The sequence below is a fragment of the Ovis canadensis genome, chromosome 3, assembly GCF_042477335.2.
Source record: "Ovis canadensis isolate MfBH-ARS-UI-01 breed Bighorn chromosome 3, ARS-UI_OviCan_v2, whole genome shotgun sequence".
In the NCBI taxonomy this organism is placed as follows: domain Eukaryota; kingdom Metazoa; phylum Chordata; class Mammalia; order Artiodactyla; family Bovidae; genus Ovis; species Ovis canadensis.
In genome coordinates, this window is record NC_091247.1 from 62022022 (window position 1) to 62080295 (window position 58274).

The 58274-nt window shown below is 43.7% G+C and overlaps 2 protein-coding genes across 3 annotated transcripts; both read left to right on the forward strand.

The window, feature by feature from the left end:
• Positions 1-810: 810 nt before the first annotated feature.
• On the forward strand, positions 811-10998 carry LOC138435566 (sulfotransferase 1C4-like). The gene is made up of 7 exons (XM_069580390.1): positions 811-2741; positions 5259-5384; positions 6323-6420; positions 6710-6836; positions 7373-7467; positions 8668-8848; positions 9747-10998. Exons 1-7 carry the CDS (start codon positions 2588-2590, stop codon positions 9860-9862), a joined length of 897 nt encoding a protein of 298 aa, XP_069436491.1. The 5' UTR covers positions 811-2587; the 3' UTR covers positions 9863-10998.
• Positions 10999-14437: 3439 nt separating this feature from the next.
• On the forward strand, positions 14438-50942 carry GCC2 (GRIP and coiled-coil domain containing 2). Of its 2 annotated transcripts, none has more exons than XR_011255138.1 (23): positions 14438-14610; positions 14696-14752; positions 16132-16216; positions 17286-17350; positions 22808-22912; positions 23917-26391; positions 27085-27154; positions 29263-29363; positions 29458-29556; positions 34466-34585; positions 35246-35410; positions 35725-35829; positions 36635-36797; positions 39678-39778; positions 39866-39943; positions 40438-40575; positions 41353-42345; positions 44614-44790; positions 45690-45907; positions 47651-47845; positions 48385-48524; positions 48679-48880; positions 49216-50740. XR_011255138.1 is itself a non-coding variant. In XM_069580391.1 (23 exons), the coding sequence occupies exons 1-23, from the start codon at positions 14605-14607 to the stop codon at positions 49284-49286; spliced, it is 5058 nt and encodes a 1685-aa protein (XP_069436492.1). In that variant the 5' UTR covers positions 14438-14604; the 3' UTR covers positions 49287-50942. The 2 variants fall into 2 exon arrangements, 1 of the variants encoding a protein (XP_069436492.1); XM_069580391.1 differs by having other exon boundaries at positions 41353-41474; positions 49216-50942.
• Positions 50943-58274: the final 7332 nt, after the last annotated feature.

Here is a 58274-nt window from a genome sequence, read left to right on the forward strand (position 1 = left end):
GTTCTCTGTCCATTCAACTCAATTCTGTCTTGACACTGATGACCCAGGGTTAGCACAGACCTGCAGGTCAAGGGTAAAATCTTTCACAAGATCCCCCCATCACCCTTCACATGCAAGCACAAGCCTTGTGGACCATCTGTGCTGCTATCAGCCTGCTCTAAGTTGGGGTTGGGGGAGCATCCCCATGCCCCTATAGGTTCCATGATGATAAATAGAACTCACTGAAAGTGCTACACCTACAATCACAGTTGTGTCGTACATGGACAACACAGATCGGGACAGGTGAATGCTACATGTGCAGGGGTCAGGCTCTCGGGTAAGAAGGGGCAGAGCTGTCGTGCCCTGTCCCTCATCCTCAGGAAGCCTCCAGGCAGCCCCTCCCAGAAAGCATCCACATGTTCAGCAGGTGTGATCTCCCTGACAACCCAGGTGGGGTCCACAGGGACTCAACACAAACAGCCAAAGGCTCCAACTGCTGAGGAACTCCCAAGGGTTTTTGAGACACAGCATCAGGAACTAGAAACAAAGACCAGCTGTACTTGATAATACTGCAAGGAGAAGCAGGAGAGCTGGGTGGGTCTGCTCTTGCTTTGCTTTTTTTTTTCCACGAGTTTTTTTTTTTTAATAAATTAATTAATTTTAATTGGAGGTTAATTTAGGCAACCCATTCCAATACTCTTGCTTGGAAAATCCTATGGATGGAGGAGCCTAGTAGGCTGCAGTCCATGGGGTCGCTAAGAGTTGGACATGACTGAGGACTTCGTTTTCGCTTTTGCTTTCGCTTTACAATATTGTGGTGGTTTTTGCCATACATTGACATGAATCAGCCACAGTGTACACGTGTCCCAACATCCCCATCCCATCCCTCTGGGTTGTCCCAGTGCACCGGCTTTGAGTGCCCTGTTTCATGCATCGAACTTGGACTGGTCATCTACTTCACATATGGTAATATACATGTTTCAATGCTATTCTCTCAAATCATCCCACCCTCGCCTTCTCCCACAGAGTCCAAAAGACTGTTCTTTACATCTGTGTCTCTTACTGTCTTGCATATACGGTTATCGTTACCATCTGTTTAAATTCCATATATATGCATTAATATACTGTATTGGTGTTTTTCTTTCTGACTTACTTCACTCTGTATAATAGGCTCCAGTTTCATGTTTCATTCACATCATTAGAACTGACTCAAATGCATTCTTTTTAATAGCTGAGTAATATTCCATCGTGTGTATATGTTCCACAGCTTTCTTACCCATTCATCTGCCGATGGACATTTAGGTTGTTTCCATGTCCTAGCTATTGCAAACAGTGCTTCAACGAACATTGGGGTGCATGGATCTCTTTCAATTCTGCTTTTCTCAGTGTGTATGCCCAGCAGTGGGATTGCTGGATTGTATGGCAGTTCTATTTCCAGCTTTTTAAAGAATCTCCACACTGTTCTCTGTAGTGAACAGTGGCTGCACTAGTTTGCATTCCCACCAACAGTGTAAGAGGGTTCCCTTTTCTCCACACCCTCTCCAGCATTTGTTGTTTGTAGACTTTTTGACGGCAGCCATCCTGACTGACATGAGATGGTACCTCACTGTGGTTATGATTGCTTTTGTTTTTGCAACTGTCAGCTAAGAAGGGTTGTGGTGGAAACAGGAGGGGGAAAAGAAAACAAAACCTCAGGAGCCAGGAATGATTCCAAGGAAGGGAACAAGCAGCATAAATAAACACTAGGGCTTTTAGGATAACAAGGGGCTCACGGGGGTTGCGGGGGAGGTGTTGTTGGGGTGGGGTGGGATCCGGCATGAGCCTCGATGGTGAACTCCAGGAAGAAAAAGTCAGAGGATGTGCCTTCTGTAACTCTGTGGCTTTCGTATCCACTTGGCTTCTAAGGGACAAACATGTTTTATTGTCTGTGAACAGACCAGGGCTGATACTGACACTAAACAGCCTACAACAGAAAGAGAATCATTCCTATTGGAGCCTCCTCTATTTCAGTCTTAAAAATAACACTGCTGATCCCCCACCCCCACATCTGCGCTGGGAGGTTGGGTCTAAGCTCTCACTGTTGCCAGCACAGAAACTTCCTTCCAGCCTTTCAAGGAAGTGAGCCTCCGCTGCAACTTGTAAGACCACCTGCAGATTTCCTGCCACGTTGTAATGAGCTTAAAATTCCCAGAAGAAAGAATTAAAGAGATCTGTGAATTATTTCGTGAATGCAGAGGAGGACTGCAAATGAGGTGGCCCTGACCATCGCTAAGGGCACAGAAGAGCGGCTGAAGGCACAAGGGACACGGCCGGGGGCGGGGAGCCGGAGCCGCGATCGCGGTGCAGCCCAGAGCAGAGGGCTAGGCAGCTGCGTCACTGCCCCTCCCAGAGGCGGCTACAGCTCGTTGGAAGTGCTGTGTGCAAAGTCCTAAGCCAGAGTTGCTGCTCCCTGGCCAGGCCAGCTGCCCCTCGACGGGCAACTCCAGGCAGGGCCTGAGGTCTCAGCCCTGCCCTGTCTGTAAGCCTCCAAGCACGCAGCTTTGAGCTGTCTGAGGGTAACGCTTTCCCGAGCTAAAATTTCTGACCCCTGACATTGGCCTTAAACAAGATGGAGGCTTTGGAATCTGAGAGTGTGAGTCGCATTGCTGTGGACTATGTGGAAGGCATCCTGCAGCCCACGCCCACTTGTGACACCTGGGATCAGATCTGGAGCTTCCAAGCCAGGCCTGACGACCTGCTCATCTCTACCTACCCGAAAGCAGGTAGGCGGGAGGGACAAGGGACAGGGGAGATGGGAGGAGGGGCAGGGACAGAAGCAAGCAAGACGCAGCACTGAGGATGTTGAGAAACCCACCGGGGTTTGAGCAGAAAACCATTGAGTGGGCAGCGGGATAGGCCAACACAAATCACGGGGGTGGGGCGGGGGGAACCACACAAAAACCGTTAAAATGACCTACACGTCTTAAGAATTTAATACTCCCCATGAAGACCATGTTGTTTACTTTCCTGCAAGAGAGTAAATCAAACAGTCTGAAACGAAGGGGCCAGACTTGTTGATTTACTTGTTACCAGTGCCCTTACAGCAGAGCCAGACTGGGCACCCCCAGCTGGTGGGGGGAGTAGGTGAGCGGAGAAGGGGGCTTATGTTCTGCAAGGCTGAACTCATAAGTCCCCCTGCTCAGGGTCCCAGGCCAACTCTCTGCATCTCCACCCTCCCGGTGGTATGTTGTGAACCTGCTTTCTTATTTCAATATAATCAGTTTAACAAAGTTACTGCAGAAACAGGACAAACTTGAGCTCAGCCACTGCGTCATGTAAATTTGGGGGTGAGCTGGGACGAGGAGTTCTCTGCAGCTATTTGTGTGCATCTACAGTTAGACCAAAACACAGTACTCAGCTCATACCCCAACTGCACACACATTTGCTCTTTGCAAAATCAATAACTGTCAATAATTTCTGCTACATTCACTCCTGGGCACACACACATACACTCCACCCACCCTTTGACTTCATCTGTATTGATTTGATAAAAGGCTTTGCAGGCAGATGGGGCCTTAGACTCATGTGTCAACTGATTTCAAATCAGCCCTGACTTTCTGATTACTTCTCATGAGTTTGTTCAGAATTAAAATTTTCTCAATGTGAGTTTCTGAAAGTAACCACTGGTGGGGAATCACATCTCACTGCCTTATTTCACTCACAATTCTACTCTATCACCATAATTTCAGTGCAATGCTTAATCGTTCATCCTTTTCCACCTACCAAAAGTGAGCATTAAAGTTTGGTTCATTTAGAGTTTTCATGGGTTAGGGGTTACAATCTAATAACAATAGAAAAGCACTTACCAGCTAATGCAGTATTTAATCAGTCATGAAAACTGTATATGCTAATAAAGGCTGTATTGATAAAAGGGAACAAGAAACAACCTCAGATGATGTAAAAGTTTTCACCTAGATTTTTAGCAGAATATTAAATACTCTGTGACTGAACAGAGATACACGCATTGTAGAATCACTGACCTCTGACCCCAAGGACCAGCTGACTTTGAACCTCCAGCTGCACTGGAACCTGCCCCAATGTTAGCCCTTGGCTATAAATTCAGAGTTGTTGTTTAGTCACTAAGTCATGTCTGACTCTGAAACCCCAGGGACTATAGCCCACTAGGCTCCTTTGTCCATGGAATTCTCCAGGCAAGAATACTGGAATGGGTTGCCATTTCCTACTCCAGGGGATCTTCCCAACCCAGGGATTAAATCCACATCTCCTGCTTGGAAGGCTGATTCTTTGTCACTGAGCCACCTAGGAAGCCGCCAAAATTCATAGTAAACACACAAAACTAGTACAAATGAGTCTAACTTCCTTTGAGTTGATAGCTAAAGAAATATTGGTCCTTTAACCCGTAATGAAGAGTTGGTGCCAGATAATATTAGAGACCAACTCATCTAGGAAATAAAACACCACTGCTATTCAATCTCCTCTTGACGTAGACGTGGTCAGACATCTGATTCAACAGGTCTTCAAGGCTGCAAAATAGGTAGTAGCCCCCACACTAGTCAGGATGGGGCCCATATAAGTGACCGAAACTGGAGACGGAAGCCCTCCTCCAGGGGTAGTGGGGGTGCAGCTTCTGGATCGAGCTCCGAGCTTGATCCAGATGTGTGGAGTGGCTTCCACACATCTTGTACCCGGTGGGGCCACCCTCAGACCTCTGTCTCCTTCCTTTAACTCTCAGAAGGTAAATCAGTCTCAGGGTATTCAGAATCTTAGTGGCAAAGGAGCCTAGGAAATGTACTTTCTAGCCTTCAGGGAAAACAGGACAGCGTGAACGCGGAGACTAAGCCCTAATCACTTGTTCATTTAGCCAACACACAACAAAGCCTCCTGGCTTTGCACTTGGGAAACGTCAGGCTGCGCAGTTGGGAAACAGTCTGAAGATCACACAGGGATGACCCCATATCACAGCTGGGAGAGAAAGACTTCCACTCCACCTTTCTAAGGAACAATGCCACCAACTCAGTAGCATCACAATCCTAATGAATGGTTGTGACAGAGAAAAGAAGAACTGTCTATTTATGAATCTTATGTCCACTCCAAACTGGAGTGTTTGCCTAAAAATCCATATTATGATAACACAAGATGTAAACAAACAAGGATGTTTTCTGAATTCCACTATAAAGCAGGCTTCAGTGTTCACACAGCTGCTGTAACGAGTATTTGCTCACATCCTAAGAAATGCAGGAGATAATGTCTGTGCCTCCTATTCTTACCCATGGAACAAGGAACAACGTGGACGCAGGAGATTGTGGACTTGATACAAAACAGGGGTGATGTCAACCAAAGCCAGAGGGCACCCACACATGAGCGATTTCCCTTCATCGAGTGGATAATCCCTTCCCTAGGATCTGGTGAGTACATCACGGCTGCACCTGACCCCAGGTCTAGACGTACTAGCCAGCAGCCCTCTCAGGCTTCCCAGGTGGTTCTGTGGTAAAGAATCCACCTGCAAATGCAGGAGACGTGGGTTCCATCCTTGGGTTGGGAAGATCTCCTAGAGAAGGAAATGGCAACCCACTGCAGTATTCTTGTCTAGAGAATTCCATAGACAGAAGAGCCTGGTGGACATGACTGAGTGACTAAGCACAGCAGCCCTTTCAGAATCCCAGGTGTTCAAACCACCGTCAGTGGACTTCAGGACTCTTTTTCACTGTCTGGCTATGGCTATACTTCAGACATTTTCTAACTGAGTTTCTGTTCATACAAAAGTAAGTTAAGGGACTTAACGGTGGTCCAGTGGCTAAGATTCTGAGCTCTCAATGCAAGGGACCTGGGTTCAATCCCTGGTCAGGGAAAATAGAATGCACATGCCACAATTAAGACCTGGTGCAGCCAAATAAATATAAATAAATATTAAAATAAAAATAAATACTAAATTTTTAAAAAATAAAGTAAGTTTTGATTCTCCAATTAGAAATTAAACTCATTCCACAAAGATGAGCCTAGGTAAGATAATTTTATGGTGGAAGGCTTTGAATTTTTTAGGTTCTTATTTATTTGGTTTATTGTATGGTTAAAAGCTGTTCTAGAGACTTTGCTGGTGGCCAGTGGTTAAGATGATGCTCTCACTGCAGGGAGCATGAGTTCAATCCTGGCTGGGGAACTAGAATCCCACAAACTATGTGGCAAAAATAAAAACTGCTCTAGCCAAAAACCCCATTCTCTCATATGAAAGCCACAGAGAGTTACAGGTGGTCTGGAGTGTTCCTAATGTAGTAAAAATGGGGCAGCAAGTTTCTGAAGCAAATGGAGAAAAATAATGGAAAGTTGTTGAAAACTAATTTCACAGGCTTGGAACAAGCGAATGCAATGTCCTCACCCCGGATGTTGAAGACACATCTCCCCTTCCACTTGCTGCCACCATCTTTCCTGGAGAAAAACTGTAAGGTAGGGAGCCAAAGGAATGCAGATTTGGCCCCTTAGAAGGAACTCAGACTGGTCTTCAATTTCCTCTTAAAACACGTCACTTGTTAAATTAAAAACAGAAGCAAAAAGTCCACTGGTCACATGTCATCAATACGCAGATTGACATGAATCCTTTCCATCTCCAACAAAAGCCACAGCACAGAAACACAGCATCAGGAACACCCACCTGTGTGGAATACGCCCACCCTCACGTCATTGTCTGCTGTTCTAATCCTGGTTTTGCTTCTCCCCTTCCTCTCTCTACTCCTAGATAATCTATGTAGCCAGGAATCCCAAGGACAACATGGTGTCTTATTACCACTTCCACAGGATGAATAGAAACCTTCCTGCTCCAGGCACCTGGGAAGAATACTTTGAGAGTTTTCTGACTGGGAAAGGTGAGCGCTTGGTTTCCATCCTGTCTCAAAATCCACAAGCAGTCTACAAAAAGGTGTCAGTTTCTGAGAACAGCAGGGGCTCTGCTGGCTTTCAGTTCAGTTCAGTCACTCAGTTGTATCTGACTCTTAGCAACCCCATGGACTGCTGCACACCAGGCCTCCCTACCCATCACCTACTCCCAGAGTTTACTCAGACTCATGCCCATTGAGTCAGTGATGCCATCCAAACATCTCATCCTCTGTCAGCCCCTTCACTTCCTGCCTTCAATCTTTCCCAGCACTGGGGTCTTTTCAAATGAGTAAGCTCTTCACATCAGTATCGGCCAAAGTATTGGAGTTTCAGCTTCAACATCAGTCCTTCCAATGAATATTCAGGACTGATTTCCCTTGGCTGGCTTTACCATAAAGGAATCACCAGGGTGACCTCCTGCCTCCTCCCTTCAGGATCCTCCTCCCAGGGCGGGGGTGGGGATGGGGGGTGTACTTGTCACTGGGTTTCTGTGACTCACTGCCCTGCTTCTGGTCCCATCCTGCAGTGTGCTGGGGCTCCTGGTTCGACCATGTGAAGGGCTGGTGGCACGCCAAGGACCAGCACTGCATCCTCTACCTCTTCTATGAGGACATGAAGGAGGTGAGGACCAGGCCACCTACCAAGTCCCCACTTGACCATAAATGCTTCAGTTGCAATGCGTGCACCCCATCGGGGACCCTCAGATTGCAGTCGGGCACAGGAGATGCTGTGTTTCGCTGGCTGCCCCATCCACCCATCACAGCACACCTGGCACGTCATGAGTTTCCATATCACAGTCTCACCCGAGCTTCCTAGAACTCTGAGCTGCGGGATACCTTTTCCTTACAGGCAGAGGATGGCAAACATGAGTGATGCTTTTTCTCCCCCCTTGCGGTGTGTATTTTGAAATTCCCATTAGAAGGAAAAAAACTTTCTAGTACATTTTGGGGTTTTTTTATTAGTGTTAGAGGAATGACGGAGTTTCAAGAAACAGTTTAAGAAATTTGGTGCAGTGGGAAACACTATGGATTCTCGAACCCAAGTTCTGGGTTATACACTCCAAGAGATGCTATCAGGACTGAAGGAGGTGGTGTCATGAGAGTTGATGGTAAATGGTCATCTACCCAGCACTTTTGTGACTCCACTGGGTCTGTACAGAATGACAATCTCTGTCCTTGGATTTGTAACTGACAGCCTGATTTTTGAAAGGTACATCACAGACAGAAGCAGGAAACAGGCCACTGTGGCCGGGTCCCCGAAGCCACTGTGACATCTGCTCTCAGCACCAGTTCAGTGCCTCCCCTGGGGGCATTTATCGGACGGGCTGGAGCAGGACTTTTGGACCTGACCCTGCACATACTGCTCCATGGAGCATGTCCCATGCACTCCAGGTCACTGTGTTTCGAGCATCTTACCAACATGACCCAGTTGACATGTTAGAACAAGAACAGTGTAAAGACTCTAGTTAATACAGAGAACCAGAGAAGGAAATGGCAGCCTACTCCAGTGTTCTTGCCTGAAGAATCCCAGGAATCGGGGGGCCTGGTGGGCTGCAGTCCATGGGGTCGAAAAGAGTCACTAAGTCGGACTGAAGCGACTTAGCAGCAGCAGCAGCAGCAATACAGAGAACAGTATGAGTCACCACATCTAAATAAGTCATTTCTGAAAAGCTGAACATTTGTGAGATATGATTTTTAAAAATTTTAACTCGTGGCATGTTACTGATTACTCTTATTAATTCATTTCAATATTCTCTTAAGACTATTATTCATTGATAAACATTATCTTATACCAAGTCTTTTCTTTTGACTCTGCTCGTAGAACCCAAAGCATGAAATTCAGAAGCTGGCAGAATTTATTGGAAAGAGCTTAGATGATAAAGTTCTGGATAAAATTGTTCACCACACTTCATTTAGCGTCATGAAGCAGAACCCGATGGCAAACTACACATCGATTCCGGCTGAATTCATGAACCAGTCGATTTCTCCATTCATTAGAAAAGGTTTTCAGTGTTTCCTTTTGGCCATAATCCTAAAGGAACTGTCCAATATTTCATAGTCTCTGGGGAGTTTCCTTTCTATAGAAAAGAAAAATAAGATTGATAATGAAGGATTCTGGGAAAAGAACAATTTAAGAAACCACAGATGAAATTAACATTCAGCCACAAGTGGAAAGTGGGATTTGGTGTCTAGGTCTAACTGCGTATCCTCCTGTTCCCTCTGGAGTTCTGGCTGATAAGGTGAAAAGATACAGAATCAAGTCAGATGGAGCAAAAGATCCACTTTATAGAGAGTTCCAGGCTGTCAGAAAGGGCCATTCATTCAAAACTACTTTCCAAGTGGCTACTATGTGCCAGGCTCTGTTCTGGGTAATGTTCAGAGCAGTGAACAAAGCACAGGAAAGCTCCAGCCCTCATGGAAGTTATATTATATCTAGCCGTAAACAAGGAAGCAAATGAAAAAACATGCAGGATAATAGATGACAGTATGGAGAAAAACCAGCCTGGGAAAGGTAACAGGGATTGCAACTGGAGAACTGGGGAGAATCTTCCTTTCTCAAAATGGCACGTGCAGTCCCTCCACTAGCAGGCCCTGCTTGTTCTGCGGGCAACATCATGTCGGCACAGAACTTGCTTTGATGTGCAGGAAGGACACACAAGAGTGGCCCCCAGCCCTGCTGCTCATACAACCTCGCCATCTCCCGACCCACAAACCAGACAGGTGATCCTTCCTCCCTCCTGGAGGAGACCCTGCTGGGCCAGCCAGGGGAATGTCTCCGGGGCAGGGGGTAGAACATACAAGAGCAGGAGAACAGAGAACCGCCCCTCCCAGCACCCCCTCCCCTACACCCCCCAACCCCACTCCCACCACAGTACTGACTCCCTGCCATGACTGTTTCAGGGGTCGTCGGGGATTGGAAGAACCACTTCACCGTGGCCCAGAACGAGAGATTTGATGATGATTACAGGAAGAACATGGCTGACACCACTCTAACTCTCCACTTTCGATTCTCTTAAGGAAGGAAAAGCATCAGATTTAATTGGTATAAATGTTGATTGCCCTGACCTCGTGATATTGAATTCAGGTGGAGGGACTAAGTGCTTCTTGTGTCTGCTTTTGTTCACACTAAAAAAAGATGGAGCTAACAGTGGTTGGGGCCAGGTGGAAGGCGGAGACTTGCAACCCTGGCATCCTTACTAATGATCGTGATGCATCAGTTTTCTACAGACCACACGCGTGTGAACACGTTAAATATGCTCTGGTCATCACATAAGAATATACTCAAGTTTTCAGATTCAGTGTTGATTTAAGCAAATTTGTAAAAACAGCACTAAAATGTGTCAATAGTTACTATTTCTTGCAGGTGACTATTTTCCCCTGAAACGTTCTCATTCACTTCAGGCTTCTTCCTTCAGTGCCTCTACCCCTGTCCCTCACCTCTGCCTCTGTACTTCCCTGGACTCCCCTCCCACTCGCAGCCAACCCCTCCCAGACTTGCACCTTGACCCACCTCTCTCTAGCCCCTCCTCAACTGTGTTCTAATCCATCAGCAACACCTGTCAGTGTATTTCCAGGATGTCTTACCTCTGCAGCCACCCTTCTGGTTCAGAAGCCTCTCCCTTGCCTATAAGCTACATAACTTGTTTCTCTGTTCATCATACATCTGCCAAACTTCTTTTCCCACAACAAGACTCATTACATTTCTCTTTAGCTCAGAATCTTTCGATGATTCTGAATGTTTGCTGCCTACAAGGTACATCCCAAGCATTTTTAGCCATCGATTCAAAGGCAGCTACATGGGTGACTTACCTTATGACATGGGTGACTTACCTCCCAAACCGCCTGCCAGCTGGGTTTCGTGCTGCCAAACCCCCTCCTAACTCCAGCAGAGAGCCACCTTGCTGGGCCCAAGGGCGTCTCACAGGCTCCTCCCCTCCCCAACTAGCTTTACTGTCATCCCACCTTCTCCAGACGTTTCCTTTCCTTTCTCCCCACCAGTTTAAATCATACATAGCAAGTTCACTAACCAGCACAGGCCTCCCATCTTCCTGCCAATACTGCAACCTGAAGGATTATCTGCTCTTTGGAAGTCTTTCACACATAATTCTTATGTGATTAAGATTAAAGTGTATCATTAAATCTCTTAGAGGTCTGTATTGTCTCTTTTGTGCTTATTTAAATTTTCATTTGCTCATTTTTTCTCCAAGAGAAGGACGTTGCTAAATACTTCAGTGCACACCAAACGGCAAAAACTGAGAACTAAGTAACTGAAATACTCTTATCAGTCAAGGAAATCTAAAAAGCCAACTTCTTATATTCTAAGTAGTCCTATACCGGTTATCTTCTAGAGTTTACTGTGTTAGCCACTAGCTGCACGTAGTTACTTAAATTATTTAAAATTTGAAAAGACACCTGTACCCCAGTGTTCATAGCAGCACCATTCACAATAGCCAAGACACAGAAACCTAAATGTCCATTGACAGATGAATGGATAAATAAGATTTGGCGTGTGTGTGTGTGTGTGTGTGTGTGTGTGTGTGTGTGATGGAATATTACTCAGGCATAAAAATGTGATCTTGTCATTTGTGACAACATGGATGGACCTAGAAGATTAAGTGAAATAATCAAAGACAAAAACCACATTGTTTCACTTACATGTAGAATCTAAAAAACAAACAGACTCATAGGTACAGACTGTAATATACAGCATAGGGAATATAGTCAATAATATTGCAATAATTTTATAAGGTAACATGGTTACTAGACTTATTGTGGTGATCAATCCTCAATGTATATAAATGTCAAATCATTGCACAGAACACCTGAAACTAATACAATATTGTAGGTCAACTACACTTCAATTAAAAAAAAAAATGGTCATTTTCAGTTTATAACCTTGGGTTTACATAAATAAACTGTATTGTTTTCAAAATAATTACATTTTTAAATGCTTAGACTATTACACTGAAATATTTAAATGAAAATAATAAACACATTTAAAAAAAATTGAAAATAAATTTAAAAGTTGAATATGTAGAGGCAGAAAGCAGAACTGTGGCTACTGGGGACTGGAGGTGGGGTGGGGGGTGTATAGGAATATGGGTCGAAGGGCATAAAGCTGCAGTTATGCAGGACAAGTAATCTAGAGATCTGGCGTCCAGCATGATAACTATAGTTAATAAGACTGTGCTGGGAACTCCCTGGTGGTCCAGGGGTTAGGACTCTGTTTTGCTGCTGTCAGTCTGGGTTCGATCCCTGGTTGGGGAATTAACATCCAGCAACCCTCACTGCACAGCCAAAAAAAAGTACTGAAAACTGGAAATGCTAAGAGAGTACATTTCAGATACTCTCATCATACGTGCAAAATACGTGGAGAAGACGTTAATTAGCTGCAGTAGTAATCACTCTGCTGTGTATACATATATCAAATCATCATGTATACTTTATAAGTAAAGTAAGTGAAAGTTGTCCACTCATCTCTGACTATTTGTGACCCCATGGGCTATAGCCCAACATGCTTCTCTGTCTATGGAATTCTCCAGGCAAGAATACTGGAGTGGGTTGCCATTTCCTACTCCAGGGGATCTTCCCGACTGAGGTGTCGAACTCAGGTGTCCTGCATTGCAGGCAGATTCTCTACCATCTGGGCCACCAGGGAAGCCCTGTACACCATAAAGATACACAATTAAATATATACAATTATTGTTAGAAAGTAAAACTTTTAAATGAAAATGAAACAGATCCTGTTATGTAACATGGCATTACTTTCTCCATAACTCATACCTCTGTTAAATTAACGGTTTCCATGCTTATCGTCTGTCTCTACCACTAGTCCAGCAAGGAGACCTTTGTTGTCTTAGTCACAGTTGTACTTCCCCCAGCAGAGAACTGGGTGCACAGAAGATGCTCTGTTACTGTGCGGACTGAATGAGCCAGGACACAGCATCGGCCTGCACCCCCAACACGCACACACACATTTCACTGTTCCTGTTCTAGCCCAGCCCAAAGTCTGGAACAACTAACTAGGACTACAGGATGACCTCCTTGGTCGCTCAGCCAGTGGGAAGCGCCATGCTGACCTCCTTGCCCCCTCTACTGGGCAGTCTAGCACATGGCTGTTTTCACCTGCTATCCTCGCCCAGAGGAACCACTCTGCCTAGGGACCATGGTGTCTGGAATCTTCCCTTGTGCTTGAATTACCTGTGCCCAGTTTCTTTGCCAGTTATCGGGAAATAGGCAGAGAGGGGCCAACTGTACCTAACAGACCCTGGCCTGGATCACCTGACTCCTCTGTGTCCAAGGGTTCCTGTGTATGTGCTAAGTTGCTTCAGTCATGTCTGACTCCTTGCGACCCCATAGACCATAGACTGCCAGGCTCCTCTGTCCATGGGATTCTCTACGTGAGAATATTGGAGTGGGTTGCCATGCCCTCCTCCAGGGGATCTTCCTGACCCAGGGATTGAACCCACATCTCCTTTGTCTCCTGCATTGGCAGGCAGATTCTTTACCACTGGTGCCACCTGGGAAGTCTCAGGCTTCAGATGATGCTTAAAAAAAACCAAAACACCATATTCTCAAGTAGCAGGAGAAGGTCCTGAGGCCACTGCTTTTCTGACACATTAGAGATGAATCTACCTAAACATACCAGTCCCCTTATTCTGAACCCCACCCAAATTCAATCCTATAATAATAAATCATCTGAAATGAGGAGACCTAAAACTCAACCTGCAATGGGTAAAGAAATGAGACTATAGCTGTGGTTTCTTATAAGTTCTTTCAGCTGGACAAATGTCTCTGTGTCTGGTTTATTCCATGTGAATGGAAACAAGAAGTCTTTAGGGCCTGTGAACAACGCACTCTGAGATATGTGTAGAATTCGATGGGTTAAAGATAATTATCTAAGGGCTAGGCATATACTCCTGAGATTGTAATATGATTTTTCAGTCTTCACAGAGGGCCATGAGTAAAGTTCTGCAACCAAGCAAATGTTGCTTGCTTCGAAAAAGTAATAGCATCTGAATCAGGGGAGGAGAGAGAACATGGGAGAAGTGAGGGGACCAGAGATTGGACAGGAAAGGGGACAAGAGAGGGACAAGAGAGGGACAGGAATAGGGACAGCTGAGGGGACAGGAGATGGGACAGGAGACGGATAGGAATGGGGACAGGTGAGGGGACAGCAGATGAGAGAGGAGACAGGATATGGGACAGCTGAGAAGACAGATGAGAGAGAAGAGGGACAGGAATCAGAACAAAAACGGGGACAGGTGAGGGGACAGGAGATGCGACAGGTGAGGGAACACGGCATGAGAACAGGTGATGGGACAGACAACGGACAGGAAAGTGGACAGAAGTTCGGGCAGGAGAAGGGACAGGACATGGGAGAGGAGGACAGGAATGGGAACAAGTGAAGGAAATGTGACTGGGGCGGCCGCCCCCGGCCGAGCTGCGCAGTGCCTGACCCTCCCAGGAGAGCCTCAAGCCCCAACACCCTCGCAGAGCACAGGGCCCCGCCCCCGGGTGCGCCCCGCCCCGCCCTGAGGACCGCCCACCCCGCCCCGCCTCCTCGAGGGCGGGCTCGGTGGGGCGGGACGGGGCGGGGCTCGCGGGAAGCCACCTCCAGAGGCGGAAGCGGAAGCGCGAGCGCCACGGGGCCGTGGCCGTGGAGACGCGGGGGCGGGGCCGGCGGAGAAGCGCGACCTTTAACCCGAAGCGGCGGTCCGTGGGAGGTGCTGGGTGGAAGTGCAGGCTGCCGGCGGCCATGGAGGTAACGCGAGGGGTTGGGGACCGAGGGACCACCTCCCCGTCTGCATGGCCGCCCGTGACCGGCCGGCTTTCGTTGTGTTTTGCAGGAGCCTGTTCACGACGGGGTGGCCTCGCCGGCCGCTCCCGGGACCGGGAAGTCCAAGGTGAAGAGACGTCTGAGAGGCGGGTCCCACCGGGAGGGGACCGCCTGGGGGACAGCTTTCCTCGGGGTCCGGGTCTGAGCGGTCAGGGGTTTCCTCTGAGTTTGCTGGGGGGAAGCCTGGCTTTCCTTGCTGCCCCGGATCAGCGTGCCTCGAGACTCCGCAGTTTCCAAACGTTCAGCGAAACAGTCTGGTTTCTGAGGTCCGAACGGCGACCGGACCAAGCCTGACGGGCGGGTGGGCGGCGTCGGGGGCTCGGTCCTGCCGGCGCCTCCTCAGATGGACACAGATCACCCCCGTGGCATGGGCGGGGGTCGGTCCAGAGATGGGGACTTGCTGCCGAGGTTTCCTGCTACGGCTGAGTTTCAGACAGTCGTCCAAACTGTGTGTTCCCGGAAGCTTCACGGTGACCCGGAGTTAAATGCTCCTGTGATCCCAGCTTTACCCATTAGAATACTGAGCCCATAGGCGCTAAGTAACTTTCCCTCATTTTTCATTTAAATCCTAAATGCGCCCTGATTCATCTTGTTGCTGTAATTAGGGCTTAACGTGTTTTCCTGTGGCCAGAGGCGTCTTTCAGCCTTGAATAGGACTAAAGTTTCACACAACTAAGGAACTTTAAGTAGAGTTAGTCCCAGTTCCTTGATTTTGCAGTTAAAGAAATTAAATCAAAGAAAATGTCTTAACCTGTAACAAGGATATTCTGTAGCAAGAGGGTGTGTGCGGTTTTTTTTACATTTCATTGTAGTTGTTTAACTAATAATTACTGAGTTAAACTTGCATTTGATGATATTGAAAAACAAAGGTCTATCTAGTTAAAGCTATGGTTTTTCCAGTAGTCATGTATGGATGTGAGAGTTGGACTGTAAAGAAAGTTGAGTGCCGAAGAATTGATGCTTTTGAACTGTTATTTTGGAGAAGACTTTTGAGAGTCCCTTGGACAGGAGATCCAGCCAGTCCATCTTAAAGGAAATCAGTCCTGAATATTCATTGATAGGAATGATGCTGAAGCTGAAACTCTAATACTTGGCCCCCTAATGCAAAGAACTGACTCATTAGGAAAGACCCTAATGCTAGGAAAGATTGAAAGCAGGAGAAGGGGACAACAGAGGATGAGATGGTTGGATGGCATCACTAACTAAATGGACATGAGTCTGAGTAAATTCTGGGAGTTGGTGATGGACAACAGTCCATGGGGTCAAAAAGAGTCAGACATGACTGATGGACTGAACTGAAGTGAATATTAAAAAATATGGTATTTGGTTGATGTAAATGTTCAGTAGGTTTTTTTTTTTAATATTTAGGCAGACTTTATGTTTCTTTTTTGTGGTATAGTAGAAACATGAATTATACTAAGTTGGTAATGTCTCTGCATCTTCCAGCTAGAAGCCTTGACCAAGGAAGATCTTATCAAGTTTGCCAAGAAGCAGATGATGCTAATACAGAAAACAAAATTGAGATGTACAGGTATCAGGTTGAAAATACTCATCTTGACCACAATCTTGTTTAATCATGGTTGCGAATACTAGTTTTTTAATAGTACACTGGCTTGTTTTATCAATGAATCCAATAATATTAGAGTAGTGGAATCTTACTTTTCTAACCACTTGCTTTGATATTTTTTATTATCCCATAAGCCTAAACGGCAGTTATCTTTGGGTTAATAAAAAAGGTCAGGGAGGAGGATTTTAAGAAATAGTGTGTTAAAGTTAAGCACATTTTTTTTAACCTCCCGTGGATTGTATATTCTTCTGAGTAAGGCATTTTTTCCTAACATTGGCAGTTGATATGTTAGAGATGTGAGGTTCTGAGCCCAAACAAGTTTTTAAAAAGGCCTTAAATAAAGCAATAAAAGACTTCTTTTCCTGGATTTCTGAAGCATATTTACTGAAGTTGCTTGATTCCCTATTCAGTTTCTATTTCTTTATATTCCACAAAGATTAGGTGTTAGTTTCCTTTTGTAATATGTGTGGGTGAGCTCTTTTCAGTTACTGCCCAGTCTGAAAGCCAAAGTTTTCAAAGGTTGGATCCACTTATGATAAAGAGAGTAATTTATTTGGAAATGTGTAGGCACCAGATCTGGACATGAGTTGATGAAATAGATTAATGTGTACGTTTAATATGAGATTAGTTGTTGCTCTAAGGTTATACAGGAAGAAGTTATTTACAGCTGAAATAATGTCTGAGATTTGCTTCAGAAATGTCAAGATGCATAAGAGAAGAGGGAAAAGGGGAAGTAAAGACAGGTTGGGATAAAATAATATTGCTCATTTAGTATTAAACCAAGATGATGGAGCATAGAGGTTAATCATACTATTCTCTCTAGTTTTTTTAATTTGTAGTTTTCCATGATAAAAACGGAAATGAAATGCTAGGTGAATTTAATGCTTTCTCAAAAATATATGCTGTTTCTTAAAAAAGTATTAACAATTTATAGTGAGGTTTTTTTTAAAGAATGTACTTCTCACTTTAGCCAGTAATTCCTTTTTCATTCCTGAACTAGTATTTTTTTTTTAATTTTTTCATAATTGTTTAGAGTTGGAGAAAGAAGTTGAAGAATTGAGGTCAAAGCTGGTTGCTGGAGGAGCTGACATCATTAAGGTAAGGACACATTGTGAGTGTCACTTTGATTTTTGTTTTTCTTAGATGAGGTGCCTGATGATAATTCAGATTTCCTGAGGGCTGTCAGCTGCTCCCACCCAAGGTTACATGCTCCATCTCTCTGGTTGAGTGTGTGGAGAGAGGTGGATGAGCGCTTCTGCCCTTTCTGTCCTCTGCATCCCACTCACTCTGTCCTTAATGCTTGCTGCCTCGGTCTCAGTCCTGCTCTTCCCTTGCCCATGAGGAACCCAGCCCTGAGCAGGACTTTGAGGAGTCTCTCCATTTCCAGGGCTCTTTGTGAAGCACTTCATGTCATCCTTGGGAAGCACACCTGCCTTGATGACCCTGTAACTAGACTCGCTCTCTCTTCTTAGTTCTACATACTCTTGACAGACCACAGAATACTCTGTTTATCTTGTTACTTCCTGTTTAAAAACCTGAGTTGCTTATTCTTACTCACAGGCCCTTATTTTAAAAATAACTTTTAAAATGTATCTGTTCATTTTTGACTGTGCTGGGTCTTTGTTGCTGTTCAGGCTTTCTCTAGCTGTGAACTGGATCTACTCTTTGTTGTGATGTACACAGTTCTCGTTGCAGGGGCTTCTCTTGTTGCAGAGCACGGGTTCTGTAGTGTGTGGACTTCAGTAGTTGCGGCACATGGACTCATGGATCATTGGTTGTGGCCTAGGGGCGTAGTTGCTCCAAAGCATGTGGGACCTTTCTGGATCAGGGATCAAACTTGAGGCCTCTGCATTGGCAGCAGGTTTCTTTACCACTGAGTCACTAGGGATGCCCTCACGTGCCCTTAACGCTAATTAAATGCTTTTCCTTCCCCGACTTGGCCTGGCCGTCTTTAAAGTTTCTTTGCTTCTGAAAGCTCTGCAGTAATTTTTTTTCTTGCTTTTCCATGTTTGTAATTTGAGTCTTGCTGTCTGTCTAGTCTTTGATTATATATTGTCTTATTCTCCCAGCTTGGGAGCGGTGGACAATCGAGGGGCTCCCAGGAAGTTATTTCAAGGAGTCTTTAAATCCCTGTGTACACCTCGTACTGCCGTTTTGTTCTTTATTTAGTCAAAACAGTATATGAATTCTGAATGGTGTGCACAAATAACATTTGGATTTGTAATGTACAGATTGGTTTAAGCATTTCTGAATCATAATGATTTTATTTGATCATTACATATTTTCTTGATTAGTAATAGCCAAGGTTGGCCACAAAATTCATTCCATTTTTTCATAACCGCTTAAAAGCCCGAACAAACTTTGTGGCCAACCTAGTAATTAATTAGGGCTTTCCTGGTGGCTCAGATGGTAAAGAATCCTCTTGCAATACCCAAGACCTGGATTTGATCCCTAGGTTGGGAAGATCCCCTGGAGGAGGGTATGGCAACCCACTCCAATATTCTTGCCTGGAGAATCCCCATGGACAGAAGTACCTGGCAGGCTACAGTCCATGGGGTTGCAAAGAGTCGGACAAGACTGAGTGACTAAGCACAGTAATTAATTAAAGAACATGACTCTAGAGCCAGACTGCCTGATTCCGATCTTGAGACCCTGCTCTGCCACAAGCAGGCTGTGTGACCACAGCTATGTTTCCTAACTTCTCTGTGATTCTTCCACTGGAGGCTAGACAGAATAACGAATAATAAGACCTGCTTTCCTAGAGTCAGTACACACAGTACAGAGAGCTGGATCTGTCCCATAAGTACTCAGTGATTTTGTTATTACCGTATATTATTTGTACGAGATATTGTATACATATATGTATGCATATATACATACATGCTCACCCACACACTAAAAAGCACGTTTTTGTATCGGAAAAGAACATTGCAGATGCCATTGTGTCAGTGAACTCTTAGCCCTTAAAATATTTTCCATACACTTACATGCAGAATATTTAAATATTAAATATGTGTCCCTTGTTTCCTCCTTGTTGATGTATTCTCCTGTTCTGTCAAAACTACTCTTAAAAATGAGGGTAAAAATTTATCTTAAGTTAGCTAAGTTTACCTTTCAGGTTATTAATTTAATACCCTGACCACTCAAGTCTCAGAAAGTAATAGTTCGGTAAAATTAAATCAAGATTGCCTGGTGAAATATCAATCATATCGATATGCAGATGACACCACCCTTATGGCAGAAAGCGAAGAGGAACTGAAAAGCCTCTTGATGAAAGTGAAAGAGGACAGTGAAAAAGTTGGCTTAAAGCTCAACATTCAGAAAACTAAGATCATGGTATCCCATCCCATCACTTCATGACAAATAGATGGGGAAACAGTGATAGACTTTATTTTCTTGGGCTCCAAAATCACTACAGATGGTGACTGCAGCCATGAAATTAAAACACATTTGATCCTTGGAAGAAAAGCTATGATCAACCTAGACGGCATATTAAAAAGCAAAGACATCACTTTTCTAACAAAGGTCTATTTAGTCAAAGCTCGGTTTTTCCAGTAGTCATGTAAGGGTGTGAGAGTTGGGCCATAAAGAAAACAGCACTGAAGAATTGATGTTTTTGAACTGCGGTGTTGGAGAAAACTCTTGAGAGTCCCTTGGACTGCAAGGAGATCCAACCAGTCAATCCTAAAGGAAATTAGTCCTGAATATTCATTGGAAGGACTGATGCTGAAGTTCCAGTACTCTGGCCATCTGATTCAAAGAACTGACTCCTTAGACCCTGATGCTAGGAACGACTGAAGGCAGGAGGAGGAGGGGACAGCAGCAGATGAGATAATTGGATGGCATCACTGACTCGATGGACATGAGTTTGAGTAAGCTCTGGGAGCTGGTGATGGACAGGGAAGCCTGGCGTGCAGCAGTCCATGAGGTTGTAAAGAGTCAGACACGACTGAGCGACTGAACTGAAAATTAAATGAGAATGAAATCTTTTGATTTCCATTCCTAATGAGAAGATTACACTGGAGAGTGATTGGAGGAGCTTGAGCATCAGTTAATCAGCTGCTTTGAGTTTTCTGTTTTAGAAAAATCACAGATTGCAGTTTTATTCCTTCATTGGGAGAAAGTACACTGGAAAAACATGACTGAATGCAAAGTTTTCTGTTCTTCATAAAAATGTATGGCTTTCTGGGGGCTTCCCAGGTGGTACTAGTGATAAAGAACCCACCTGCCAGTGCCAGAGATACAGGATGCCTGGGTTCAGTCCCTGGGTTAGGAAGATCCCCTGGAGAAGCAAATGGCAACTCACTCCACTACTGTTGCCTGGAGAATTCCATGAACAGAGGAGCCTGACAGGCTACAGTCCATGGGGTCACAAAGAGATAGACACAACTGAGTAATTAAGACTTTAACATTTTTACAAGTTTCAATTATTAAATTTGTGATAGTCATCTTCTAGTACATTGAAATACATCTGAAGTTGTATTGTGAACCTGACATATTTGACTTTTTTTTAAAAAATCCATATTTTCCATGTCAAACTGAGAGGTGTGTGGTATTACAGTGAGCTTATATGCTGCTTCCAAATGCACAGGAAGGGAAAGATTACAAGTTAGGATGTGAGGTTTCTTGTACATATCCCTCTTGTTTTCTTGTTGCTGGAATTTGCATTTCCTGGGAATTACTGTCCACTTTGTGCCTCTGATCTCTAAGGATATTTATAGCTGTTTTCAGATAATGCCCTCTGTATATCTCCTAAAATTATTGTTTTCAGGCTTCCCCTGATAATTTATCAAAAAGTTTACATTGCAATACCATGTAGTGTGAAAAAAAACTAGTTTTAAAACTAAAATTGTTTTAACAAAAATAATGTATGCACATTTAGAAACAGTGCTAACAACTAATAACTATAATACTAAATAGTTGATGGAAATTATGTTTCTAAATAATATATTTATCCTGCTATTCTTTGATTTATTCCTTGGTGAGACATTTAGCTATTAACTTCCTGTTATAACTGATGAAAACTTAGCTATCTTTCACAATGATGCCTACTTTCCAAATGGTTAAACAGATCAAATAATCATTTAAATACTTTTTCCTGGACACCTGCCTCCTCAAGCCTTGTGTCCTGTGCTCATTTGGTCTGGTTGTCTCTAGGTCTGCTGTGGTTTTCCTGGAGCCAGCCTTGTGCCATGACCCAGTGAATATCTGTCCTGCTTTCTGCTTCAGCCCTGCACCTCCACCCCACTTGCTGGGTGGAATGTCATTTACTTTTCTGGTTAATCTTCTCGTTCTGTAGACCATGTTCTTCTCCAGGTTCCTAAGAACAGAGGCATAGGAGGAAGATTGTTATCATCTTGTATTGAAAAGTGGCTGTATTCTACTCTCATGTTTATAAATAGTGTTTATAACTTGATATAGAACTCTTAATTTTTTCTACATCTGCTTTGTTTTTATATTTTTGTTTTTCTTTGTTTCACATTCAGAAATTTAGAGGCAGTTCTAGGGTGATAGTTGATTACTGTTGTTTAGGATTTTATCTAGGTTTTAAGGTTTATGATTGACTACATTCACAGTGAAATGGGTCCATGATTATCTTGTATTGTAAAATCATTGGATATTGTTATCAAGTTATGCCAGTTGTGAGAACAACCTGAGAATTCTTCTTGCTTTTTATTTTCTTTGAAGAAACTCATATGTAATTGGGATAATCTGTTGTTTAAAAACTTGATAGAACTCACCTGCAAAGCTCTCTTTTCCTCCTGTGTCTTTCGTAGACCATTTTCAACCTCTAGTTTAATTTTTAAGTAGTTACAGTATTGATTTGTGTGTGTGTGTGTGTGAGAGTTACATTTTTCTAGGAATTTTAATCTGTACCATTTTACTTTTCAGTATTATTGGCAGGTTAATAATTGATCATAATATTCTTCTTAACTATTTAATCTGTAGTTTATATATGGATAGGTTCCCTTTCTGTTCACTATGTTTGTGACTTCCATCTTCTCTTGATCAGTCTCATAAGAGGTCTGCTTTGTTAGCTTTGTTTTCAAGAAACTGACTCTTGGCTTGTTTGGTTTCCACTTCATTGAGTTCCTCTCTTATTTCATCTCTTCAGTGTATGAACCTTTTCTGGGGGTGGGAGGGACACTGGGGGTTTGCTTGCCCATTGTTCCAAGCACTCCTGATCACGACTGTCAGTCCCAACTAGAACCTACTTCCTGTACCCGCTTCAGTGGTATCTGCTGCCTCCATTCCTGAGCGTTTGGTTTTCTAGTGAGTGTTTGCCAGCTTCTTGTATGTTTCTCCATGTGAGCCCTCAGGTTCTAGCTTGTTGCTTCTTTCTAATTCACTTCCTCTACCTCCTCCACTGTCAGTTTTTCAGAGTTGTATTGAAATTTCTCATATCTGCATGTCTTTTCTCCTATTCTCTTGGTTCTTGTGTATAGCCTTTTAAATATGCTTACTTTAGCATGGTTTGGAGAGGTGAGGAGATAATTATGGGTAAAGTCAATCCATTGTTTTTAACCTCAAACAAATTGTCCTGTTCCAAAACAGGCCTTGACAGAACGTCTGGATGCTGTTCTTTTGGAAAAAGCAGAGACTGAGCAACACTGTGTTTCTCTGAAGAAGGAAAATATTAAAATGAAGCAAGAGGTTGAGGTAAGGCAGGATTTTTTTAATTTATTTATTTTTATTAACTTATATAATATAGTTGTAAATTTTAGAACCAGGATCTTAAAAAGCATCTCGTTGGACTTCCCTGATGGCTCAGTGGTAAAGAATCTGCCTGCCAGTGCAGGAGACACAAGTTCAATCCCTGACCCGGGAAGATCCCACATGCCACAGAGCAGCTAAGCCAGTGCACCACAACTACTGAGACCACATGCCCTAGAGACTAAGCTGTGCAATAGGAGAAGGCGCTGCAGTGAGAAGCCCCTGCTCACCACAATTAGAGGAGAGCCTGAGTAGCAATGAAGACCCAGCACAGCCAAAGATAAATAAATATAAATAAGACTAAAAAAATACTAAGGGAAAAATAAGCGTCTCATCTTATTTTAAATATAATATTTGCAGATAAGGGAACAGACTGATATTTTAAAAGAAGGATAACTGAAATCACTGAGCTACACGGAGAGATACAGCTAACATTTACCTGTTTATTTTAATGTTTAATCTTTTTAGCTGTAGTATCATTTTTTAATAAAATGGGAAAGATACCTATTTTATGAAATATCTGTTTTATGAGACACTACCAATTTAAATGTTGATTGTCTCACATACTGTACATACTGTTGCTTGCTCACTTCTCAGATACTTGCCTACCATTGGGTCTGTGCTACTTTTCTCCCCAAAACTTTTATCACTCTATTCAGGAGATGTTCATTAAAGCCTGTAACTTAATAGAACTTATGTAATTTATTACCATTTAAAACAAAATTAAACTCAGAGATTTCCTTGCTTTGAGTAAGACATTAGTACTGTTGCTGGATATCATCATAATTATTAAGGTGGTCAGAGCTTCTAAGCAGAATTTTTGGAATCTAAGGATCATATTTCTCTGTGTACACTGCTACTTGTTTCCTCCTTATGAGACTGTGTCTCTTATTTTTCTTAAGGCAGAGGTTTCATCTTAAATAATTTTTGTGTGCTTTTTACGTTTATAGGATTCTGTAACTAAGTTGGAAGATGTGCAGAAAGAGTTGGAACAATCACAAAGAAGCTATGGAAAAGAAATAGAAAATTTGAGAAATGAATTAACAACAGTACATTCCAGATACAGTAATGATAAAGCTGATTGGCAAAAGGAAGTGGAAGAAGCAGCAAAAAAACAATTAGAGCTTTCAGAACAGCTCAGATTTCAGAGTGATTCTGAAGATAATGTTAAAAAGCTGCAAGAAGAGATTCAGAAAATTAAGCTAGTCTCTGAGGATCAAATTTTATGTCTGCAAAAGCAGTTAGAAATTGCCACAAATAAAAAGGAGCAAGAAATTACTCACCTCCAAGGAGTGATTGAGGCTAATTGTCAGCAGTACCAAAAAGATATTAATAGTTTGCAGGAAGAACTTGTACAGTTGAAATCTACACACCAAGAAGAGGTGAAAGAATTGATGTGCCAAATTGAAACATCTGCCAAAGAACACGAAGCAGAAGTAAATTATTTGATCCAGCTAAAGGATAACTTAGTCAGAAAGTGTGAGGCAGGTGAGATGAACATTCAGGAGAAGTATAAATGTGAATTAGAAAATGAAGGGAAAGCCTCAGGTGCAGACCAAGAAAATCAGGTGTGCTCTTTGCTCTTACAGGAAGATTCTCTTGTAGAACAAGCAGTGAATGAAAAAGTTAGACACTTAGAAGATGCCCTAAAAGAACTGGAGTCTCAACATAGCATCTTAAAAGACGAGTTAACTTACATGAATAATCTAAAATTAAAACTTGAAATTGACGCCCAACATATAAAGGATGAGTTTTTTCATGAACGGGAAGATTTAGAGTTTAAAATTAATGAATTATTACTAGCTAAAGAAGAACAGGGGTATATAATCGAGAAATTAAAATCTGAGCTAGAAGATGCAAATAAACAGTTTTGCTGCACCATCGAACAACATAACAAGGAAGTACAGAGTCTGAAGAAACAGCATCAAAAAGAAATAACAGAACTAAATGAGACATTTTTGTCAGATTCAGAAAAAGAAAAGTTAACATTAATGTTTGAAATACAGGGTCTTAAGGAACAGTGTGAAAAACTACAACAAGAAAAGCAAGAAGCAATGTTAAACTACGAGGGTTTACGAGAGATTATGGAAATTTTACAGACAGAGCTGGGGGAATCTGCTGAAAAAATAAGTCAAGAGTTTGAATCAATGAAGCAACAACAAGCATTTAATATTAATGAACTACAGCAGAAGCTCCAAACTGCATTTAATGAAAAAGATGCTCTCCTTGAAACTGTGAATTGTCTCCAGAGAGAAAATGATAACTTACTGTCACAGCAGGAATGTGTACCAGAACTTGAAAATACCATAAAGAATCTTCAAGAGAAGAATGAACTGTATCTAGTTAGTCTCAGTCAGAGAGATACCATGTTACAAGAATTTGAAGCAAAGATAAGTTCTCTTACTGAAGAAAAATATGATTTCATAAGTAAGATGAAAAGTTCTCATGAAGAGATGGATAATCTTCACAAAAAATGTGAAAGGGAAGAAAGGTTGACTGTAGAACTTAGGGAAAAAGTGGATCAGACTGCCCAGTACAACAGTGAACTAGAACAGAAGGTGAATGAATTAACAGCAGGACTGGAAGAAACTTTAAAAGAAAAGGATGAAAAGAACCAAAAACTGGAAAAACTTACAGCTCAGTTGAAAACTCTCTCCGAAGACCAGGAAGCCATGTCATTGGAAGTGAGGTCTCTTCGTGAAGAAAATAGCAGACTGAGTTCGGAGAAGAACCTGCTGAGCAGGGATCTGGAAGCCCTCCTGTCTCAAAAAGAAGGAGATGTTGCACTTCAGAAGCAGATCTCTGAAGTAGAAGAGGAACTTCGGTTAGCTGTCAGAGAAAGGGATGATTTGAATAAACTTTTGGAAAACGAGCAAGTTCAGAAGTTGTTTGTCAAAGCTCAGTTGTGTGGTTTTCTTGAACAGATGGAGTCAAAGGTTTCACAAGAAAGGGAAGAACAGGATGTTGTAAATATCCTACAAGCCATGGGTGAATCCTTAGATAAAATAAATGAAGAAAAATACAACTTGGCTTTTCAGTATGATGAAAGAAAAGTAGAGTTAGAAAAAAAGATTAAGCTCCTTCAAGAAGAGCATATGGTTCAGTGTGAGGAACTTAGGTCTCTACTAACAGATTATGAGCAAGAGAAAGTTGTCCTAAGGAAAGAGTTAGAAGAAGCCCTCTTGGAAAAGGAGGCCCTGCAGTCTGACCTTCTGGAGATGAAGAATGCCGGTGAACAAACAAGGTTTGAAAATCAGAATCTCCTAATTCAGGTTGAAGAAATGTCTCAAAAATTGTGTAGAGAAAATGAAAACCATCATGAAAAAGAAAAAGATTTTATAAAAGAACTTGAAAACCTAAGGTCATTATTGGAACAGAAAGAATCTGAATTGCAAGATGTGAAAGCAGAGTTAATATCATTAAAGGTAATATTAATGTGAATTTTATTTAAGTAAATTCTTAGTTCTAGTCACAAGCTCTAGACAATATAAATATTACCATTTTTACACTTCGAAGTCAAATTTTTAGCATTTAAGCTCAAATGCAAATTTTTGAAAAGTACATTAAACATATTCATATCACACTTAATCACACTGATTACTGTTGGTTTTAGATTATTTTGGAATCTTGATTTTACATAAGATTAAGTGGCCAGGGGGTTAAATGTTGGTCAAAAGTAGTCACAGCAAAACTACAACTAAATGTGAAAATTTTTTAATTTTATCCTTGTGTGATACACATATTACCTTAAAGCACACTGTTAAGCAAAAAGAAAATAGGCTAAAGCAATATTTCATTTTAGCCAAAACTTCAGATTTTTCTCCCAAGATTGTGGCAGGATAAACTATGGTCATCATTTAATCTCTTCCTTATTACATCATGTATTTGATACCCATTGGGTGGGTCATCTTGGGTTTGGCTGCTATTGTTTTTAGTAGTAAATGCTATGTGCATGATGAGATCAGAATTACTGGGTCTCTAAAGGGAAGAGAGTCTGTTCAGGTGATTGCTCTCTGTATGAATTCTCTTTAATAATATTTTTTTTTTCATGCTTAGCATAACGGCCAGTTCATCATGGGGAATGCAGTGATTGTCTTTGTTTTTCCTATAAAATCTAGGATTCCTTTAAGAAATCACCTTCTGTAGAAAGTGATCAACCTTCAGTAAAAGAGTTTGAAGAAAAAATAGGTAACTATGGTTTTGCATGTTTTTATGGTTAATTGAACAGATTCTTAGAACAGAATGGGAAGTTCTCTCTCCAGTTAATGAGGTGTTAAAAGCATAGTATCACTCTTCTTCTGATGGCCTCTGCCTTCTGCTCGCCTTCACTTTCAGAACTCTCACTTTCTGTTGTTTCATCCAGAGGACTGTTGTGATTCCTTTTATAAAAAGTGCCATGATTGTTTTGGGGTTTTTCATTCATTTAGCAAACTTGGCTTGAAAGGCCAGCTACTTAGGCACTGGTGATAGGAAGGTGGCTAAGATGCAGTCTTTGTCTTCAAGAACACACTGCAAGAGAGGGCTGTTCCTCCCAGAGTTTGGGGTGTGGACGGGTTCTGCTGGTGGCTGTGCAGGAAGATGTGATTAACTGCTTGTTGAGTTGGGAGAAACATCACAGGACAGGCTGTCCTTGTCTTAAAGAGTGAGTAACGTGACCCAAGAAGGAGGATACTGTAGCAAGAGGAGACGGCAGGTGCTGGTATGTTCACACTGCTGACATCCGGGGGTCCTCCTGGGAGGTTCTAGAGTGGGAGAGGCCACTCCCAACAGGGCTGGTGTAATGTGTGGAGGAGTCTGGCTTCATCACTCCTGCTTATCCGTCAGAGTAACCAAGATGGGGTTGTGTGAAGTACCTGTAATTCCTCATTTTACTGCCCAGTTGTTGTGGGAGTAGTGAGAACAATCTAGAGTGACCCACAGTCTTCTGTGATGGATGGTTGGAATGGTTGGGGTGACTGGTAGAGGGCTGACCAGGTAAGCCACTTCTCTGCATCATTAGCGTTGGCAGCCCCGAGGTGGAGATCACCAAGGAAGTGAGTGTAGAAGAAAGACAAGGATCAGAAACAGTTCTCTGTCGAGTAAAAGTCAGAAAGATAGAAATGGCAAAAGAGTGAAAAGAAATAACTGGAGGGTTAGAAATACCCAGAGCATAAGATGTCTTGGAAGCTAAGACCAGTGAAGTGAATTTGGAGGAAGTGTTGAGGAGGGAAGAAAGGCCACTTTAGTACTCAGGCCCAGCCTGAGCTAAGCAGCATCAAGGTCATTGGTAACTTGATAACAGTTGCCATGGTATGCAAGAGAATGACTGGAACGGATTCAGGAAGAAAATAGGGGAGAGAAATGTGAGAACAGACACAGACCATGCTCAGAAGGAAGAGATGGGACAGAGTCCAGAGGGGTGGTGTGGATTTGTGTGTGTGTGTGAGAGAGAATGAATGAAGTCTCACCTGTCTTCTCATGACCCTCCCCTCCCCTCTTTGGCTGCTTCCACCCTTTGTTCCTGACCTTAAGCTCTTGGTGGCATTTCTCTTGTCGCATGTCTGTCAACTGTTGGGGTGAATCCATTAGAGAGTGGGTTTTGCTGCACAAGAGAGGGGAGAATTATGCACTGATGGCCTGAGTAGGTGAGGGGGTATGGGGTGAGACACAGAAGTGGAAGAGTTAGCCTGTGTTACACACACAGACAGTGCCCCTGTCACAGCCGAGGAAGGCAGTGGTGAACAAAGGCACAACTCAATGAATCAGCAAGTGTAGAAGTTCAGATCATTACTGAAGTTCATCAGAGACATGAGAAGTAAGATCTGGAACATGGAGTTTACGTCAGGGAAACAGCCAGAGAGATTAAGGGAGAGTCACACTGGACATACTGAAGTCCAGCTGGAAAAAATCAGACCCACCCACCAGAGGCACCTGTGGATCATGAACAGTGAAGAGCGTCTGACATCTCTGCTTCATCCTGATTGGCTGTCACCACCAAGGAGCCCAGCATACCTGCATTTCCAGGAGGTCCTCTGCTGTTCAGGGGTCCGAATGGCCTCTCCATGTATGGACACTGAGGAGATGGGCTGTTCTGGAAGACTGAAGAAAATGAGAATTCTGTTCATTGTTTGCCTTGCCTAGAAAATCCATAATTAAGCTTTTACTTAAAAATAGATACTTTGCTAGTTATTTTAATTTCAAATTGTGTATGTTGTACTAGATTAAAGTTTCATTTCTAGGACTATGTGAGTAATTCTTATATTTTCCCCTAGTTTTCATTTGAGTTTATGTATAATTGTTTCATTTTATGTTTTTAGGATACTTGGAAAAAGAAGCCAAAGAGAAAGAGGAGAAAATAAGTAAGTTAAAACTAGTTGCTGTGAAAGCTAAGAAAGAACTAGATTCTAGCAGGAAAGAAGTAAGTTGACTTAAAAATCCAAGATTTGTGAACCTTACCTTTTAGAAAATCATGTTTTTCTGTGCATTAAAAAACTATCATATATTTAAAATAGGCCCAGACGCTCCAGGAAGAACTTGAATTTGTTCGCTCAGAAAGGGATCAGTTGTCTACTTCCATGAGAGATCTCATTCAAGGAGCTGAAAACTATAAGGTAAAAATAGTTACATTAATAACAAGTTACATTTGTGACTTGTAAGTTAAGAAATGTACTTGAAATATAAAACTTTTTTTTTGTTTATTTATTTTAATTGGAGGCTAATTACTTTACAATATTGTAGTGGTTTTTGCCATACATTAACATGAATCAGCCATGGGTGTACACCTGAACCCCCATCCTGAACCCCCTCCCGCATCCCCGGTCATCCCATCCCTCAGGGTCGTCCCAGTGCACAAGCCCTGAGCACCCTGTCTCATGCATTGAACCTGGACTGGTGATCTGTTTCACATATGATAATATACATGTTTCAATGCTATTCTCTCAAATCATCCCACCCTTGCCTTCTCCCACAGAGTCAAAAAGCCTGTTCTTTATATCTGTGTGTCTCTTTCGCTGTCTCACATACAGGGTCATCATTACCATGTTTCTAAGTTCCATATATATGCATTAGTATACTGTATTGGTATTTTTCTTTCTGACTTAACTTCACTCTGTATAATAGGCTCCAGTTTCATCCACCTTATTAGAACTGACTCAAATACATTCTTTTTAATGTCTGAGTAACATTCCATTGTGTATATATACCACAGCTTTCTTATCCATTTGTCTGCTGATGGACATCTAGGTTGCTTCCATGTCCTGGCTATTGTAAACAGTGCTGCGATGAACACTGGGGTACACGTGTCTCTTTCAATTCTGGTTTCCTCAGTGTGTATGCCCAGCAGTGGGATAGCTGGGTCATAAGGCAGTTCTATTTCCAGTTTTTTAAGGAATCTCCACACTGTTCTCCACAGTGGCTGTACTAGTTTGCATTCCCACCAACAGTGTAAGAGGGTTCCCTTTTCTCCATACCCTCTCCAGCATTTGTTGTTTGTAGACTTTTTGATAGCAGCCGTCCTGACTGGCGTGAGATGGTACCTCATTGTGGTTTTGATTTGCATTTCTCTGATAATGAAAACTCTTGTCCATAAAGTAGTCACCTTGTATGTTTTAGCAAAGGTTTGCACTATTTATGTGTGTGTGTAATGTGTCATCCTAGTGTCAAGGTTTTAAGTGGCTAGGGTTTCCAGTTCCAGTTCAGTTGCTCAGTCGTGTCTGACTCTTTGCGACCGCATGAATCACAGCACTCCAGGCCTCCCTGTCCATCACCAACTCCCGGAGTTCACTCAGACTCACATCCATCGAGTCAGTGATGCCATCCAGCCATCTCATCCTCTGTCGTCCCCTTCTCCTCCTGCCCCCAATTCCTCCCAGCATCATAGTCCTTTCCAATGAGTCAGCTCTTCGCATGAGGTGGCCAAAGTACTGGAGTTTCAGCTTTAGCATCATTCCTTCCAAAGAAATCCCAGGGCTGATCTCCTTCAGAATGGATTGGTTGGATCTCCTTGCAGTCCAAGGGACTCTCAAGAGTCTTCTCCAACACCACAGTTCAAAAGCATCAGTTCTTCGGTGCTCAGCCTTCTTCACAGTCCAACTCTCACATCCATACCTGACCACAGGAAAAACCATAGCCTTGGCTAGACGGACCTTTGTTGGCAAAGTAATGTCTCTGCTTTTGAATATGCTATCTAGGTTGGTCATAACTTTTCTTCCAAGGAGTAAGCGTCTTTTAATTTTATGGCTGCAGTCACCATCTGCAGTGATTTTGGAGCCCCAAAAAATAAAGTCTGACACTGCTTCCACTGTTTCCCCAGCTAGGGTTTAAATATGCCTTTAAGGTATTGTTTTTTAAGACTACCATTTCTGTTTGGAATTTCCTAATAAAATCAGTAATAAGCAAAGATGGCTATTATTACAGTCCTCCGGCCAAGGAAATGTGAAAGTTAGACATGTGTGTTCTTGCCTGGAGAATCCCTGGGACAGGGGAGCCTGGTGGCCTGCCGTCTGTGGGGTTGCACAGAGTTGGACATGACTGAAGTGACTTAGCAGCAGCAGCAGCAGACATGTCTAACACAAATGTGAAAACACTATTTGGAGGTATTACTGCTCATCAGCCTAAATAACATGAGACACTATTATAGGAAGATGAAAAAATAAAACAGAAGAATTTGCCATTTTGTTTCTTTATGCATTCAAGTATTTCTACAGCCAGGCTGAGCCTGAGTACTAGGAAGACGGTGGTCAACCAGGTAGGTGGAGTTTCTGCCAACCTGGCCTTAGTCCCAAAGGCAGTAAGAGCAGATAGACAAATAGTGTGTAGGAAAGTTAAGGTGGGTGGGGTGACTTCTGTGTAACAACAAGCACTGTAAGCCAGGCAGTCTTCTCAGTGCTTGACATGTCCTGTCACACGTGGTGTGTGTGTGATAAGCATGTTATTAACGTTGCTGGTTTACCAGCAAGGAGTCAGGTCACAGAGCAAGAAGCCAGTGGAGCAGGGGTTAGGTTCAAGCATTTGGTTCCAGATCACTTCTTCCAGCAAGTAAATGAGCTGTGCTGTGCCAATGAGACCTGAAAACAGAGAAACCAGGAGAGGAGGAATCAGAAAACTACTTCAGGAAAATCTAGTTCCCCTCTCCAAAATGAATTCTGAGGTTTCGTCAAAAATGAGTGATTTTTAAAAATTAGAATAAAATCCTTAAAATACTTGATCATGTGATCTCTAGATGCAAAATACTTTTCTAAACTTAAGAAGTTACAAGGGGAAAGAGACTGAACTAGATAAAACTAACAAGTGAAAATATGACAAGGGATTAGTATCCTTAACATAAAGATATCTCATTCATTTTTAAAAAATGCTTATTTGAAATTTATATATGGGTTTATCTGTCTTTTATGAGTCATTAGGAGCTTGCTTCTTTACATTTTGAGAACCATATAATCTAATTTATTTTCCTGTAAAGGTAGACCAAGCATACCAATTTACTTCTTTAAAATATATATTTTAAAGGACCAAGGGGGGGAAAAATGTAGAACATCCAAGAACTGTGGGGCAGCTACAAATGTATAGCATGTGTGCAATATGAATGCCGTTGGAGAAGAGAGAGAAAGGAACACGGAAATACTTGGCACAGGGAAGACTGATTGCCCAGTTAACAGACCTGGGAAGGAAGTTCCGAGAACACCACATATAGCACAACCAGAAGAGGTGCACCATGGCATGTCATTTTCAGATTACAGAAAATCAAAGATGAAAGTCCTGAAAGAAGCCACAGAAAAAAACACCTTATGTGGCTCAGACGGTAAAGCATCTGCCTACAGTGCGGGAGACCCGGGTTCAATTCCTAGGTCGGGAAGTTCCCCTGGAGAAGGAAATGGCAACCCACTCCAGTATTCTTGCCTGGAAAATCCCATGGACGGAGGAGTCCAGTAGGCTATAGTCCATGAGGTCACAAAGAGTTGGACACGACTGAGCGACTTCACTTCACTTCACTTATAGAGGATTACATCAGACTTACGGGGAGCCATACAGAAGAGAAGAGTGTAAAATGCATTGCTTAAGGTGTTGAGAGAAAAAACCCCACCAACCTAGAATGCTTTGCACTAGAAGTGAAGGAGCAATAGAGTTTCTTAGAAATTGAGGGCATTTGTTGCCAGTAGACATGCCTGGTCAATAAATGTTAAAAGACGTTCTTTAGGACTTCCTTGGTGGTGTGGTAGATAAGAATCTGCCTGCCAGTGGAGGGAACACAAGTTCAATCCCTGGTCCAAGAAGATTCCATTTGCTGAGAAGCAACTAAGGTCGTGCTCCACAACTCCGGAGTCCGTTGCCCATAGAATTCAATGCTTTGCAACAAGAAAAGCCTGTGCATCACAAGGAAGAGTAGCCCCCAAGCCACAACTAGAGAAAAGCCCCTGCAAAGCAGAGAAGACCCAGTGCAGCACCCCACCCCCTGCCAAAAAAAAAAAAATTTAATATGAGTTCTTTAGAAAGAAGAAAGATAATACAGGTCAGACCTCAAAGGATCAACACAGTATTGGGGAAGAACAGAATGGGAGGATTAGCCCTGCCCTACTGCGAGACTTAGTGTGGAGCTGCAACAGTCAGGATTTGTGAGTGGTGGTGGTGAAAGAATGAACAGACAGCAGTGGAACAAAGAGCCTAGAATCAGACCCCAGGTAGAGTCAGCTCCTCTCTGTTGTCAGAAACAGTCATGTTGTTGGACACAGTTCCAAAGGCACAGTCCGTGCAGGACAGCCCAGCTGTGCTTCCTTGAGGCCACTTTCAGGGAAAGCCAGAGATATGTGTTAGTTATTTTGTACAGGGCTGCATTTTTGTGAAGAACAGTCAGTAGTTGACCAGGAACAAGGGGCAAACAGGATTTATCAGAAAGGGGAGAGGAAACACAGGCTACAGGGAAGAGTTGAGTCTCGCTGCACATTGGAGGATGTCCTCGCTGGCTGGTGTGGATCGCAGAGGTCGGTGCTGGGGTTCTCTCCTGAGCAGGCCTGACTAGGAACATCAAAGGAAAAAGGCACGTGGTTTTAGGGTCTTTGGAAAATCGTGAACGTTCTGCTGCAGAGTGTGAGGCTGTGTGGGGTCCTTTCATATTCCTTGAGCACCTCTGCTTCATCTGGGCCAGGCCCAAGACTGTCCTCAGCAAGACTCTAGGTGGAGGTAACGGGTGACAAGGGTAAACTTTTTCTCTTGCCTGCTTAAATGTTGTTCATGTTTCAGAAGTTTATTTTTGATGACTAGATAGATAACTTGGAGATATTGCATTGTATATGTTTTAAATCCTCTTTGAGCCTCTAAGAGACCACCTCATACTAAAAGGCATCTAGATTATGCTAATCTTATTGTATGATGCCACGGGGTAGTCTGTCAAATGTTGAGTCTAGGTAAGTATTTCAGGCTTCCAGAATGAACACTTACAGCTTGTGTTAAGATGGCCCAGTCATACACTCTGAGGAGTTGAGTATACGATAATATCCTGAAGTTAAGTCCTTTTGTCTTTTGTTGAAGAATCTTTTATCAGAATATGATAAGCAGTCAGAGCAGTTGGATGCAGAGAAAGAACGTGCCAATAACTTTGAGCATCAAGTAGAAGACCTTACAAGACAATTAAGGAGTTTGACTTTTCAGGTAACTTTAAATTGAGTAAATTCATGGTGACTCAGATGGTAAAGAATCTACCTGCAATGCAGGAGACCCAGGTTCAATCCCTGGGTTGGGAAGGTCCCCCTAAGAAGGGAATGGCACGCTCCAATATTCTTGCCTGGAGAATCCCATGGACAGAGGAGCCTGACAGGCTACAGTCCATACAGTCACAAAGAGTCAGACATGACTGAGTGACTGACACTTTCATATGTGAAAATTGTAATAAGTGTATTTCAATTCAAATATTTTTTGCACAAAAATTAAAATTAATACATAGAAACTTAATTTTATTTTCTTTTTCCCAATGTTGAGAGAAGAATATGACCAGAAAACTGGCAACCATCCTATCTTACTTACAGCTGTAAACTCAGCTCCCCTGAGGTTTTTTGTTTTTGTTTTTTTTTTTCATTTTTTGCCTTTTCCTCTGTTAGTGCTTCTGGTCTCTTGAAATGTTTTCCAAATTAACATCAACAGTGACTGTGGTTTAAACTTACTCTTGATTTTTGCATTTTCCTTTCGTGGACTCGATTCTGAAATCTTCATTTTTTTATACTGTGCCAGTATTCTCATTATGTTCCATTTTATTCTTCCTCTCCTGTGTGTATTTTCTGTGTGTTTACAGTAGTGAATCATTTGTCATTGTAGTGTGAAAAATTAACCTCAGATAATGAAGATTTCCTGGCCCGTATCGAGACACTGCAGTCTAACGCCTGCTTATTGGAAGTGCAGATTTTAGAAGTCCAGAAAGCCAAGGCTATGGCAGACAAAGAGCTGGAAGCTGAAAAACTTCAGAAAGAACAGAAAATAAAGGTCAAAACAGTTCTGTGGGGTGAATTCATTTCACACAGTGATGTTTTTATTGCAGTACTTCAGTGAAGAAAAGACTTGCTAATGAGGAGCATTTGTTAAATAAATTCCTTAATGTGGAATTAAAGTTAATTAATTCCAACTGTGAAGTTGAGAATCTGCAGTACGATTTTCGGGTGTATATTTTTTAAATATGGAAAGATTTCCAAATTCTGTACTTTATATGTCAGATTTATTTTATAATCCTTTATGAATGCTATTTTTTTTTTAAACATTGGTTGTCTTAGGGGTCCCAGTGTTTCTATTTTTAATTTTAGGAGTATGCCAGTTCCGTAAATGAACTAGAAGAACTTCAGTTACAGCTTCAAAAGGAAAAGAAACAGCTTCAGAAAACCATGCAAGAATTAGAGCTGGTTAGAAAGGTAAAGAATCTGCCTGAAATGCAGGTGACCTGGGTTCCATCTCTGGGTTGGGAAGATCCCCTGGAGAAGGGAACGGCTACCAACTCCAGTATTCTGGCCTAGCGAATTCTACGAACTGTATAGTCCATGGGGTCGCAAGGAGTTGGAAACCACTGAGTGACTTTAACTTTCAGAAAGCTAAAATGAAACACTAGACTTAGAATAGCAATGTTCTCATTTTTTAAACTATCCTATAGACCCTGAAAAGTAGTATTTCAAAAACAAGGTTATTTGTGATACTGAAGTACTCCTTTATAAATTATTTGCCTCAGAATATGGAAAATTTAACTTAGTTGTCCAGTGCCCATCTCTCTGGAAGAATTTAGGCTTGGTTTGCTGTTTTATTTTTTGTACATGATTATTCTGTGACACATGAAAATTTAGTTAACGTCAGAAACTGACGTTTGTATTACGCTGAGAACTTCGGTGAATTTTTCTCTGCTCTTCCAAAGATGGGAGCAAAAATAAAGGTACTATAAGAGCTGCTTAAAATAGGAATATTTTATAGATAAGAGTTGACCAGTTGTAGCTAATGAAAATTATAACATACAGTGAAATTGAGAAAGTTAAACTATTTACGAAAGTGATCTATTTTATGAAATTACAATCTAGGAAGTACCCCAGCATCTTCATTAACATGTGAAGTCTCTGTGCTGCAGAAAAGCATCCTAGAGCAGGCGTGCTGCGATCCTTGATCCTTTCAGAAATCCGTAGACACAGTTAGCTCATCCGCTGTCATATGGACCTCTCATTGTAACCTGTGCAGGATGCCCAGCAGACCACGCTAATGAACATGGAAATTGCTGATTATGAGCGCTTGATGAGAGAGCTGAATCAGAAGTTAGCTAATAAAAACAGCAAGATAGAAGATTTGGAACAGGAAATAAAAATCCAAAAACAGAAACAAGAGACCCTGCAAGAAGAAATGAGTGAGTGAAACAGAACCCACTGCAACTCATGGTCACTGTCTTCAGCAGAAGTGGGGGGTGGGGGGTGGGGGCCAGTGCTGATGGTTCCCTTGACCAGCCCTTGGCAGCCCAGTCATTCTCACAGTAGGGACCATGACTGGGGACTAAAGAGGAGGGCTGTAAGACTACCCACTGTGCCCTTGTGTACATTCAGTCCTATAAACATTTCTCAGGGGTCCTGTTGTCGGCAGAGCAGGATGGTTGTAATGGCCATGGAATCTTTCTGAGGTGTTTCTGTTCCATTTTATCTGTGAAATAATTTCCAATGTAAGCACTAGAGCTGTGACTGTCTCTTAGGCAGTCCTTCAGCTAACAAGCAGGTATGTTGTGTTTTTGTTTTAATTCAGCTTGAGATGTTTTTAATTTTCTTTAAATCTCTTCTTTGACCCATGGGTTGTTTTTTTTTTTTCATTCCTAAATAATTAACGGGGTTTTCAGATACTCTCTGTGCTTGGTTTCTCTGGGCCCTTCCCTGTGCACGCGCCCGTCTTCCAGCTGTGTTCTTGTGCATACTGGGTAGCAGGGGCTCCAGGTCACAAACACTTGCAGACATTTGACTTTGTGAGTTAGCCAGCTAGCTGAAAAAGAGGCTCAGGTCTTGGGAAAACTTCAAAAGAGCTGCTTATTCAGGCCAGCACCTCTCGCTGGTGAGTCAGTGTAGACACGAGAGGTCCAGGCAGTGGGTGTCAAGAGTGCAGAGGGAGAAGCTTCTGTGGATGAATGGTTGGGGCTTGGGGCTTGTGTTGAGTCTTAGGAGTTGGAGAGAAAGAGCGAATTGGGACAGGGCAGTCCTTTCTGCCAGAGAAGGTAATGGCACCCCACTCCAGTACTCTTGTCTGGAAAATCCCATGGATGGAGGAGCCTGGGAGGCTGCAGTCCATGGGGTCGCTGAGAGTTGGACACAACTCAGTGACTTCACTTTAATTTTTCACTTTCATGCATTGGAGAAAGAAATGGCAACCCACTCCAGTGTTCTTGCCTGGAGAATCCCAGGGATGGTGGAGCCTGGTGGGCTGCCGTCTATGGGGTCGCACAGAGTCGGACATGACTGAAGCAACTTAGCAGCAGCAGCAGCAGTCCTTTCTGCAGCCATAGTTAGGAGCAGAAATGGAAAGGAGTAGCATAGTGTGGGAGTCTTTACAAGTTGGAGGAAAGGGCTTGACCTGTGAGGGAGAAGTCAAGAATGCTTGGAAAATCTCCTTGATCCGTTCAGGTGGGACCTGAACACAGAGTGGACTTGGGCCTTTTTGATGATTCAGCCCATTGTGGGGTCTGGGAAATGCAGGCACCCCGGGTGGCAGGGGCCCTGAGGCCTGAGCTCGGGGCTGTGACTGGATGGGGAGGAGAGTGAGGACATGTTGGAAAGTATCCACACAAAACTGTCAGCCAGCTCACTCTGCCATGTGTTGCAATCCCAGCCCTGCCCCTCTGCAGGGCCCATCTGGCTCCTCACTCACCCTCCTCACCTCTGGGGCGCAGCGGCCCTTCCTCTTCTGAAACATGGCGCCTGCTTTTCCACAGCCTTGTCATTCATTCGCTGTGCCCTCACCTTCCCACCCCGTGAGCACCTTTTGGAGTCCTTCTCTGTCTCCAGTGTCTGCTGTCCCCACAAGCCTTCCTTGTCCCATGCAAATGTAACCTGGCTGTGACCGTTAGTCCATGTGGGTCCCCACAGCCTTTTTATTTCTGCTGAATGTTTCTATTTTGCTTTACATCATCACAATATCTAGAGATGTATCCTTAATTTCATTCTGTGTTCTGAAAGGTCAGGAACTTACTCTGTCATGATTCCTGGAGCACTTAAAGGCTTTATATGTAATGTGTGCTTTGTATAGTCTTTGCAGGACTGGGCAAATAGTTGCCAGGAAGTTACTGGTGGTGACGCAGCATAAAGGCAAGTCAAGGTGTATTCTTAGAGAACACCTGCTCTTGTTTACTGAGTGATGTAGGCAGTGTGTGTGGATTTAGCTTCATGGCGGTAGTCGTTGCTCTTGGGGCCTTCTAGCTGCAGTCACACGGCCCCGCGTATTACTTGTTCTGTCAAGAACCAGGTTACGATCTCTGTCAGATGCTCTGTATTTGCTTCACGATGGCTGTGGCCGGGTTGGCCTGCTTCTTTGGGTGGTCCTGTGATCTGGAAAGTGCATCCACTTACTCCTGTTTGATACTGGCTTCCTCTTTACCTCTGTTACATAAAAGTGTTTTGTTTTGATCACATTTCAGTCTTCCTTTATTGAACTTTGTCCTACAAGACAATTAGTGTCACAAAATCAGACCAGGTGATTGGAAACACAGCACGTCTTTTGGGGTATTTCTTATTGTAAAGTCTTTAGCTTTTAGATACGCAGTAAGAATCTGCCTTTATTTCAAAGATGCATGCTAAAATACTTACAGACAAGTGTATTTCAGGGGTGGGGGTTACCTGTGCGGCACAGGAGTTGGGTCAGCAGGTGAATCTGAGTTGCAGTAAAGGGCAAGGACGCATGTGTCCTCTGCGTTGCGGACCCTGAGGTCTCTGTCCTGTTCCTCCTGCACTAAAGCAGCCGTAAGCAGTGTGTAAACAGCCTGTTCCCAGAAGCAGGCAGCAGCCACGGTGCATGCAGGCCTGACATCTCGCTTGGTGGGATGAGATCGGCCTCTGTTGGTGGTCATTAAAGGTGGTCACAGATACAGTGGGATTTACTATATTATTATCCCTAGTGTTATATATGCTTAAAGTAGTTTGTGATAAAAAGCTAAGATGGGTTCCTTTCAGAGATAGGCTAATACAAAGAAAAGAGTCTTGTTCCGTTACTTACATCCACTGATAAACCTTTCTCCTGAAATGATCTTTCCCACTAGCTTCGCTGCAGGCTGTGGTACAGCAGTATGAGGAAAAGAATACCAAGATCAAACAGCTACTTGTGAAAACCAAGAAAGAACTGGCAGATGTGAGGCAAGCGGTATGCGCATTCCTGAGTTCTGTCTTTGAATCCAAGTATTTATGAATAACATCGTTATTTAATTTAACCAGGTTTCTTGTTCTGCAGGAGACTGATCACTTAAAGCTTCAGGCATCTTTAAAGGGTGAACTGGAGGCCAGCCAGCAGCAAGTAGAAGTCTATAAAGTAAGATTCTTTTTACTGTTAAAAGCTTTTAGAAATTTCTGTGTAGAAGTAAGCTGCCACATGGGGGGTTTTATACACACACACACACACACGCACACACACACACACACACAAAATACACGTTTGCGCACACACATTTCTTCCCCCTAAATATCCATCAGCCAGCATTTTAAGAAAGTAGAAGCAATAGTTTATTTCTGTATCCATTATGTTTATGTATAACAGCTTGAGGTATTTAATTAAACATTGAACTGTAACATGTGTTCTGAAATTTTTTCATGATTAATTATTTGATGATTTAAGGAAAACCAAATTAATTTATTGAGAAAATATTCTCATGTTGGCTCCATTCTTTGAATAATCATAAGTTAAATTCCTACTCTTATGTCTCTTACATAGTCCCCTTTCAAACCCCAAGTTGACATTTAAGGGAGGTCTTTTTAACCAGCAAAGATCTGGTTCCCTCGCTCCTCACCGAGAGCCTCTGCCCCCAGATTCAGCTGGCGGAAGTGACGGCAGAGAAGCACAAAGCCCATGAGCACCTGAAGGCATCGGCGGACCAGCACCAGCGCACACTGGGTGCCTACCAGCAGCGGGTATCAGCCCTGCAGGAGGAATGCCGCGAGGCCAGGGTGCGTCCTCCTGTTGTGGGGTGGGGATAGGCTCCCAGCAGTTCGACCCCTCCACCTGACCCCAGCGCAGCCAACCCAGACCCTTACTAGCACAACTTGTTTCTGCTAAAAGGAAAGACAGGTATACATTGTTTCCATTTTAACCTTGTTTTGCAGGTTCTGTGTGTAAATAAATCTTTTAAAAGTTTTTTCGTTAGAAAGGTTAGAGTCCTCTCCAAGGGCTAAATGACTATGAAATCGTATTCTAATAGAAGCACTACTGTCTTCAATGTACAGAACAGACCCCTGCAATTGACTTGTTACAGTCATGGCTCTTTCTAAGCATCCTGGGCAGTAGGGCTGAGAGGTCACAGGGCGCTTCAGGAAACCCAGGACCTAGAATTACACTTTTCCCACTCTCTTGAAAACCAAAGTGCAACTAGCCTCACCTCTTCGAATTAATTTTTCATGTATTTATAAAAACAGGAAATATCGTAAGTGAAAATCATTCTAAATAGTGCTATTATAAAAATATAGGCAGTAATCTACCAGGATGAAAACAGGTAGAAATATACCTCCTGTCAGACAAAATATGTCATTCAAAGACCTTAAAAAAGTGTAAGGCCAATAGAAGTATGCTATTTAAGGAAAGTTCATTGAGGGACTAAGGAGTGTCAGAGGCATTACTCATCTTCAGAGAAAGGTTTTCATCTTCATTCACAATCGGAGAGAAAACAGGAGGACCACATGAGCTAGAAAATGCAGTACTCAGACTTCTCTCTTTCTGAACCATTACAGGCAGAACAAGCTGCAGTCGCCTCTGAATTTGAGAGCTACAAGGTCCGGGTCCACAACGTTTTAAAACAGCAGAAAAATAAGTCTGTGTCTCAGACTGAGGCTGAGGGGGCCAAACAAGAAAGGTGAGGTCTTCAGGATGGGGAGCACCCACGGGGTTGGGAACTCCTGCTCCCATTGCCTTTGGACAGTGAGGTTTACACATAACCACTAGTTACCACCAGTGTTTGAATAATGTGTTGTTTAATACTTCTTAAAAATTAGCATACATATCGCTCTTGTGAATTCAAAAATATACTAGGAATGAGAGCTTGCTGTGGCATTCTACAGCATCTGTGCTTTCCTTTTATTGGGAGAGGCCTGGTGTTCAGAACAATTTTACATCTGGCTCTTACTATTCTCAGTAGGAGTAAATATCCTGCAGAGTTCGTGTATTTATGCGTTACTTTTTCTTGAACTTTTTATTTTGTATTGGGGTATAGCTGACCAACAGTGTTGTGATAGTTTCAGGTGAACAGCAAAGGGACTCAGCCATATATAGACATGTATCCATTCTTCCCCAAACCCTGCCTCCCAGTCAGGCTGCCACATAACATTAAGTAGAGTTCCCTGTGCTGTACAGTAGGACCTTGTTGGTTATCCGTTTTAAATGTAATAGTGTGTACATCCATCCCAAACTCCCTTGCAGCCATAAGTTTGTTTCCTAACTCTGTGAGTCTCTTTGTTTCATAAGTAAGTTCATTTGTATTATTTCCTTTTAGATTCCACATATAAGGGATGTCATACAATATTTCTCCTTCTTTATCTGATTTATTTCACTAGTATGACCCTCACTGGGTCCATCCATTTGCTACAAATGGTGTTACTTCATTCTTTTTCATGTCTGAGTGATGTTCCATTGTATGTATGTACCACATCTTTATCCATTCCTTGGTTGATGGACATTTAGATTGCTTCCATGTGGCTATTGTGAACAGTACTGCAATGAAGATTGGGGTGAGTGTATCCTTTTGAATAATGTTTTTCTATGGATATATGTCCAGGAGTGGGATTGCAGGGTCATATGATAGCTCTATTTTCAGTTTTTTAGTTTTAAAGGTAAAGCATCTGCCTGCAGTGCAGGAGACCCAGGTTTGATCCCTGGGTCAGGAAGATCCTCTGGAGAAGGGCATGGCAGTCCATTCCAGTATTCCTGCCTGGAGAATCCCATGGACAAAGGAGCCTGGCGGGCCACAGTCCATGGGGTCGAAAAGAGTGGGACACGACTGAGTGACTAACACTACCCTACTGTTCTCCATAGTGGCTGTACCAATTTGCATTCCAGGAGGCTTCCCTTCTCTCCACCCCCTCTCCAGCATTTGTTGTTTGTGGATTTTTTGATGATAGCCTTTTTAGCTGGCGTGAGATGCTGTCTCATTGTAGTTTTGATTTTGCATTTCTCTAATAATTAGCAATGATGAACATCTTTTCATGTGCCTCTTGGCCATCTGTGTGGTTGTCTTTGGAGAAATGTCTCTCTAGGTTTTCTGCCCATTTTTTGAATGGGTGGGTTGTTTTTATGCTGTTTAGCATCATGAGCTTTTTGTAAATTTTGGAGACTAATCCCTTATCAATTAGATCATTTGCAAATATTTTCTCCCAATTTGAATTGTCTTTTCACTTTGTTTATTGTTTCCTTTGCTTTGCAGAAGCTTTTGAGTAGGTCCTGTTTGTTTATTTTTGTTTTTATTTCCATTATTCTGGGATGTGGATTGAAAAAGATGTTGCTGTGATTTATCTCAAAGAGTGTTTTGCCTGTGTTTCCTCTAGGAGTTTTTTAGTGTCCAGTCTCAGTTTCAGGTCTTTAATCCAGTTTTAGGTCTTTAATCCATTTTGGGCTTATTTTTATGTATGAAGTTAAAGAGTGATCTAACTTTATTTTTTAACATGTGCCTGTCCAGTTTTCCCATCAGCATTTGCTGAAGAGACTGTCTTTCCAACATTGTGTGGTCTTGCCTCCTTTGTCATAGATTAATTGACCATAGGTGCATGGACTTATTTCTGGGTTTTCTATCCTGTTCTCGTTGGTCTATATTTCTGTCTATGTGCCAGAACCATACTGTTTTGATGACTATAGGTTTATAGTATAGGCTGAAGTCAGGGGGCCTGATTCCTTCAGTTCCATTTTTTTTTTTTTTTCCTCAGGATTGCTTTGACTATTCAGGATCATTTCTGTCATTTGAGATTTTTTATTCTAGTTTTGTGAAAAAAGCCATTGGTAATTTGATAGGGATTTCATTGAATCTGTAGATTGTCTTGGGCAGTGTAGTCATTTTCACAATATTGATTCTTCCAATCCATGAACATGGTGTATCTATTCATCGTTTATTTCTTAATTTTTTTCATCAGCATCTTAATAGTCACTAGAGTACAAGTTTTTTGTCTCTGAGGTAGGTTTATTTCTAGGTATTTTATTCTTTTTGATGCAATGGTAAATGGAATTATTGCTTGAATTTCTCTTTCTGATCTTTCATTGTTACTGTATTGAAATACAGCAGATTTCTGTATATTAATTTTGTAATCTTACGGTTGTATTGCTTTTTAAGCATTTAGTAAATAGATAACTCTAGGCTAAAAACTGATGAGATGTTTTTTCTATGAATTGCTTGTCTTAAAAGCTGAAGTTGAATACTGACACATTTAATATAAAAATACCACATATCTAAGAGTCAGCTTTGATTATGACAGTTTTGAGTTAAAATTATTTTAATGTAAATGTTTTAAGTTTCTTCTACTTTCTTATATATTAAATACTTTTTAAAAAAAGAAATAATGTATTATACCAGTTGTGGTAGAAATATAGTTTTTAACTTTTTCTCCAAAGACTTTCCTTCGCTCTAACTTGGTGTAACAAGCTGATGTCAGAATGGTTAGCTTAGAACGGTATGATTTCTGTTTTTTCCCCCAACTAATGTCATAGTCCTATAACATAAAATAGACTGTTTTGACACATTGCATGGTCTGCTCCATTTGAATGTGAAATCTGTAAATTCAGACTTTTGTAAATGTGTGGTGTCTGACATCTAAAGTCTGACTGTAGTGTTTTGTTTCACACTTAACCCTGTTCTCCAAATTCCTCAGATTGTTTTATTTCCTTTGGAATCATCCATAATAATGGCAAGAGTATGGAACTGAAAGATTAAATGATTAAAGTAAAATTTGTTTGACATCACAAAATCAGGTTTACATCTTTCAAAAACATTTTTTGAACTATTTGTGTTTCAGAGAACATCTAGAAATGCTGATTGACCAACTGAAGCTAAAGTTACAAGACACCCAGAACAGCTTACAGATCAGCGCCTCTGAGCTGCAGGCCCTGCAGTGTGAACACTGCGCCCTGCTGGAGAGGCACAACAGGGTGCTGCAGGAGGCCGTGGGCAAGGAGGCTGAGCTCCGCGAGAAGTAAGCCAGCGGCGCTGGCACACGGGCAACAAGTGGACTTGTTGGCGCTCCAGCTGGGGCACCCTTGGGAGGGTGTGGGCTGAAGTTAGGAGTAGGGTGTCCACACGTTGGTGGCTGCTTCTGCCTCAGAGTGCCCCCTCCTGCTGTGTCTGTACTTGGCTTTACCTGCTCACCCACCATTCTGTCCATTGTGCCCTCGTGGCCTTGCGTTGGAGGCCAGCACTTCTCCTTCTCTTTGGAGGACATTCTGGCAGCTGCTGATGGAGCCCTTACTTTCTTTGGAAACAAGAATTTACAGCAAGCCCTCTCTGTAGGACAGAGTTTACTAGAAGCACAGCGTGCTGGGGAGCACAGAGGCAGAGCTGTGCTCCCTGCCCAGGGCATGGGCGTCCTTGCCGACAGGGAGTGCCCAGGGGTGGAATTGCTTATGTAGACGCCATCTTCCAGTCTCTCTCTTCCTCCGGTGCTCGTCTTGCTTCATTTCCCACCCTGACCTGACCCAGGGCCCTCCTGATATGCTCGCGCATCCTTTAGCCAAGGTGGAGTCCAGTGCGGGGTCTCGAAAGTGGACAGCACTTATTACAGGATCGCACCCTGCCACCCCTCACCCCCGCCCTCCACTTCCAGATCCCGAGAAGTGTCTGCACATGTGCAGGGGAGGGGTGTCACCTCACCTGGAGAATAGCAGGCATGTCACCTTGTCCTTCAGCCCAGCAGAGCTTCATTTCCCTCTGCTCCTGCCGTTAACTCTTCGCTTGAAATGTCGGGGTAGACGGCCTCCAGTTGGCTCATCCAGGTCCCCCTCTGCCTCCTGCCTAAGTCTCCCAGGGCTATGTCTGGTCCCTGTCTTGGTTGAGCCAATGTGGAGTGGACGCTTATGTGGCATGGTCTCTCCCCAGGCTGTGCTCTGTGCAGTCGGAGAACTCCGCCTTGAAGGCTGAGCACACGCAGACTGTCGATCAGCTCACGGCCCAGCACGAGGCCCTACGCGGCGGCTTCCGGGAGCAAGTGTGGCAGCTGCAAGAGGAGCACCGGAGGACGGTGGAGACGCTGCAGCAGCAGCTGTGCCGGCTAGAGGCCCAGCTTCTGGAGCCCCGCAGCGAGCCGGCCACGCGGAGTACGTATTTGCAATGGGACACGTGCACAGAGTGCATACGTGCAGTGGGAGTGCACACATGGAGTGTGTACGTGCAATGGGGACACACATGGAGTGTGTATGTGTGATGGGGGCGTGATGTCTAGCCACCTCCCCCCACACACACACAGTGACAAGACAGTGGGTGTTGTGGTCGGCGACATGGTGTCTGCTTGCTGAGTGGAGCCTTGGACGCTGAACCCCCTGCTGCTCTTGCAGCAGCCCATGACCCCCCCACAGGGTACCGACTTCATGCAGTTGGGTTTTCCTCTTTGACTCAAACACGCGGTCTTAAGCCCCTGTGTACAAATACAGCGTCCACTGCATCCATTTAGTGTTCTTTAACGTTTTTTCAATGGAGAAGGCAATGGCAACCCACTTCAATACTCTTGCCTGGAAAATCCCATGGACGGAGGAGCCTGGTGGGCTGCAGTCCATGGGGTCGCTAAGAGTCGGATGACTGAGTGACTTCACTTTCACTTTTCACTTTCATGCATTGGAAAAAGAAATGGCAACCCGCTTTAGTGTTCTTGCCTGGAGAATCCCGGGGACAGGGGAGCCTGGTGGGCTGCCGTCTCTGGGGTTGCACAGAATCGGACACAACTGAGGCAACTTAGCAGCAGCAGCGTTGTTTCAAACACTTTTTTTTTTACTCAGAAATTCTAGAGAATGCTGAAATTGTAGGATTGTTTGGTCAAACACAGCATTTTCCCTTCCAACTTTCTAATTAGTGGAGCTTTTGTTCAGCCACACACACGACTTCATTCTGCTTCCTGGAAGCGATGAGAGCCCATCAGCCAGAACGAGGCCACATCTCAGTGCAGAGTATCAGCTTCATATTCAGTACTGATCCCTCATCATCAGGGTGATGGCAGTGACGGGTCACTCCTCAGGACCAAGCCAGCTTCCAGACAATGTAATGTAAACTGAGAACTATCAGAAGTGACTAACCAGGGAACACTGGAGTCAGGAGTCAGCAGTGGAACAAGCAGTGAGCAAATGGTCAGAGACCCGGGCAGGCGCTTCCACAGAGGGAACTGAAGCGGCCTAAGTGAGAGGTGAGGTTGACAGGCCTGGCCGGAACAGGCTCTGACTCCTTGGACCAGGCCGTGTAATTGCTCCGATCTTGAGCTTTCTTGGGGTTCATAAAGGAACTCCTTCGAAGCATTTTATGACTCTCCTGGTTGTACCCTGGGCTGGTGGCCAGCGAGCACAGCGCCCAGCCCAGGCAGTGGGATGGGTCAACCCACCCTGGATTCAGGACTCTTCTTGCCTGCACGCTGATGATGGAGTGGGTGATGGCCAGAACCCTCAGGGTGGGGTATGAGGCCCATGGTCAGCGAACTCAGAGCTGCCCTCAGCAAGGGTATGGTGTTCCAGGGTTTGCAGTGCTGGAGACACCCATCCCCTGACAGGCGAGTCTGTTGGAGGGTTTCTAGAGCAGCCAGGCCTCTACATTTTACTGTCCAATAGTTTACCCTAACTCAGGGAGCAAGTGCTGCCTCTGGTGGTGAGTGGACTTCATGGTTAGAGTTCAGTAACTGGCTGGTTAGGGTGGTCTTAAAGTTGCCTCTTTCTGCATCTTTCCTTGTCTTTCAGTTATTCAGGTTCCCTGCCATGCCATTGGTCATCCTGAGTCATATTATCTTGGCTTGAGTGTCTCTGCTGGTGCCGAGTCCATGAGTCTGAGCATGTCCCACTTACTGTTTAAAAATCTTGTAACAGGCCCAGCTTCTTCCCAGCAACCTTTGAGGAGCCTTCGAGAGAGGAGAAGTGCAGACCTCCCGTTCCTGGATGTGCAGGTCACGGCCCGGGAGGAGGGGGAGGGGATGGAGACCACGGACCTGGAGCGCGGCTCTCCCACCAGCACCGCTGCACAGTCCCTGGAGCAGCTGCTCAGTTCTCCTGAAGCCAGGCTCGGTGCGCTCCTCTGTCTGATTCTGTCATAACGTCACACTGATTTATAAGTGCTCTTTTGAGCTACTCTCGGAAAAAAAATTTTCAGTATTCTCCTATTTTACAAATGGAAATTTTGACTATGGTCAGATTTGGCTTTCTGTTTTTGGCTTGTTGACTTTGAGCCTGTTCCTTCATGTATTATTTAAGTAATAATGCCCCCCTCACCTTGTATGAAATCCTCATGGAAGACCACTGAAATTACTGTCTCCCAGTAACTGCTGGTATTTCCTCCCTTATGAGCACAGTTACACCAGCTCCTAGGACGTGAACAGGTGCAGGAGGGTGAGCTGGTGCTGACCTGGTGGCCTCACAGCTTCCAGGCCAGCAGCCTGTTCCACAGCAGAGTCTGTTTTCCTTTGTCACATGCAGCCTTGTAACTAGGGCGTGGGGGTGGACCTGCAGAGCCAAGTGGCCATTCAAGGGTGTTTTCTTGCTTACCTGTTAAAATTTTCACTCGTGACCCCTCATTTTGGGAATTAACGTTGGACAATTACTTGCAGAGCCGCCTGCGTGGCACAACGAATTCACCAAAGAAGAGTTGGTTCAGAAGCTCAATTCCACCACCAAGAGTGCCGACCACTTAAATGGCCTGCTTCGGGAAACGGAAGCCACCAACGCCATCCTCATGGAGCAGATTAAGGTGGGGGACACTGCCTCCAGGAAGCCCTCCGCACTAGCTTGTGCGTCCTCGCCGCACCTTTGTTGTCATTTTTAAGGGCGTTTCGGGGGAAAAGAAGGAGACACAGCGTTCATCTTTCATGTTAACCCCTTTCGCCTCGCTTCTCTGACACCAGCTTCTGAAGAGTGAAGTCAGGCGGCTGGAGCGGAACCAGGAGCGGGAGAAGTCAGCAGCCAACCTGGAGTACCTGAAGAATGTGCTGCTGCAGTTCATCTTGCTGAAGCCGGGCAGCGAGCGGGCGCGGCTGTTGCCTGTGGTGGACACCATGCTGCAGCTCAGCCCTGAGGAGAAGACCCGGCTGGCGGCCGCCGCCCAAGGTGAGCAGGGCGCCAGACGGGGTTGTGCTGTGGACCAGTATGTCCCGTGCTTGGTAGGAAACGCTGGCTCTGCTTCCTGGGGACGGCAGCATGTGTGCATCCCTTCCACGTAGAAGGGAGCGTGCAGTGTCCAGTGTGATCTCCAGTTCCTTGAAACTGGACTTGGGACCCTAGTTTGGGTTCTCCCCGTGAGCTTGGTTTCCTTCTGTGCCGTGCTGTGTGTCGTGTGTCAGATGTCCTCGCTCTGACCCTCAGAGAGGAAGACAGTGGGCACTGTAGGCCTAAGGACAGGCAGGCGTGCAGCGTAGAGAGTAACCTTCTGTTTCGCCCCACAGGTGAGGAGGAGAGCGGGACCCGCTCCTCGGGCTGGGCATCCTACCTGCACAGCTGGTCTGGACTCCGGTAGACTGACGGGAGAGCGCTGTTTATGAACCAAATAGTCTGGCAAAAAAAGGCTCATGTATGTCACTGTCATTGTGGTCTAAAACCATGTGTATGTAATTCACATCTCCGTGCGTGTATCCACGCATGTGTCAGGTGAATTGAAGAGGGGCTCAGCCCATGGTGAACGCCCAGCAGCTGGAGTGTGGACACGGCCGTGGCCCTGAGACTCTGTGCCTCTCCATTGCCTCCATACCCAGGAGCAACGCCCTGCCCTCCTCTGGACTCTCAGGCTGCCTGGGTCAGGGCTATCCTGTGAATTCTGAAGTTAAACAAATTTTGGTACCATACCAGTTAGAATTTTGAGTTTTAAAAGAATGTTGTAAGACCATTTATCACAAGATCAGACTGGCAGGGCGATTGTTATCCTGGACAAATTGTTACAGAAAACTTGTGAGTTAGAATGTGAAGGAAGACGCTTTCCTGGTAAAGCGGACGTGTTTATGAAGGAACATCAAGTAAATGTGCTGCAGTCCACCCCCAAGTCTAAGTTAACATGTGACTGTGTCCTTATTTCCTTTAAAACTCCTGGGGCTGGGGGCGATGGAGAGGGCCCCACTCCACTGCTGGACGTTCACTGTGGACTGAGCCTCTTACAGTCCATCTGACGCATGCAGTGTGTGGACACACACAGTTTCGGACCAAACGATGAGCTGTTCTGTTTTCTCCAAAGTACGTTATCTCAGACTGGTTCTGTGGTCGCAAGCCCTGGTCGCCATGCTCCCTGATGGGGTGCTTCTGGGGGGGTCTGCCCATATTCCTTTTGAGCTTTGGCAGCCTCTCCACCGGAGTCTGTCCAGGGAATTTGCTCAGTTTGTCCAGAGAAACTTTCCAGTGCCCTGGCTGTATCACTCGGCTTCCTGTCCAGAGGCAAGCCGGTGCTCACAAGTCCCGGTGCACCGGTCACTCGTGTGCTGCGGGGGGCCCCGGGTTATAGCTCCTGGTGGTGGTGGTGGTACTTGACTTGATGACTCTGAATATTCTGTGGACTGCGTAAAAAACGTGTTCTTAAATCATCAATGTGAAAACTCTATTTTTAATGTCTATTTGTTAAAAATCACCTCAATATGCTTGCTCTATGAAGTTGTTTCGGCTTCTAGTCCACCCTGTGATCTTCGGTCTCAGCTGGTGAACTGACTTTGTATTACGGTTATGGGAACATTGGTTTCCAGTTTACTTTAACTGAAATTTGCTGCTGACATGTTGAGTTTGTTCTTTAACAAATAATCTCAATATCTGACTTTCCTCTTGTTTCAGAAGAACAGACCTAACTAGTGAATGTATTAATGAAAATGCTTCTATTTCAGAGCTGACTTCTAAGAATTTAGTTTTTTTACTTGATAAACTGTGAATATGAGTATGCCAGAAGCATACGAGGTAACTGTTATAATATTTAAATAAATCTCACTTTCTCTCTAAGTCCAGGCTATCAACCTGTTTTGAAATAGGGGCTCTACCTATGGACATAATAACAAAAATGCCTTGTATGATCAGAAATTATTACTTCAATTACAGAAGGGATCCCCCTCCCTGGTTTCCACAACGAGAGGAAGTGTAATGATTATTTTAATATTTCTTTAATATTTCTTTAATATTTAATATTTAAATGTGTTGGACTGTATATCATATTGTTAACACCTACTCTTCTGTTATGTTAGCCTCGGCTTCCTAAGGGTCTTGAGTTGGTTTATGAAATGGATTTTGGGTTCCTTCTCTGCCGTCTTGACCAGTTAGGACCTTGGACCCCGCCCCTACCCCGGTGCTCAGCTCAGGGGGCCTCAGGTTGCCTCAGGGTCCTGCGCATCTGTGCGTCCGACACCCGCCTTCTGGCTGAAGCTGGAGACCACCTGGCCCTTCCATGGGTGCTTCTCAAGTTCTGCCCTCTGTGGTGTGAGGGTCTCCCATACTACGAGCTCTGCTTACATTCCAGACAGTGTACATGGAGGCTTACATTCCTTTAAACAGAAGTGAACCACTCACCAGCAGAGCAGGGGTCCTGTACCCCCTGGTAGCTAATGATGAGAGCGAGAGGTCCCATGGAGACATGGCTTTGGTGTTCAGTGAACAGAGCACATGAAAATACTCGCATGTGGTTAGTAGGAGCTTGGCAGTGGCACTTGGTGCAAGACTTTTGTTTCATGTCCAGAAGCTTTCATGTCTTGAAATCAGCTGTGGCAGGGCTTCCCTGGTGGCTCAGTGGTAAAGAACCTGCCTACCAGTGCAAGAGATGCAGGTTCGATCCCTGGGTCAGGAAGATCCTCTGGAGAAGGAAATGGCAACACACTCTAGTATTTTTGCCTGGAAAATCGTATGGACAGAGGAGCCTGGCGGGCTGCAGTCAAGTGAAACTCACTCAGTCACGTCTGACTCTTTGCAACCCCATGGACTGTATAGACCATGGAATTCTCAAGCCTAGAATACTGGAGTTGATAGCCGTTGCCTTCTCCAGGGGATCTTCCCAACCCAGGTATCGAACCCAGGTCTCCTGCATTGTGTGCAGATTCTCTGCCAGATGAGCCATCGGGGAAGCCCAAGAACACTGAAATGGGTGGCTGTGCCGCCTCCAGGGGATCTTCCTGACCCAGGAGTTGAACTGGGATCTCATGGGTTGCAGGCGGATTCTTTACCAGCTGAGCTACCAGGGAAGCCCTACAGTTGGTGGGGTGGCAGAAGAGAGAGTGAAACATGACTGAGTGCACACACCCCATGCCACTGGGTCAGCTGTGGCTTCAGAAGAGAACAGCCGACTGTTCAGGAGCACAGCCTGATAGAACTGGTAGTGCCTTCCAGCTGATTCACCAGTAGGTGATGAAGAGCATTTGGGTGTTTATGTATCAGTTCACCTGCCTGCAAAATGTGATTACATGGGAAAAAGAACCAAGTCCTGACATTGAGTTGTTACTGTTTTAAATAATAGGCTCTTGTGAGTTGACTGTGAAGAAGGCTGAGCGCCGAAGAATTGATGCTTTTGAACTGTGGTGTTGGAGAAGACCTGAGAGTCCCTTGGACTGCAAGGAGATCCAACCAGTCCATTCTGAAGATCAACCCTGGGATTTCTTTGGAGGGAATGATGCTAAAGCTGAAACTCCAATACTTTGGCCACCTCATGTGAAGAGTTAACTCATTGGAAAAGACTCTGATGCTGGGAGGGATTGAGGGCAGTAGGAGAAAGGGACGACCGAGGATGAGATGGCTGGATGGCATCACGGACTCGATGGACATGAGTCTGGGTGAACTCTGGGAGATGGTGATGGACAGGGAGGCCTGGCGTGCTGTGATTCATGGGGTTGCAAAGAGTCAGACACGACTGAGCGACTAAACTGAGCTGAACTGTGAGTTGAACACTGAATATGGTGTGGAAATGTGATTTCAGTTCAACAGTGCAGGTGACTGCCTGGTCTCCTGTGGAGGACGGGCCCACTCCCACCCACGTGGTGCCCCTACCACGTGAGTCTGCCCTCACCCTCCTATCTGGGGACAGAGGCCACCCCCCTGTAAAAAGGCAAGGAAGCCCAGCCATAGTTATTTGGACCCAGATGCAGGGTTCCATCCTAGGTAAACCAATCAGTGTCTGACTCTGCAACCCCACGGACTGCTGCATACCATGCTCCCCTGCCCTTCACTATCTCCCGGAGCTTGCTCAAACTCACGTCCATTGAGTCAGTGATCCCATCAAACCATCTCATCCTCTGTTGTCCCCTTCTCCTCGTGCCTTCAGTCTTTCCCAGCATCAGGATCTTTTCTAACAAATTGGCTCTTCCCATCAGGTGGCCAAAGTATTGGAGCTTCAGCATCAGTCTTTCTAATGAATATTCAAGGTTGATTTCCTTTAGGATTGATTGGTTTAATCTTGTAGTCCAAGGGACTCTCAGGAGTCTTCTCCAGCACCTCAGCTCAAAAGCATCAATTCTTTGGCGCTCTGCCTTTTTCATGGTCCAACTCATACCCGTATATGACAACTGGAAGAACCAGACGTTTGACCAGAGCTTTGACTATAGTTTACATGCCACACAATTCATTGTTTAAAGTGTACAACTGAATGGCTTTAGTGTAGTCATAGTGTTGTGAAACCATCTCCATGTTAGAAAATTTTATCATTCCAAAAATAAACTCCTTACCTATGGGCAGCCTCTCCGCCACTAACCCTCCCACCTTTGACAGCCACTGATCTGCTATCTGTCTGTAGATTTGCCTGTTTGTGTAATGCCTATTACATTGCAACTAATTTGTTCCTAATCTCCAAATAATAACCAGGTAAGATTAAATGAAATGATACAGTAAGAGGCTGACTCAGCAGTGTCTGGTATGTAGGACACATATGATAAATGTTAGATGGTTTTAATTCCTACTTCACATGTATAAATAAAGCTTCCCAGGTAGTGCAGTGGTAAAAGAATCTGCCTGGCAGTGCAAGAGACACAAAAGATGCCGGTTCAATCCCTGGGTCAGCAGCATCCCCTGCAGTAGAAAATGGCAACCCACTCCAGTATTTTTGCTGGTAAATCCCATGGGCAGAGGAGCCTGGTGGGCTACAGCCCATAGAGTCGCAGAGAATCAGATACAGCTGAGCACATATACACACATCACATGTGTAATCACCAACCAGTTTCAGTGCATTCTGGTTGCTGTCACTACCAAGGAGATTAACATCACTCTTACCAGTGAAGTCGTCGTGGCTATAAATCTTTTTCTGAGGGATGTACTGAATTCTAAATGCAAAATTAAAGATGCTAACGTCAATGACATTTGGGTCATTCTGGCTACTCCTTTCCTAATTAGCAAAAGCCATCTTTTATTTTTTAAAGCAATTAAAAATGTAAGACATATACAATAAGTGTTAGATGGTTTTATTTTCCACTTCACATGTGTAATTCAGGCTTCCCTGGTGGCTCAGATGATTAAGAATCTGCCTGCAATGCAGGAGACCCAGGTTCGATCCCTGAGTTGGGAAAATTCCCTGGAGAAGGTAACAGCAACACACTTCAGTATCTCTCCCTGGAAATCCAATGGACAGAGGAGCCTGGCCGGCTACAGTTCACGGGGTCACAGAGGCAGACACAACTGAGTGACTAATGCTTTCATGTTTATCCAGAATATTACAATTTCAGCTAGCCATATTTCTTGTATCTTTCTTGGCAACTTAGAAGAAAACAGGCATTTGGTTTTTTATCAACTTTAAAAAGTTGATGCTGTTTCTTAACCTGTTTGCTATAGATACAGGGTGTGCTTTCCTTGAGGGGCTCTTGAGAACTGGCCATGGCTTCCTGTTCCTTTTTCTTCACCCCACCTGGCTACCAGAAGGCCACACTCCCTGGACAACCCTTCTGTTTCAACTTCAGTCTTTATTCTCACTAACTTCCCTGAGGGAATGGGTCTGTGCATGAAGCCTGACCTACCAGGCTTCAGAAAAATCTCCATTATCTTGGAATGTATTTTCCAGTTGCTTTGTTTGAGCTTAGGTGTAATTGTGTGACTCACCGCACCGAGGAGGGGAGGATGAGGACGAAAGTCTGGTGGAGCAGATAGAAGAAAACAAGACACCACAGGCTTTCAGAGAAAGGGATTTTTTTTTAAATTAAAATTTATAAATATGAAAAATAGTACCTGTACCACGTCAGGTTCTACAAAGAGTCACATCTGCTAAGAGCATTGTTTGTTAATCACAGTTGATTGCCTTCGATATCTTATTTGTACACAGAAGCATGCTTTTTATTATTTCTCTTATGACCAAAGTAGAGGTTAGAATTAAGACCCATTCTGAGCAGTCTAACAGTTAATTTCAGTGCAGTTTAAGATTATAAGAAGACACTCTTTCCAAAGAGTGAAATACAGGTTTTCACAAAGTTTGAATCTGTAGCAGTCTGTGGAACAATGTATCAATATACTTTCTACATCAAGCATAATTAGTAAAGCTCTACATTTTGTGATATAAAGTGATCCTATTGTAAGCTGAAAACTCATGTTCAGCACTGGATGGTGTCCAATGTTTAATTCCTGTGATTCATTCTGAGTTTCTGACTGAGATCACTCTCTGGCCTTGCACGTTTCTCCTGGGACCCATAAAATATGCAACTAACTTAATTTCATGACTGTACTATTTCTGCTTCCTTTCCTGGAAAAGAAATCATTCAGATCAGCTTTCAAACTACCTTACAGACGACAACTTTGAAATATTTTAAAAGGAGCTCCTCTATTCTAGAATTGCTCTAATACAGTAGTCACTATTCACATGTGGATATTGAAAGACTGAACTGTAGTTATTCCAAACTGGGATATATTGTAAGTATAAAATACACACCAGATTTTAAAGGCATATGAAAATAACTTGTTTCTTTGAGACAGCTAAAAAACCAGAAAAGTTCTGGCAGGAGTGACCAAGAGAAGGAGAAAGATGACACATATATAAATAATCTCATTAATAAACAGGAGACATATAACAGATGGAGGCTTCCCAGGTGGCGCAGTTGGTAGAGAACCTGCCTGCCAATGCAGAAGACACCCTGGAGGAGGAAATGGCAACCCACTCCAGTATCCTTCCCTGGGAAATCCCACGGACAGGGGAGCCTAGCAGGCTACAGTCCACGGTGTTGCAAACAGTCAGATGCAACTGAGGTACTGCGCAGGCACACATATAACAGATAAAGTAAAACTTTAAAAGATAGACTAAACAATTATGTGAAATGATTTTGAAACTTGGGAGATAAACTAATTTCTTTAAAACTTGAAATTTACTCGATATACTGTTAACCTATGATAATTGTGTAGAATTTAAAAGCTTGAAAAATCCTGTAACTGGAATAGAAATTGAAATGGTGCTTAAAATCTTCTCAAGAAGAAAACACAAAGTCCAAATGGGTTTGCAGTCATGTTCCATCAAACTTTGAAGTAATAACTGTCCCTATTGGTTTACTCAGGCAATAAGAAAGGAAATGTTCTCCAAATTATTCTAGGAGACCAGCATAAGCCCTGATAAGCTTTTCTCTTCCCTCAAATGGCAGCATACTAAACAAACTTCCCCCCTTGTTTTATTTCCTAACTTAAAATTTATCTTGGAGGTGGTTGTTCAGTTGCTAAAGTCATAGAAGTCATTCTTTATTACTACAAATCATCTGTCTTATTTAACTGTTGTGAAATATACATAAAATTGACCTTAAACATTTTCAAGTGTGCAGTTCAGTAGCATCAAGTATATTCACATTGTTGTACAACCTCCAGGGCTTTTTCATCTTGCAAAACTACAAGTGTATCTGTCAATTAGAACTCCTGACTTCCCCTACCACCAGCCCCTGACCCCCACCATCTACTTTCTGTCTCTGAGTTTGACGCCTCTGGGGACCCAGTATTTGTCCTTTTTCATCTGACTTATTTCGCTCAGCATAGTGTCCTCAAGGTTCATCTGTGCTGTAGCATACATCAGAATTTCCTTGCTTTTTAAGGCTGCATGATATTCCATTCTGTGGATGGACTCCATTTTGTGTATCCATTTCTCCATCCATGGACCTGTCTCCACTTTTGGCTATTGTGAACAATGTTGGGAATGAACATGGGTGTACAGATATCTCTCCAACTCTTCAGAGGTCTGCTTTCAGTTTTTTTGGATATATACTCAGGAATGGGACTGCTGGATCATATAGTAGTTCCATTTTTAGTTTTCTTGAGCTTCCATACCCTTTGCCACAGTGGCTGCAGCAACTTACACTCCCACCAAAAGTACACGAGGGCCTCAATTTCTCCACCAAAACAACGTCTTAGTCAGCACATGTTGACAGCAGCATCGCCTTGGACAGGTTTCCCTGGTGGCTCAGACAGTAAGGAATCCACCTGCAATGCAGCAGACCTGAGTTTGATCCCTGGGTGGGAAAGATTCCCTGGAGAAGGGAATGGCAACCCGCTCCAGTATTCTTAGCTGGAGAATCCCATGGACAGAGGAGCCTGGTGGATTACAGTCCATGGGTTTGCAGAGTTGGACACCACTGAGTAATGCTTTCACTTCACTTTCCTCCTGGACAATAAGGTGGTTCTGATTTGCATTTCCCTAATGACTAGTTCAAGCTGGTTTTAGAAAAGGCAGAGGAACCAGAGATCAAATTGCCAACATCCACTGGATCATGGAAAAAGCAAGAGAGTTCCAGAAAATCATCTATTTCTGCTTTATTGACTATGCCAAAGCCTTTGACTGTGTGGATCACAACAAACTGTGGAAAATTCTTCAAGAGATGGGAATACCAGACCATCTGACCTGCCTCTTGAGAAATCTGTATGCCGGTCAGGAAGCAACAGTTAGAACTGGACATGGAACAACAGACTGGTTCCAAATAGGAAAAGGAGGATGTCAAGGCTATATATTGTCACCCTGCTTATTTAACTTATATGCAGAATACATCATGAGAAACAATGGGCTGGAAGAAGCACAAGCTGGAATCAAGATTGACAGGAGAAATATTAATAACCTCAGATATGCAGATGACACCACCCTTATGGCAGAAAGTGAAGAGGAACTAAAAAGCCTGTTGATGAAAGTGAAAGAGGAGAGTGAAAAAGTTGGCTTAAAGGTCAACATTCAGAAAACGATCATGGCATCTGGTCCCATCACTTCATGGGAAATAGATGGGGAAACAGTGGAAACAGTGTCAGACTTTATTTTTCTGGGCTCCAAAATCACTGCAGATGGTGACTGCAGCTATGAAATTAAAAGACAGTTACTCCTTGGAAGGAAAGTTATGACCAACCTAGATAGCATATTCAAAAGCAGAGACATTACTTTGCCAACAAAGGTCCGTCTAGTCAAGGCTGTGGTTTTTCCAGTGGTCATGTATGGATGTGAGAGTTGGACTGTGAAGAAGGCTGAGCACCAAAGAATTGATGCTTTTGAACTGTGGTGTTGGAGAAGACTTGAGAGTCCCTTGGACTGCAAGGAGATCCAACCAGTACATTCTAAAGGAGATCAGTCCTG

What these genes read in the sequence shown, in the direction of transcription:
- GCC2 (XM_069580391.1), top strand. An exon ending in AGAGTTTGAAGAAAAAATAG is followed by an intron (nt 27,155 to 29,262) that starts GTAACTATGGTT and finishes TTATGTTTTTAG; the next exon opens with GATACTTGGAAAAAGAAGCC. An exon ending in TTCTCCTGAAGCCAGGCTCG is followed by an intron (nt 47,846 to 48,384) that starts GTGCGCTCCTCT and finishes AATTACTTGCAG; the next exon opens with AGCCGCCTGCGTGGCACAAC.
- LOC138435566 (XM_069580390.1), top strand. Translation starts at nt 2,588, where the DNA reads ATGGAGGCTTTGGAATCTGAGAGTGTGAGTCGCATTGCTGTGGACTAT. An exon ending in TCCTGGAGAAAAACTGTAAG is followed by an intron (nt 6,421 to 6,709) that starts GTAGGGAGCCAA and finishes CTCTACTCCTAG; the next exon opens with ATAATCTATGTAGCCAGGAA. An exon ending in TCTATGAGGACATGAAGGAG is followed by an intron (nt 7,468 to 8,667) that starts GTGAGGACCAGG and finishes CTCTGCTCGTAG; the next exon opens with AACCCAAAGCATGAAATTCA.